Raw genomic sequence first — 72,089 nt, 5'->3', positions numbered from 1 at the left:
TGATAGTGGTAGTGGGGTGGTAGATGTCTAGTCTCCCTTATGGCTCTAATCTGTTAGTGGTAATGGGGTGGTAGATGTCTAGTCTCCCTTATGGCTCTAATCTGATAGTGGTAGTGGGGTGGTAGATGTCCAGTCTCCCTTCTGGCTCTAATCTGATAGTGGTAGTGGGGTGGTAGATGTCTAGTCTCCCTTATGGCTCTAATCTGATAGTGGTAGTGGGTTGGTAGATGTCTAGTCTCCCTTATGGTATTAATCTGATAGTGGGTGGTAGATGTCTAGTCTCCCTTATGGCTATAATCTGATAGTGGTAGTGGGTTGGTAGATGTCTAGTCTCCCTTATGGCTCTAATTTGATAGTGGTAGTGGGGTGGTAGATGTCTAGTCTCCCCTATGGCTCTAATCTGATAGTGGTAGTGGGGTGGTAGATGTCTAGTCTCCCTTATGGCTCTAATATGATAGTGGTAGTGGGGTGGTAGATGTCTAGTCTCCCTTGTGGCTCTAATCTGATAGTGGGTTGGTAGATGTCTTGTCTCCTTTATGACTCTAATCTGATAGTGGTAATGGGGTAGTAGATGTCTAGTCTCCCTTATGGATCTAATCTGATAGTGGTAGTGTGTTGGTAGATGTCTAGTCTCCCTTATGGCTCTAATTTGATAGTGGTAGTGGGGTGGTAGATGTCTAGTCTCCCTTATGGCTCTAATCTGGTAGTGGTAGTGGGGTGGTAGATGTCTAGTCTCCCTTGTGGCTCTAATCTGATAGTGGTAGTGGGGTGTAGATGTCTAGTCTCCCTTATGGCTCTAATCTGATAGTGGTAGTGGGGTGGTAGATGTCTAGTCTCCCTTACGGCTCTAATTTTATAGTGGTAGTGGGGTGGTAGATGTCTAGTCTCCCTTATGGCTCTAATCTGGAATTGGTAGTGGGGTGGTAGATGTCTAGTCTCCCTTATGGCTCTAATCTGATAGTGGTAGTCTGGTGGTAGATGTCTAGTCTCCCTTGTAAGTCTAATCTGATAGTGGTAGTGGGGTGGTAGATGTCTAGTCTCCATTATGGCTCTAATCTGATTGTGGTAGTGGGGTGGTAGATGTCTAGTCTCCCTTATGGCTCTAATCTGATAGTGGTAATGAGGTGTTAGATGTCTAGTCTCCCTTATGGTTCTAATATGATAGTGGGTGGTAGATGTCTAGTCTCCCTTATGGCTCTAATCTGATAGTGGTAGAGGGGTGGTAGATGTCTAGTCTCCCTTATGGCTCTAATCTGATAATGGTAGTGGGGTGGTAGATGTCTAGTCTCCCTTATGGCTCTAATCTGATAGTGGTAATGAGGTGTTAGATGTCTAGTCTCCCTTATGGTTCTAATATGATAGTGGGTGGTAGATGTCTAGTCTCCCTTATGGCTCTAATCCGGTAGTGGTAGTGGGGTGGTAGATGTCTAGTCTCCCTTATGGCTCTAATTTGATAGTGGTAGTGGGGTGGTAGATGTCTAGTCTCCCTTATGGTTCTAATCTGATAGTGGTAGTGGGGTGGTAGATGTCTAGTCTCCCTTATGGCTCTAATCTGGTAGTGGTAGTGGGGTGGTAGATGTCTAGTCTCCCTTATGGCTCTAATCTGATAGTGGTAGTGGGGTGGTAGATGTCCAGTCTCCATTCTGGCTCTAATCTGATAGTGGTAGTGGGGTGGTAGATGTCTAGTCTCCCTTATGGCTCTAATCTGATAGTGGTAGTGGTTTGGTAGATGTCTAGTCTCCCTTATGGTTCTAATCTGATAGTGGGTGGTAGATGTCTAGTCTCCCTTATGGCTATAATCTGATAGTGGTAGTGGGTTGGTAGATGTCTAGTCTCCCTTATGGCTCTAATTTGATAGTGGTAGTGGGGTGGTAGATGTCTAGTCTCCTTTATGGCTCTAATCTGGTAGTGGTAGTGGGGTGGTAGATGTCTAGTCTCCCTTATGGCTCTAATCTCATAGTGCTAGTGGGGTGGTAGATGTCTAGTCTCCTTTAAGACTCTAATCTGATAGTGGTAGTGGGGTGGTAGATGTCTAGTCTCCCTTATGGCTCTAATCTGGTAGTGGTAGTGGGGTGGTAGATGTCTAGTCTCCCTTATGGCTCTAATCTGATAGTGGTAGTGGGGTGGTAGATGTCCAGTCTCCATTCTGGCTCTAATCTGATAGTGGTAGTGGGGTGGTAGATGTCTAGTCTCCCTTATGGCTCTAATCTGATAGTGGTAGTGGTTTGGTAGATGTCTAGTCTCCCTTATGGTTCTAATCTGATAGTGGGTGGTAGATGTCTAGTCTCCCTTATGGCTATAATCTGATAGTGGTAGTGGGTTGGTAGATGTCTAGTCTCCCTTATGGCTCTAATTTGATAGTGGTAGTGGGGTGGTAGATGTCTATTCTCCTTTATGGCTCTAATCTGGTAGTGGTAGTGGGGTGGTAGATGTCTAGTCTCCCTTATGGCTCTAATCTCATAGTGCTAGTGGGGTGGTAGATGTCTAGTCTCCCTTATGGCTATTATCTGATAGTGGTAGTGGGTTGGTAGATGTCTAGTCTCCCTTATGGCTCTAATTTGATAGTGGTAGTGGGGTGGTAGATGTCTAGTCTCCTTTATGGCTCTAATCTGGTAGTGGTAGTGGGGTGATAGATGTCTAGTCTCCCTTATGGCTCTAATCTGATAGTGGTAGTGGGGTGGTAGATGTCTAGTCTCCCTTATGGCTCTAATCTGATAGTGGTAGTGGGGTGGTAGATGTCTAGTCTCCATTATGGCTCTAATATGATAGTGGTAGTGGGGTGGTAGATGTCTAGTCTCCCTTATGGCTCTAATCTGGAATTGGTAGTGGGGTGGTAGATGTCTAGTCTCCCTTATGGCTCTAATCTGATAGTGGTAGTCTGGTGGTAGATGTCTAGTCTCCCTTGTGACTCTAATCTGATAGTGGTAGTGGGGTGGTAGATGTCTAGACTCCCTTATGGCTCAAATCTGATAGTGGGGTGGTAGATGTCTAGTCTCCCTTATGGTTCTAATCTGATAGTGGGTGGTAGATGTCTAGTCTCCCTTATGGCTCTAATCTGATAGTGGTAGTGGGTTGGTAGATGTCTAGTCTCCCTTATGGCTCTAATTTGATAGTGGTAGTGGGGTGGTAGATGTCTAGTCTCCCTTATGGTTCTAATCTGATAGTGGGTGGTAGATGTCTAGTCTCCCTTATGCCAGAAATCTGATAGTGGTAGTGGGGTGGTAGATGTCTAGTCTCCCTTATGGCTCTAATCTGGTAGTGGTAGTGGGGTGGTAGATGTCTAGTCTCCCTTATGGCTCTAATCTGATAGTGGTAGTGGGGTGGTAGATGTCCAGTCTCCCTTCTGGCTCTAATCTGATAGTGGTAGTGGGGTGGTAGATGTCTAGTCTCCCTTATGGCTCTAATCTGATAGTGGTAGTGGGTTGGTAGATGTCTAGTCTCCCTTATGGTTCTAATCTGATAGTGGGTGGTAGATGTCTAGTCTCCCTTATGGCTATAATCTGATAGTGGTAGTGGGTTGGTAGATGTCTAGTCTCCCTTATGGCTCTAATTTGATAGTGGTAGTGGGGTGGTAGATGTCTAGTCTCCTTTATGGCTCTAATCTGGTAGTGGGGTGGTAGATGTCTAGTCTCCCTTATGGCTCTAATCTGATAGTGGTAGTGGGGTGGTAGATGTCCAGTCTCCCTTCTGGCTCTAATCTGATAGTGGTAGTGGGGTGGTAGATGTCTAGTCTCCCTTATGGCTCTAATCTGATAGTGGTAGTGGGTTGGTAGATGTCTAGTCTCCCTTATGGTTCTAATCTGATAGTGGGTGGTAGATGTCTAGTCTCCCTTATGGCTATAATCTGATAGTGGTAGTGGGTTGGTAGATGTCTAGTCTCCCTTATGGCTCTAATTTGATAGTGGTAGTGGGGTGGTAGATGTCTAGTCTCCCTTGTGGCTCTAATCTGATAGTGGGTTGGTAGATGTCTTGTCTCCTTTATGACTCTAATCTGATAGTGGTAACGGGGTGGTAGATGTCTAGTCTCCCTTATGGCTCTAATCTGATAGTGGTAGTGTGTTGGTAGATGTCTAGTCTCCCTTATGGCTATAATTTGATAGTGGTAGTGGGGTGGTAGATGTCTAGTCTCCCTTATGGCTCTAATCTGGTAGTGGTAGTGGGGTGGTAGATGTCTAGTCTCCCTTATGGCTCTAATCTGATAGTGGTAATGGGGTGGTAGATGTCTAGTCTCCCTTATGGCTCTAATCTGATAGTGGTAGTGGGGTGGTAGATGTCTAGTCTCCCTTATGGCTCTAATCCGGTAGTGGTAGTGGGGTGGAGATGACTAGGCTCCCTTATGGCTCTAATCTGATAGTGGTAGTGGGGTGGTAGATGTGTAGTCTCCTTTATTACTCTAATCTGATAGTGGTAGTGGGGTGGTAGATGTCTAGTCTCCATTATGGCTCTAATATGATAGTGGTAGTGGGGTGGTAGATGTCTAGTCTCCCTTATGGCTCTAAACTGATATTGGTAGTAGGGTGTAGATGTCTAGTCTCCCTTATGGATCTAATCTGACAGTGGTAGTGGGGTGGTAGATGTCTAGTCTCCCTTACGGCTCTAATTTTATAGTGGTAGTGGGGTGGTAGATGTCTAGTCTCCCTTATGGCTCTAATCTGATAGTGGTAGTCTGGTGGTAGATGTCTAGTCTCCCTTGTGGCTCTAATCTGATAGTGGTAGTGGGGTGGTAGATGTCTAGTCTCCCTTATGGCTCTAATCTGATAGTGGGGTGGTAGATGTCTAGTCTCCCTTATGGTTCTAATCTGATAGTGGGTGGTAGATGTCTAGGCTCCCTTATGGCTCTAATCTGATAGTGGTAGTGGGTTGGTAGATGTCTAGTCTCCCTTATGGCTCTAATTTTATAGTGGTAGTGGGGTGGTAGATGTCTAGTCTCCCTTATGGCTCTAATCTGAAATTGGTAGTGGGGTGGTAGATGTCTAGTCTCCCTTATGGCTCTAATCTGATAGTGGTAGTCTGGTGGTAGATGTGTAGTCTCCCTTGTGGCTCTAATCTGATAGTGGTAGTGGGGTGGTAGATGTCTAGTCTCCCTTATGGCTCTAAACTGATATTGGTAGTGGGGTGTAGATGTCTAGTCTCCCTTATGGCTCTAATCTGACAGTGGTAGTGGGGTGGTAGATGTCTAGTCTCCCTTACGGCTCTAATTTTATAGTGGTAGTGGGGTGGTAGATGTCTAGTGTCCCTTATGGCTCTAATCTGGAATTGGTAGTGGGGTGGTAGATGTCTAGTCTCCCTTATGGCTCTAATCTGATAGTGGTAGTCTGGTGGTAGATGTCTAGTCTCCCTTGTGGCTCTAATCTGATAGTGGTAGTGGGGTGGTAGATGTCTAGTCTCCCTTATGGCTCTAATCTGATAGTGGGGTGGTAGATGTCTAGTCTCCCTTATGGTTCTAATCTGATAGTGGGTGGTAGATGTCTAGGCTCCCTTATGGCTCTAATCTGATAGTGGTAGTGGGTTGGTAGATGTCTAGTCTCCCTTATGGCTCTAATTTAATAGTGGTAGTGGGGTGGTAGATGTCTAGTCTCCCTTATGGCTCTAATCTGGAATTGGTAGTGGGGTGGTAGATGTCTAGTCTCCCTTATGGCTCTAATCTGATAGTGGTAGTCTGGTGGTAGATGTGTAGTCTCCCTTGTGGCTCTAATCTGATAGTGGTAGTGGGGTGGTAGATGTCTAGTCTCCCTTATGGCTCTAATTTGATAGTGGGGTGGTAGATGTCTAGTCTCCCTTATGGCTCTAATCTGATAGTGGTAATGGGGTGGTAGATGTATAGTCTCCCTTATGGCTCTAATCTGATAGTGGTAGTGGGGTGGTAGATGTCTAGACTCCCTTATGGCTCTAATCCGGTAGTGGTAGTGGGGTGGAGATGTCTAGGCTCCCTTATGGCTCTATTCTGATAGTGGTAGTGGGGTGGTAGATGTGTAGTCTCCTTTATTACTCTAATCTGATAGTGGTAGTGGGGTGGTAGATGTCTAGTCTCCATTATGGCTCTAATCTGGAATTGGTAGTGGGGTGGTAGATGTCTAGTCTCCCTTATGGCTCTAATCTGATAGTGGTAGTCTGGTGGTAGATGTGTAGTCTCCCTTATGGTTCTAATCTGATAGTGGGTGGTAGATGTCTAGTCTCCCTTATGGCTCTAATCTGATAGTGGTAGTCTGGTGGTAGATGTCTAGTCTCCCTTGTGGCTCTAATCTGATAGTGGTAGTGGGGTGGTAGATGTCTAGTCTCCCTTATGGCTCTAATCTGATAGTGGGGTGGTAGATGTCTAGTCTCCCTTATGGTTCTAATCTGATAGTGGGTGGTAGATATCTAGGCTCCCTTATGGCTCTAATCTGATAGTGGTAGTGGGTTGGTAGATGTCTAGTCTCCCTTATGGCTCTAATTTAATAGGGGTAGTGGGGTGGTAGATGTCTAGTCTCCCTTATGGCTCTAATCTGGAATTGGTAGTGGGGTGGTAGATGTCTAGTCTCCCTTATGGCTCTAATCTGATAGTGGTAGTCTGGTGGTAGATGTGTAGTCTCCCTTGTGGCTCTAATCTGATAGTGGTAGTGGGGTGGTAGATGTCTAGTCTCCCTTATGGCTCTAATTTGATAGTGGGGTGGTAGATGTCTAGTCTCCCTTATGGTTCTAATCTGATAGTGGGTGGTAGATGTCTAGTCTCCCTTATGGCTCTAATCTGATAGTGGTAATGGGGTGGTAGATGTCTAGTCTCCCTTATGGCTCTAATCTGGAATTGGTAGTGGGGTGGTAGATGTCTAGTCTCCCTTATGGCTCTAATCTGGAATTGGTAGTGGGGTGGTAGATGTCTAGTCTCCCTTATGGCTCTAATCTGATAGTGGTAATGGGGTGGTAGATGTCTAGTCTCCCTTATGGTTCTAATCTGATAGTGGGCGGTAGATGTCTAGTCTCCCTTATGGCTCTAATCTGATAGTGGTAGTGGGTTGGTAGATGTATAGTCTCCCTTATGGCTCTAATCCGGTAGTGGTAGTGGGGTGGAGATGTCTAGGCTCCCTTATGGCTCTATTCTGATAGTGGTAGTGGGGTGGTAGATGTGTAGTCTCCTTTATTACTCTAATCTGATAGTGGTAGTGGGGTGGTAGATGTCTAGTCTCCATTATGGCTCTAATATGATAGTGGTAGTGGGGTGGTAGATGTCTAGTCTCCCTTATGGCTCTAAACTGATATTGGTAGTGGGGTGTAGATGTCTAGTCTCCCTTATGGATCTAATCTGACAGTGGTAGTGGGGTGGTAGATGTCTAGTCTCCCTTACGGCTCTAATTTTATAGTGGTAGTGGGGTGGTAGATGTCTAGTCTCCCTTATGGCTCTAATCTGGAATTGGTAGTGGGGTGGTAGATGTCTAGTCTCCCTTATGGCTCTAATCTGATAGTGGTAGTCTGGTGGTAGATGTCTAGTCTCCCTTGTGGCTCTAATCTGATAGTGGTAGTGGAGTGGTAGATGTCTAGTCTCCCTTATGGCTCTAATCTGATAGTGGGGTGGTAGATGTCTAGTCTCCCTTATGGTTCTAATCTGATAGTGGGTGGTAGATGTCTAGGCTCCCTTATGGCTCTAATCTGATAGTGGTAGTGGGTTGGTAGATGTCTAGTCTCCCTTATGGCTCTAATTTTATAGTGGTAGTGGGGTGGTAGATGTCTAGTCTCCCTTATGGCTCTAATCTGAAATTGGTAGTGGGGTGGTAGATGTCTAGTCTCCCTTATGGCTCTAATCTGATAGTGGTAGTCTGGTGGTAGATGTGTAGTCTCCCTTGTGGCTCTAATCTGATAGTGGTAGTGGGGTGGTAGATGTCTAGTCTCCCTTATGGCTCTAAACTGATATTGGTAGTGGGGTGTAGATGTCTAGTCTCCCTTATGGCTCTAATCTGACAGTGGTAGTTGGGTGGTAGATGTCTAGTCTCCCTTACGGCTCTAATTTTATAGTGGTAGTGGGGTGGTAGATGTCTAGTGTACCTTATGGCTCTAATCTGGAATTGGTAGTGGGGTGGTAGATGTCTAGTCTCCCTTATGGCTCTAATCTGATAGTGGTAGTCTGGTGGTAGATGTCTAGTCTCCCTTGTGGCTCTAATCTGATAGTGGTAGTGGGGTGGTAGATGTCTAGTCTCCCTTATGGCTCTAATCTGATAGTGGGGTGGTAGATGTCTAGTCTCCCTTATGGTTCTAATCTGATAGTGGGTGGTAGATATCTAGGCTCCCTTATGGCTCTAATCTGATAGTGGTAGTGGGTTGGTAGATGTCTAGTCTCCCTTATGGCTCTAATTTAATAGTGGTAGTGGGGTGGTAGATGTCTAGTCTCCCTTATGGCTCTAATCTGGAATTGGTAGTGGGGTGGTAGATGTCTAGTCTCCCTTATGGCTCTAATCTGATAGTGGTAGTCTGGTGGTAGATGTGTAGTCTCCCTTGTGGCTCTAATCTGATAGTGGTAGTGGGGTGGTAGATGTCTAGTCTCCCTTATGGCTCTAATTTGATAGTGGGGTGGTAGATGTCTAGTCTCCCTTATGGTTCTAATCTGATAGTGGGTGGTAGATGTCTAGTCTCCCTTATGGCTCTAATCTGATAGTGGTAATGGGGTGGTAGATGTCTAGTCTCCCTTATGGCTCTAATCTGGAATTGGTAGTGGGGTGGTAGATGTCTAGTCTCCCTTATGGCTCTAATCTGGAATTGGTAGTGGGGTGGTAGATGTCTAGTCTCCCTTATGGCTCTAATCTGATAGTGGTAATGGGGTGGTAGATGTCTAGTCTCCCTTATGGTTCTAATCTGATAGTGGGCGGTAGATGTCTAGTCTCCCTTATGGCTCTAATCTGATAGTGGTAGTGGGTTGGTAGATGTATAGTCTCCCTTATGGTTCTAATATCATAGTGGGTGGTAGATGTCTAGTCTCCCTTATGGCTCTAATCTGGTAGTGGTAGTGGGTTGGTAGATGTCTAGTCTCCTTTATGGCTCTAATTTGATAGTGGTAGTGGGGTGGTAGATGTCTGGTCTCCCTTATGGCTCTAATCTGGTAGTGGTAGTGGGTTGGTAGATGTCTAGTCTCCCTTATGGCTCTAATTTGATAGTGGTAGTGGGGTGGTAGATGTCTAGTCTCCTTTATGGCTCTAATCTGGTAGTGGTAGTGGGGTGGTAGATGTCTAGTCTCCCTTATGGCTCTAATCTGATAGTGGTAGTGGGGTGGTAGATGTCTAGTCTCCCTTATGGCTCTAATCTGACAGTGGTAGTGGGGTGGTAGATGTCTAGTCTCCCTTATGCCTCTAATCTGATAGTGGTAGTGGGGTGGTAGATGTCTAGTCTCCATTATGGCTCTAACTTGATAGTGGTAGTGGGGTGGTAGATGTCTAGTCTCCCTTATGGCTCTAATTTGATAGTGGTAGTGGGGTGGTAGACGTCTAGTCTCCCTTATGGCTCTAATCTGATAGTGGTAGTCTGGTGGTAGATGTCTAGTCTCCCTTGTGGCTCTAATCTGATAGTGGGTTGGTAGATGTCTTGTCTCCTTTATGACTCTAATCTGATAGTGGTAATGGGGTGGTAGATGTCTAGTCTCCCTTATGGCTCTAATCTGGAATTGGTAGTGGGGTGGTAGATGTTTAGTCTCCCTTATGGCTCTAATCTGATAGTGGTAATGGGGTGGTAGATGTCTAGTCTCCCTTATGGCTCTAATCTGATAGTGGAAGTGGGTTGGTAGATGTATAGTCTCCCTTATGGCTCTAATTTGATAGTGGTAGTGGGGTGGTAGATGTCTAGTCTCCCTTATGGCTCTAATCTGGTAGTGGTAGTGGGGTGGTAGATGTCTAGTCTCCCTTATGGCTATAATCTGATAGTGGTAGTGGGGTGGTAGATGTCTAGTCTCCCTTATGGCTCTAATCTGATAGTGGTAGTGGGGTGGTAGATGTCTAGTCTCCATTATGGCTCTAATATGATACTGGTAGTGGGGTGGTAGATGTCTAGTCTCCCTTGTGGCTCTAATCTGATAGTGGGTTGGTAGATGTCTTGTCTCCTTTATGACTCTAATCTGATAGTGGTAATGGGCTGGTAGATGTCTAGTCTCGCTTATGGCTCTAATCTGATATTGGTAGTGGGGTGTAGATGTCTAGTCTCCCTTATGGCTCTAATCTGATAGTCGTAGTGGGGTGGTAGATGTCTAGTCTCCCTTACGGCTCTAATTTTATAGTGGTAGTGGGGTGGTAGATGTCTAGTCTCCCTTATGGCTCTAATCTGGAATTGGTAGTGGGGTGGTAGATGTCTAGTCTCCCTTATGGCTCTAATCTGATAGTGGTAGTCTGGTGGTAGATGTCTTGTCTCCCTTGTGAGTCTAATCTGATAGTGGTAGTGGGGTGGTAGATGTCTAGTCTCCATTATGGCTTTAATCTGATATTGGTAGTGGGGTGGTAGATGTCTAGTCTCCCTTATGGCTCTAATCTGATAGTGGTAATGAGGTGTTAGATGTCTAGGCTCCCTTATGGTTCTAATATGATAGTGGGTGGTAGATGTCTAGTCTCCCTTATGGCTCTAATTTGATAGTGGTAGTGGGGTGGTAGATGTCTAGTCTCCCTTATGGCTCTAATTTGATAGTGGTAGTGGGGTGGTAGATGTCTAGTCTCCTTTATGGCTCTAATCTGGTAGTGGTAGTGGGGTGGTAGATGTCTAGTCTCCCTTATGGCTCTAATCTGATAGTGGTAGTAGGGTGGTAGATGTCTAGTCTCCCTTATGGCTCTAATCTGACAGTGGTAGTGGGGTGGTAGATGTCTAGTCTCCCTTATGCCTCTAATCTGATAGTGGTAGTGGGGTGGTAGATGTCTAGTCTCCCTTATCGCTCTAATCCGGTAGTGGGGTGGAGATGTCTAGGCTCCCTTATGGCTCTAATCTCATAGTGCTAGTGGGGTGGTAGATGTCTAGTCTCCTTTATGACTCTAATCTGATAGTGGTAGTGGGGTGGTAGATGTCTAGTCTCCCTTATGGCTCTAATTTGATAGTGGTAGTGGGGTGGTAGATGTCTGGTCTCCCTTATGGCTCTAATTTTATAGTGGTAGTGGGGTGGTAGATGTCTAGTCTCCCATATGGCTCTAATCTGGAATTGGTAGTGGGGTGGTAGATGTCTAGTCTCCCTTATGGCTCTAATCTGATAGTGGTAGTCTGGTGGTAGATGTCTTGTCTCCCTTGTGGCTCTAATCTGATAGTGGTAGTGGGGTGGTAGATGTCTAGTCTCCCTTATGGCTCTAATTTGATAGTGGGGTGGTAGATGTCTAGTCTCCCTTATGGTTCTAATCTGATAGTGGGTGGTAGATGTCTAGTCTCCCTTATGGCTCTAATCTGATAGTGGTAGTGGGTTGGTAGATGTCTAGTCTCCCTTATGGCTCTAATCTGATAGTGGTAGTGGGGTGGTAGATGTCTAGTCTCCCTTGTGGCTCTAATCTGATAGTGGGTTGGTAGATGTCTTGTCTCCTTTATGACTCTAATCTGATAGTGGTAATGGGGTGGTAGATGTCTAGTCTCCCTTATGGCTCCAATCTGGAATTGGTAGTGGGGTGGTAGATGTCTTGTCTCCCTTATGGCTCTAATCTGATAGTGGTAATGGGGTGGTAGATGTCTAGTCTCCATTATGGTTCTAATCTGATAGTGGGTGGTAGATGTCTAGTCTCCCTTATGGCTCTAATCTGATAGTGGTAGTGGGGTGGTAGATGTATAGTCTCCCTTATGGCTCTAATTTGATAGTGGTAGTGGGGTGGTAGATGTCTAGTCTCCCTTGTGGCTCTAATCTGATAGTGGGTTGGTAGATGTCTTGTCTCCTTTATGACTCTAATCTGATAGTGGTAATGGGGTGGTAGATGTCTAGTCTTGCTTAAGGCTCTAATCTGATATTGGTAGTGGGGTGTAGATGTCTAGTCTCCCTTGTGAGTCTAATCTGATAGTGGTAGTGGGGTGGTAGATGTCTAGTCTCCATTATGGCTCTAATCTGATAGTGGTAGTGGAGTGGTAGATGTCTAGGCTCCCTTACGGCTCTAATTTTATAGTGGTAGTGGGGTGGTAGATGTCTAGTCTCCCTTATGGCTCTAATCTGATAGTGGTAGTCTGGTGGTAGAAGTCTAGTCTCCCTTGTGAGTCTAATCTGATAGTGGTAGTGGGGTGGTAGATGTCTAGTCTCCATTATGGCTCTAATCTGATAGTGGTAGTGGGGTGGTAGATGTCTAGTCTCCCTTATGGCTCTAATCTGATAGTGGTAGTGGGGTGGTAGATGTCTAGTCTCCCTTATGGCTCTAATCTGATAGTGGTAATGAGGTGTTAGATGTTTAGTCTCCCTTATGGTTCTAATATGATAGTGGGTGGTAGATGTCTAGTCTCCCTTATGGCTCTAATCTGATAGTGGTAGTGGGTTGGTAGATGTCTAGCCTCCCTTATGGCTCTAATTTGATAGTGGTAGTGGGGTGGTAGATGTCTGGTCTCCCTTATGGCTCTAATCTGGTAGTGGTAGTGGGGTGGTAGATGTCTAGTCTCCCTTATGGCTCTAATCTGATAGTGGTAGTGGGGTGGTAGATGTCTAGTCTCCCTTATGCCTCTAATCTGATAGTGGTAGTGGGGTGGTAGATGTCTAGTCTCCCTTATGGCTCTAATCTGATAGTGGTAGTGGGTTGGAGATTTCTAGTCTCCCTTATGGTTCTAATCTGATAGTGGGTGGTAGATGTCTAGTCTCCCTTATGGCTATAATCTGATAGTGGTAGTGGGTTGGTAGATGTCTAGTCTCCCTTATGGCTCTAATTTGATAGTGGTAGTGGGGTGGTAGATGTCTATTCTCCTTTATGGCTCTAATCTGGTAGTGGTAGTGGGGTGGTAGATGTCTAGTCTCCCTTATGCCTCTAATCTGATAGTGGTAGTGGGGTGGTAGATGTCTAGTCTCCCTTATGGTTCTAATCTGATAGTGGGTGGTAGATGTCTAGTCTCCCTTATGGCTCTAATCTGATAGTGGTAGTGGGTTGGTAGATGTCTAGTCTCCCTTATGGCTCTAATTTGATAGTGGTAGTGGGGTGGTAGATGTCTAGTCTCCTTTATGACTGTAATCTGATAGTGGTAGTGGGGTGGTAGATGTCTAGTCTCCCTTATGGTTCTAATCTGATAGTGGGTGGTAGATGTCTAGTCTCCCTTATGGCTCTAATCTGATAGTGGTAGTGGGTTGGTAGATGTCTAGTCTCCCTTATGGCTCTAATTTGATAGTGGTAGTGGGGTGGTAGATGTCTAGTCTCCCTTAGGGCTCTAATCTGGTAGTGTTAGTGGGGTGGTAGATGTCTAGTCTCCCTTATGCCTCTAATCTGATAGTGGTAGTGGGGTGGTAGATGTCTAGTCTCCCTTATGGCTCTAATCTGGTAGTGGTAGTGGGGTGGTAGATGTCTAGTCTCCCTTATGGCTCTAATCTGATAGTGGTAGTGGGGTGGTAGATGTCCAGTCTCCCTTCTGGCTCTAATCTGATAGTGGTAGTGGGGTGGTAGATGTCTAGTCTCCCTTATGGCTCTAATCTGATAGTGGTAGTGGGTTGGTAGATGTTTAGTCTCCCTTATGGTTCTAATCTGATAGTGGGTTGTAGATGTCTAGTCTCCCTTATGGCTCTAATCTGATAGTAGGGTGGTAGATGTCTAGTCTCCCTTATGGCTCTAATCTGATAGGGGTAGTGGGGTGGTAGATGTCTAGTCTCCCTTATGGCTCTAATCTGATAGTGGTAGTGGGGTGGTAGATGTCTAGTCTCCATTATGGCTCTAATATGATAGTGGTAGTGGGTTGGTAGATGTCTGGTCTCCTTTATGACTCTAATCTGATAGTGGTAATGGGGTGGTAGATGTCTAGCCTCCCTTATGGCTCTAATCTGATAGTGGTAGTGCGTTGGTAGATGTCTAGTCTCCCTTATGGCTCTAATTTGATAATGGTAGTGGGGTGATAGATGTCTAGTCTCCCTTATGGCTCTAATCTGGTAGTGGTAGTGGGGTGGTAGATGTCTAGTCTCCCTTATGGCTCTAATCTGATAGTGGTAATGGGGTGGTAGATGTCTAGTCTCCCTTATGGCTATAATCTGATAGTGGTAGTGGGGTGGTAGATGTCTAGTCTCCCTTATGCCTCTAATCTGATAGTGGTTGTGGGGTGGTAGATGTCTAGTCTCCCTTATGGCTCTAATCCGGTAGTGGTAGTGGGGTGGAGATGTCTAGGCTCCCTTATGGCTCTAATCTGATAGTGGTAGTGGGGTGGTAGATGTGTAGTCTCCTTTATTACTCTAATCTGATAGTGGTAGTGGGGTGGTAGATGTCTAGTCTCCCTTGTGGCTCTAATCTGATAGTGGTAGTGGGGTGGTAGATGTCTACTCTCCATTATGGCTCTAATATGATAGTGGTAGTGGGGTGGTAGATGTCTAGTCTCCCTTGTGGCTCTAATCTGATAGTGGGTTGGTAGATGTCTTGTCTCCTTTATGACTCTAATCTGATAGTGGTAATGGGGTGGTAGATGTCTAGTCTCCCTTATGGCTCTAAACTGATATTGGTAGTGGGGTGTAGATGTCTAGTCTCCCTTATGGCTCTAATCTGATAGTGGTAGTGGGGTGGTAGATGTCTAGTCTCCCTTACGGCTCTAATTTTATAGTGGTAGTGGGGTGGTAGATGTCTAGTCTCCCTTATGGCTCTAATCTGGAATTGGTAGTGGGGTGGTAGATGTCTAGTCTCCCTTATGGCTCTAATCTGATAGTGGTAGTGGGGTGGTAGATGTCCAGTCTCCCTTCTGGCTCTAATCTGATAGTGGTAGTGGGGTGGTAGATGTCTAGTCTCCCTTATGCCTCTAATCTGATAGTGGTAGTGGGGTGGTAGATGTCTAGTCTCCCTTATGGCTCTAAACTGATATTGGTAGTGGGGTGTAGATGTCTAGTCTCCCTTATGGCTCTAATCTGATAGTGGTAGTGGGGTGGTAGATGTCTAGTCTCCCTTACGGCTCTAATTTTATAGTGGTAGTGGGGTGGTAGATGTCTAGTCTCCCTTATGGCTCTAATCTGGAGTTGGTAGTGGGGTGGTAGATGTCTAGTCTCCCTTATGGCTCTAATCTGATAGTGGTAGTGGGGTGGTAGATGTCCAGTCTCCCTTCTGGCTCTAATCTGATAGTGGTAGTGGGGTGGTAGATGTCTAGTCTCCCTTATGCCTCTAATCTGATAGTGGTAGTGGGGTGGTAGATGTCTAGTCTCCTTTATGACTCTAATCTGATAGTGGTAGTGGGATGGTAGATGTCTAGTCTCCCTTATGGCTCTAATCTGAAAGTGGTAGTGGGTTGGTAGATGTCTAGTCTCCCTTATGCCTCTAATCTGATAGTGGTAGTGGGGTGGTAGATGTCTAGTCTCCCTTATGGCTCTAAACTGATATTGGTAGTGGGGTGTAGATGTCTAGTCTCCCTTATGCCTCTAATCTGATAGTGGTAGTGGGGTGGTAGATGTCTAGTCTCCCTTACGGCTCTAATTTTATAGTGGTAGTGGGGTGGTAGATGTCTAGTCTCCCTTATGGCTCTAATCTGGAATTGGTAGTGGGGTGGTAGATGTCTAGTCTCCCTTATGGCTCTAATCTGATAGTGGTAGTGGGGTGGTAGATGTCCAGTCTCCCTTCTGGCTCTAATCTTATAGTGGTAGTGGGGTGGTAGATGTCTAGTCTCCCTTATGCCTCTAATCTGATAGTGGTAGTGGGGTGGTAGATGTCTAGTCTCCTTTATGACTCTAATCTGATAGTGGTAGTGGGATGGTAGATGTCTAGTCTCCCTTATGGTTCTAATCTGATAGTGGGTGGTAGATGTCTAGTCTCCCTTATGGCTATAATCTGATAGTGGTAGTGGGTTGGTAGATGTCTTGTCTCCTTTATGACTCTAATCTGATAGTGGTAATGGGGTGGTAGATGTCTAGTCTCGCTTATGGCTCCAATCTGATATTGGTAGTGGGGTGTAGATGTCTAGTCTCCCTTATGGCTCTAATCTGATAGTGGTAGTGGGGTGGTAGATGTCTAGTCTCCCTTACGGCTCTAATTTTATAGTGGTAGTGGGGTGGTAGATGTCTAGGCTCCCTTTTGGCTCTAATCTGGAGATGGTAGTGGGGTGGTAGATGTCTAGTCTCCCTTATGGCTCTAATCTGATAGTGGTAGTCTGGTGGTAGATGTCTAGTCTCCCTTGTGAGTCTAATCTGATAGTGGTAGTGGGGTGGTAGATGTCTAGTCTCCATTATGGCTCTAATCTGATAGTGGTAGTGGGGTGGTAGATGTCTAGTCTCCCTTATGGCTCTAATCTGGAATTGGTAGTGGGGTGGTAGATGTCTAGTCTCCCTTATGGCTCTAATCTGATAGTGGTAATGGGGTGGTAGATGTCTAGTCTCCCTTATGGTTCTAATCTGATAGTGGGTGGTAGATGTCTAGTCTCCCTTATGGCTCTAATCTGATAGTGGTAGTGGGGTGGTAGATGTCTAATCTACATTATGGCTCTAATCTGGTAGTGGTAGTGGGGTGGTAGATGTCTAGTCTCCCTTATGGCTCTAATCTGGTAGTGGTAGTGGGGTGGTAGATGTCTAGTCTCCCTTATGGCTATAATCTGATAGTGGTAGTGGGGTGGTAGATGTCTAGTCTCCCTTATGGCTCTAATCTGATAGTGGTAGTGGGGTGGTAGATGTCTAGTCTCCCTTATGCCTCTAATCTGATAGTGGTAGTGGGGTGGTAGATGTCTAGTCTCCCTTATGGCTCTAATCCGGTAGTGGTAGTGGGGTGGAGATGTCTAGGCTCCCTTATGGCTCTAATCTGATAGTGGTAGTGGGGTGGTAGATGTCTAGTCTCCCTTATGGCTCTAATCTGGAATTGGTAGTGGGGTGGTAGATGTCTAGTCTCCCTTATGGCTCTAATCTGATAGTGGTAGTCTGGTGGTAGATGTCTAGTCTCCCTTGTGAGTCTAATCTGATAGTGTTAGTGGGGTGGTAGATGTCTAGTCTCCTTTATGACTCTAATCTGGTAGTGGTAGTGGGGTGGTAGATGTCTAATCTCCATTATGGCTCTAATATGATAGTGGTAGTGGGGTGGTAGATGTCTAGTCTCCCTTGTGGCTCTAATCTGATAGTGGGTTGGTAGATGTCTTGTCTCCCTTATGGCTCTAATCTGATAGTGGTAGTCTGGTGGTAGATGTCTAGTCTCCCTTGTGAGTCTAATCTGATAGTGGTAGTGGGGTGGTAGATGTCTAGTCTCCTTTATGACTCTAATCTGATAGTGGTAGTGGGGTGGTAGATGTCTAATCTCCATTATGGCTCTAATATGATAGTGGTAGTGGGGTGGTAGATGTCTAGTCTCCCTTGTGGCTCTAATCTGATAGTGGGTTGGTAGATGTCTTGTCTCCTTTATGACTCTAATCTGATAGTGGTAATGGGGTGGTAGATGTCTAGTCTCGCTTATGGCTCTAATCTGATAGTGGGTGGTAGATGTCTAGTCTCCCTTATGGCTATAATCTGATAGTGGTAGTGGGTTGGTAGATGTCTAGTCTCCCTTATGGCTCTAATCTGATAGTGGTAGTGGGGTGGTAGATGTCTAGTCTCCCTTATGCCTCTAATCTGATAGTGGTAGTGGGGTGGTAGATGTCTAGTCTCCCTTATGGCTCTAATCCGGTAGTGGTAGTGGGGTGGAGATGTCTAGGCTCCCTTATGGCTCTAATCTGATAGTGGTAGTGGGGTGGTAGATGTCTAGTCTCCCTTATGGCTCTAATCTGGAATTGGTAGTGGGGTGGTAGATGTCTAGTCTCCCTTATGGCTCTAATCTGATAGTGGTAGTCTGGTGGTAGATGTCTAGTCTCCCTTGTGAGTCTAATCTGATAGTGGTAGTGGGGTGGTAGATGTCTAGTCTCCTTTATGGCTCTAATCTGATAGTGGTAATGGGGTGGTAGATGTCTAGTCTCCCTTATGGCTCTAATCTGGAATTGGTAGTGGGGTGGTAGATGTCTAGTCTCCCTTATGGCTCTAATCTGATAGTGGTAATGGGTGGTAGATGTCTAGTCTCCCTTATGGTTCTAATCTGATAGTGGGTGGTAGATGTCTAGTCTCCCTTATGGCTCTAATCTGATAGTGGTAGTGGGTTGGTAGATGTATAGTCTCCCTTATGGCTCTAATTTGATAGTGGTAGTGGGGTGGTAGATGTCTAGTCTCCCTTATGGCTCTAATCTGGTAGTGGTAGTGGGGTGGTAGATGTCTAGTCTCCCTTATGGCTATAATCTGATAGTGGTAGTGGGGTGGTAGATGTCTAGTCTCCCTTATGGCTCTAATCTGATAGTGGTAGTGGGGTGGTAGATGTCTAGTCTCCCTTATGGCTCTAATCCGGTAGTGGTAGTGGGGTGGAGATGTCTAGGCTCCCTTATGGCTCTAATCTGATAGTGGTAGTGGGGTGGGAGATGTCTAGTCTCCCTTATGGCTCTAATCTGGAATTGGTCGTGGGGTGGTAGATGTCTAGTCTCCCTTGTGAGTCTAATCTGATAGTGGTAGTGGGGTGGTAGATGTCTAGTCTCCTTTATGACTCTAATCTGATAGTGGTAGTGGGGTGGTAGATGTCTAATCTCCCTTATGGCTCTAATATGATAGTGGTAGTGGGGTGGTAGATGTCTAGTCTCCCTTGTGGCTCTAATCTGATAGTGGGTTGGTAGATGTCTTGTCTCCTTTATGACTCTAATCTGATAGTGGTAATGGGGTGGTAGATGTCTAGTCTCGCTTATGGCTCTAATCTGATATTGGTAGTGGGGTGTAGATGTCTAGTCTCCCTTATGGCTCTAATCTGATAGTGGTAGTGGGTGGTAGATGTCTAGTCTCCCTCACGGCTCTAATTTTATAGTGGTAGTGGGGTGGTAGATGTCTAGTCTCCCTTATGGCTCTAATCTGAAAATGGTAGTGGGGTGGTAGATGTCTAGTCTCCCTTATGGCTCTAATCTGATAGTGGTAGTCTGGTGGTAGATGTCTAGTCTCCCTTGTGAGTCTAATCTGATAGTGGTAGTGGGGTGGTAGATGTCTAGTCTCCATTATGGCTCTAATCTGATAGTGGTAGTGGGGTGGTAGATGTCTAGTCTCCCTTATGGCTCTAATCTGATAGTGGTAGTGGGGTGGTAGATGTCTAGTCTCCCTTGTGGCTCTAATCTGATAGTGGTAGTGGGGTGGTAGATGTCTAGTCTCCCTTATGGCTCTAATTTGATAGTGGGGTGGTAGATGTCTAGTCTCCCTTATGGTTCTAATCTGATAGTGGGTGGTAGATGTCTAGTCTCCCTTATGGATCTAATCTGATAGTGGTAGTGGGTTGGTAGATGTCTAGTCTCCCTTATGGCTCTAATATGATAGTGGTAGTGGGGTGGTAGATGTCTAGTCTCCCTTGTGGCTCTAATCTGATAGTGGGTTGGTAGATGTCTTGTCTCCTTTATGACTCTAATCTGATAGTGGTAATGGGGTGGTAGATGTCTAGTCTCGCTTATGGCTCTAATCTGATAGTGGGTGGTAGATGTCTAGTCTCCCTTATGGCTATAATCTGATAGTGGTAGTGGGTTGGTAGATGTCTAGTCTCCCTTATGGCTCTAATCTGATAGTGGTAGTGGGGTGGTAGATGTCTAGTCTCCCTTATGCCTCTAATCTGATAGTGGTAGTGGGGTGGTAGATGTCTAGTCTCCCTTATGGCTCTAATCCGGTAGTGGTAGTGGGGTGGAGATGTCTAGGCTCCCTTATGGCTCTAATCTGATAGTGGTAGTGGGGTGGTAGATGTCTAGTCTCCCTTATGGCTCTAATCTGGAATTGGTAGTGGGGTGGTAGATGTCTAGTCTCCCTTATGGCTCTAATCTGATAGTGGTAGTCTGGTGGTAGATGTCTAGTCTCCCTTGTGAGTCTAATCTGATAGTGGTAGTGGGTTGGTAGATGTCTAGTCTCCTTTATGGCTCTAATCTGATAGTGGTAATGGGGTGGTAGATGTCTAGTCTCCCTTATGGCTCTAATCTGGAATTGGTAGTGGGGTGGTAGATGTCTAGTCTCCCTTATGGCTCTAATCTGATAGTGGTAATGGGTGGTAGATGTCTAGTCTCCCTTATGGTTCTAATCTGATAGTGGGTGGTAGATGTCTAGTCTCCCTTATGGCTCTAATCTGATAGTGGTAGTGGGTTGGTAGATGTATAGTCTCCCTTATGGCTCTAATTTGATAGTGGTAGTGGGGTGGTAGATGTCTAGTCTCCCTTATGGCTCTAATCTGGTAGTGGTAGTGGGGTGGTAGATGTCTAGTCTCCCTTATGGCTATAATCTGATAGTGGTAGTGGGGTGGTAGATGTCTAGTCTCCCTTATGGCTCTAATCTGATAGTGGTAGTGGGGTGGTAGATGTCTAGTCTCCCTTATGCCTCTAATCTGATAGTGGTAGTGGGGTGGTAGATGTCTAGTCTCCCTTATGGCTCTAATCCGGTAGTGGTAGTGGGGTGGAGATGTCTAGGCTCCCTTATGGCTCTAATCTGATAGTGGTAGTGGGGTGGGAGATGTCTAGTCTCCCTTATGGCTCTAATCTGGAATTGGTAGTGGGGTGGTAGATGTCTAGTCTCCCTTATGGCTCTAATCTGATAGTGGTAGTCTGGTGGTAGATGTCTAGTCTCCCTTGTGAGTCTAATCTGATAGTGGTAGTGGGGTGGTAGATGTCTAGTCTCCTTTATGACTCTAATCTGATAGTGGTAGTGGGGTGGTAGATGTCTAATCTCCCTTATGGCTCTAATATGATAGTGGTAGTGGGGTGGTAGATGTCTAGTCTCCCTTGTGGCTCTAATCTGATAGTGGGTTGGTAGATGTCTTGTCTCCTTTATGACTCTAATCTGATAGTGGTAATGGGGTGGTAGATGTCTAGTCTCGCTTATGGCTCTAATCTGATATTGGTAGTGGGGTGTAGATGTCTAGTCTCCCTTATGGCTCTAATCTGATAGTGGTAGTGGGTGGTAGATGTCTAGTCTCCCTCACGGCTCTAATTTTATAGTGGTAGTGGGGTGGTAGATGTCTAGTCTCCCTTATGGCTCTAATCTGAAAATGGTAGTGGGGTGGTAGATGTCTAGTATCCCTTATGGCTCTAATCTGATAGTGGTAGTCTGGTGGTAGATGTCTAGTCTCCCTTGTGAGTCTAATCTGATAGTGGTAGTGGGGTGGTAGATGTCTAGTCTCCATTATGGCTCTAATCTGATAGTGGTAGTGGGGTGGTAGATGTCTAGTCTCCCTTATGGCTCTAATCTGATAGTGGTAGTGGGGTGGTAGATGTCTAGTCTCCCTTGTGGCTCTAATCTGATAGTGGTAGTGGGGTGGTAGATGTCTAGTCTCCCTTATGGCTCTAATTTGATAGTGGGGTGGTAGATGTCTAGTCTCCCTTATGCCTCTAATCTGATAGTGGTAGTGGGGTGGTAGATGTCTAGTCTCCCTTATGGCTCTAAACTGATATTGGTAGTGGGGTGTAGATGTCTAGTCTCCCTTATGGCTCTAATCTGATAGTGGTAGTGGGGTGGTAGATGTCTAGAATCCCTTACGGCTCTAATTTTATAGTGGTAGTGGGTTGGTAGATGTCTAGTCTCCCTTATGGCTCTAATCTGGAATTGGTAGTGGGGTGGTAGATGTCTAGTCTCCCTTCTGGCTCTAATCTGATAGTGGTAGTGGGGTGGTAGATGTCCAGTCTCCCTTCTGGCTCTAATCTGATAGTGGTAGTGGGGTGGTAGATGTCTAGTCTCCCTTATGCCTCTAATCTGATAGTGGTAGTGGGGTGGTAGATGTCTAGTCTCCTTTATGACTCTAATCTGATAGTGGTAGTGTGGTGGTAGATGTCTAGTCTCCCTTATGGCTCTAAACTGATATTGGTAGTGGGGTGTAGATGTCTAGTCTCCCTTATGGCTCTAATCTGATAGTGGTAGTGGGGTGGTAGATGTCTAGAATCCCTTACGGCTCTAATTTTATAGTGGTAGTGGGTTGGTAGATGTCTAGTCTCCCTTATGGCTCTAATCTGGAATTGGTAGTGGGGTGGTAGATGTCTAGTCTCCCTTATGGCTCTAATCTGATAGTGGTAGTGGGGTGGTAGATGTCCAGTCTCCCTTCTGGCTCTAATCTGATAGTGGTAGTGGGGTGGTAGATGTCTAGTCTCCCTTATGCCTCTAATCTGATAGTGGTAGTGGGGTGGTAGATGTCTAGTCTCCTTTATGACTCTAATCTGATAGTGGTAGTGGGATGGTAGATGTCTAGTCTCCCTTATGGTTCTAATCTGATAGTGGGTGGTAGATGTCTAGTCTCCCTTATGGCTCTAATCTGATAGTGGTAGTGGGTTGGTAGATGTATAGTCTCCCTTATGGCTCTAATTTGATAGTGGTAGTGGGGTGGTAGATGTCTAGTCTCCCTTGTGGCTCTAATCTGATAGTGGGTTGGTAGATGTCTTGTCTCCTTTATGACTCTAATCTGATAGTGGTAATGGGGTGGTAGATGTCTAGTCTCGCTTATGGCTCTAATCTGATATTGGTAGTGGGGTGTAGATGTCTAGTCTCCCTTATGGCTCTAATCTGATAGTGGTAGTGGGGTGGTAGATGTCTAGTCTCCCTTACAGCTCTAATTTTATAGTGGTAGTGGGGTGGTAGATGTCTAGTCTCCCTTATGGCTCTAATCTGGAATTGGTAGTGGGGTGGTAGATGTCTAGTCTCCCTTATTGCTCTAATCTGACAGTGGTAGTCTGGTGGTAGATGTCTAGTCTCCCTTGTGAGTCTAATCTGATAGTGGTAGTGGGGTGGTAGATGTCTAGTCTCCATTATGGCTCTAATCTGATAGTGGTAGTGGGGTGGTAGATGTCTAGTCTCCCTTATGGCTCTAATCTGATAGTGGTAATGAGGTGTTAGATGTCTAGTCCCCCTTATGGCTCTAATCTGATAGTGGTAGTGGGTTGGTAGATGTCCAGTCTCCCTTCTGGCTCTAATCTGATAGTGGTAGTGGGGTGGTAGATGTCTAGTCTCCCTTATGCCTCTAATCTGATAGTGGTAGTGGGGTGGTAGATGTCTAGTCTCCCTTATGGCTCTAAACTGATATTGGTAGTGGGGTGTAGATGTCTAGTCTCCCTTATGGCTCTAATCTGATAGTGGTAGTGGGGTGGTAGATGTCTAGAATCCCTTACGGCTCTAATTTTATAGTGGTAGTGGGTTGGTAGATGTCTAGTCTCCCTTATGGCTCTAATCTGGAATTGGTAGTGGGGTGGTAGATGTCTAGTCTCCCTTCTGGCTCTAATCTGATAGTGGTAGTGGGGTGGTAGATGTCCAGTCTCCCTTCTGGCTCTAATCTGATAGTGGTAGTGGGGTGGTAGATGTCTAGTCTCCCTTATGCCTCTAATCTGATAGTGGTAGTGGGGTGGTAGATGTCTAGTCTCCTTTATGACTCTAATCTGATAGTGGTAGTGTGGTGGTAGATGTCTAGTCTCCCTTATGGCTCTAAACTGATATTGGTAGTGGGGTGTAGATGTCTAGTCTCCCTTATGGCTCTAATCTGATAGTGGTAGTGGGGTGGTAGATGTCTAGAATCCCTTACGGCTCTAATTTTATAGTGGTAGTGGGTTGGTAGATGTCTAGTCTCCCTTATGGCTCTAATCTGGAATTGGTAGTGGGGTGGTAGATGTCTAGTCTCCCTTATGGCTCTAATCTGATAGTGGTAGTGGGGTGGTAGATGTCCAGTCTCCCTTCTGGCTCTAATCTGATAGTGGTAGTGGGGTGGTAGATGTCTAGTCTCCCTTATGCCTCTAATCTGATAGTGGTAGTGGGGTGGTAGATGTCTAGTCTCCTTTATGACTCTAATCTGATAGTGGTAGTGGGATGGTAGATGTCTAGTCTCCCTTATGGTTCTAATCTGATAGTGGGTGGTAGATGTCTAGTCTCCCTTATGGCTCTAATCTGATAGTGGTAGTCTGGTGGTAGATGTCTAGTCTCCCTTGTGAGTCTAATCTGATAGTGGTAGTGGGGTGGTAGATGTCTAGTCTCCATTATGGCTCTAATCTGATAGTGGTAGTGGGGTGGTAGATGTCTAGTCTCCCTTATGGCTCTAATCTGGAATTGGTAGTGGGGTGGTAGATGTCTAGTCTCCCTTATGGCTCTAATCTGATAGTGGTAATGGGGTGGTAGATGTCTAGTCTCCCTTATGGTTCTAATCTGATAGTGGGTGGTAGATGTCTAGTCTTGCTTATGGCTCTAATCTGATAGTGGTAGTGGGGTGTAGATGTCTAGTCTCCTTTATGGCTCTAATCTGATAGTGGTAGTGGGGTGGTAGATGTCTAGTCTCCCTTATGGCTCTAATCTGGAATTGGTAGTGGGGTGGTAGATGTCTAGTCTCCCTTATTGCTCTAATCTGACAGTGGTAGTCTGGTGGTAGATGTCTAGTCTCCCTTGTGAGTCTAATCTGATAGTGGTATTGGGGTGGTAGATGTCTAGTCTCCATTATGGCTCTAATCTGATAGTGGTAGTGGGGTGGTAGATGTCTAGTCTCCCTTATGGCTCTAATCTGATAGTGGTAATGAGGTGTTAGATGTCTAGTCTCCCTTATGGCTCTAATCTGATAGTGGTAGTGGGGTGGTAGATGTCCAGTCTCCCTTCTGGCTCTAATCTGATAGTGGTAGTGGGGTGGTAGATGTCTAGTCTCCCTTATGCCTCTAATCTGATAGTGGTAGTGGGGTGGTAGATGTCTAGTCTCCCTTATGGCTCTAAACTGATACTGGTAGTGGGGTGTAGATGTCTAGTCTCCCTTATGGCTCTAATCTGATAGTGGTAGTGGGGTGGTAGATGTCTAGAATCCCTTACGGCTCTAATTTTATAGTGGTAGTGGGTTGGTAGATGTCTAGTCTCCCTTATGGCTCTAATCTGGAATTGGTAGTGGGGTGGTAGATGTCTAGTCTCCCTTATGGCTCTAATCTGATAGTGGTAGTGGGGTGGTAGATGTCCAGTCTCCCTTCTGGCTCTAATCTGATAGTGGTAGTGGGGTGGTAGATGTCTAGTCTCCCTTATGCCTCTAATCTGATAGTGGTAGTGGGGTGGTAGATGTCTAGTCTCCTTTATGACTCTAATCTGATAGTGGTAGTGGGATGGTAGATGTCTAGTCTCCCTTATGGCTCTAATCTGATAGTGGTAGTGGGTTGGTAGATGTCTAGTCTCCCGTATGCCTCTAATCTGATAGTGGTAGTGTGGTGGTAGATGTCTAGTCTCCCTTATGGCTCTAAACTGATATTGGTAGTGGGGTGTAGATGTCTAGTCTCCCTTATGGCTCTAATCTGATAGTGGTAGTGGGGTGGTAGATGTCTAGTCTCCCTTACGGCTCTAATTTTATAGTGGTAGTGGGGTGGTAGATGTCTAGTCTCCCTTATGGCTCTAATCTGGAATTGGTAGTGGGGTGGTAGATGTCTAGTCTCCCTTATGGCTCTAATCTGATAGTGGTAGTGGGGTGGTAGATGTCCAGTCTCCCTTCTGGCTCTAATCTGATAGTGGTAGTGGGATGGTAGATGTCTATCCTCCCTTATGGTTCTAATCTGATAGTGGGTGGTAGATGTCTAGTCTCCCTTATGGCTCTAATCTGATAGTGGTAGTCTGGTGGTAGATGTCTAGTCTCCCTTGTGAGTCTAATCTGATAGTGGTAGTGGGGTGGTAGATGTCTAGTCTCCCTTATGGCTCTAATTTGATAGTGGGGTGGTAGATGTCTAGTCTCCCTTATGGTTCTAATCTGATAGTGGGTGGTAGATGTCTAGTCTCCCTTATGGATCTAATCTGATAGTGGTAGTGGGTTGGTAGATGTCTAGTCTCCCTTATGGCTCTAATCTGATAGTGGTAGTGGGGTGGTAGATGCCTAGTCTCCCTTGTGGCTCTAATCTGATAGTGGGTTGGTAGATGTCTTGTCTCCTTTATGACTCTAATCTGATAGTGGTAATGGGGTGGTAGATGTCTAGTCTCCCTTATGGCTCTAATCTGGAATTGGTAGTGGGGTGGTAGATGTCTAGTCTCCCTTATGGCTCTAATCTGATAGTGGTAATGGGGTGGTAGATGTCTAGTCTCCATTATGGTTCTAATCTGATAGTGGGTGGTAGATGTCTAGTCTCCCTTATGGCTCTAATCTGATAGTGGTAGTGGGTTGGTAGATGTATAGTCTCCCTTATGGCTCTAATTTGATAGTGGTAGTGGGGTGGTAGATGTCTAGTCTCCCTTGTGGCTCTAATCTGATAGTGGGTTGGTAGATGTCTTGTCTCCTTTATGACTCTAATCTGATAGTGGTAATGGGGTGGTAGATGTCTAGTCTCGCTTATGGCTCTAATCTGATATTGGTAGTGGGGTGTAGATGTCTAGTCTCCCTTATGGCTCTAATCTGATAGTGGTAGTGGGGTGGTAGATGTCTAGTCTCCCTTACAGCTCTAATTTTATAGTGGTAGTGGGGTGGTAGATGTCTAGTCTCCCTTATGGCTCTAATCTGGAATTGGTAGTGGGGTGGTAGATGTCTAGTCTCCCTTATTGCTCTAATCTGACAGTGGTAGTCTGGTGGTAGATGTCTAGTCTCCCTTGTGAGTCTAATCTGATAGTGGTAGTGGGGTGGTAGATGTCTAGTCTCCATTATGGCTCTAATCTGATAGTGGTAGTGGGGTGGTAGATGTCTAGTCTCCCTTATGGCTCTAATCTGATAGTGGTAATGAGGTGTTAGATGTCTAGTCCCCCTTATGGCTCTAATCTGATAGTGGTAGTGGGTTGGTAGATGTCCAGTCTCCCTTCTGGCTCTAATCTGATAGTGGTAGTGGGGTGGTAGATGTCTAGTCTCCCTTATGCCTCTAATCTGATAGTGGTAGTGGGGTGGTAGATGTCTAGTCTCCCTTATGGCTCTAAACTGATATTGGTAGTGGGGTGTAGATGTCTAGTCTCCCTTATGGCTCTAATCTGATAGTGGTAGTGGGGTGGTAGATGTCTAGAATCCCTTACGGCTCTAATTTTATAGTGGTAGTGGGTTGGTAGATGTCTAGTCTCCCTTATGGCTCTAATCTGGAATTGGTAGTGGGGTGGTAGATGTCTAGTCTCCCTTCTGGCTCTAATCTGATAGTGGTAGTGGGGTGGTAGATGTCCAGTCTCCCTTCTGGCTCTAATCTGATAGTGGTAGTGGGGTGGTAGATGTCTAGTCTCCCTTATGCCTCTAATCTGATAGTGGTAGTGGGGTGGTAGATGTCTAGTCTCCTTTATGACTCTAATCTGATAGTGGTAGTGTGGTGGTAGATGTCTAGTCTCCCTTATGGCTCTAAACTGATATTGGTAGTGGGGTGTAGATGTCTAGTCTCCCTTATGGCTCTAATCTGATAGTGGTAGTGGGGTGGTAGATGTCTAGTCTCCCTTACGGCTCTAATTTTATAGTGGTAGTGGGGTGGTAGATGTCTAGTCTCCCTTATGGCTCTAATCTGGAATTGGTAGTGGGGTGGTAGATGTCTAGTCTCCCTTATGGCTCTAATCTGATAGTGGTAGTGGGGTGGTAGATGTCCAGTCTCCCTTCTGGCTCTAATCTGATAGTGGTAGTGGGGTGGTAGATGTCTAGTCTCCCTTATGCCTCTAATCTGATAGTGGTAGTGGGGTGGTAGATGTCTAGTCTCCTTTATGACTCTAATCTGATAGTGGTAGTGGGATGGTAGATGTCTAGTCTCCCTTATGGTTCTAATCTGATAGTGGGTGGTAGATGTCTAGTCTCCCTTATGGCTCTAATCTGATAGTGGTAGTCTGGTGGTAGATGTCTAGTCTCCCTTGTGAGTCTAATCTGATAGTGGTAGTGGGGTGGTAGATGTCTAGTCTCCATTATGGCTCTAATCTGATAGTGGTAGTGGGGTGGTAGATGTCTAGTCTCCCTTATGGCTCTAATCTGGAATTGGTAGTGGGGTGGTAGATGTCTAGTCTCCCTTATGGCTCTAATCTGATAGTGGTAATGGGGTGGTAGATGTCTAGTCTCCCTTATGGTTCTAATCTGATAGTGGGTGGTAGATGTCTAGTCTCGCTTATGGCTCTAATCTGATAGTGGTAGTGGGGTGTAGATGTCTAGTCTCCTTTATGGCTCTAATCTGATAGTGGTAGTGGGGTGGTAGATGTCTAGTCTCCCTTATGGCTCTAATCTGGAATTGGTAGTGGGGTGGTAGATGTCTAGTCTCCCTTATTGCTCTAATCTGACAGTGGTAGTCTGGTGGTAGATGTCTAGTCTCCCTTGTGAGTCTAATCTGATAGTGGTAGTGGGGTGGTAGATGTCTAGTCTCCATTATGGCTCTAATCTGATAGTGGTAGTGGGGTGGTAGATGTCTAGTCTCCCTTATGGCTCTAATCTGATAGTGGTAATGAGGTGTTAGATGTCTAGTCTCCCTTATGGCTCTAATCTGATAGTGGTAGTGGGGTGGTAGATGTCCAGTCTCCCTTCTGGCTCTAATCTGATAGTGGTAGTGGGGTGGTAGATGTCTAGTCTCCCTTATGCCTCTAATCTGATAGTGGTAGTGGGGTGGTAGATGTCTAGTCTCCCTTATGGCTCTAAACTGATATTGGTAGTGGGGTGTAGATGTCTAGTCTCCCTTATGGCTCTAATCTGATAGTGGTAGTGGGGTGGTAGATGTCTAGAATCCCTTACGGCTCTAATTTTATAGTGGTAGTGGGTTGATAGATGTCTAGTCTCCCTTATGGCTCTAATCTGGAATTGGTAGTGGGGTGGTAGATGTCTAGTCTCCCTTATGGCTCTAATCTGATAGTGGTAGTGGGGTAGTAGATGTCCAGTCTCCCTTCTGGCTCTAATCTGATAGTGGTAGTGGGGTGGTAGATGTCTAGTCTCCCTTATGCCTCTAATCTGATACTGGTAGTGGGGTGGTAGATGTCTAGTCTCCTTTATGACTCTAATCTGATAGTGGTAGTGGGATGGTAGATGTCTAGTCTCCCTTATGGCTCTAATCTGATAGTGGTAGTGGGTTGGTAGATGTCTAGTCTCCCTTATGCCTCTAATCTGATAGTGGTAGTGTGGTGGTAGATGTCTAGTCTCCCTTATGGCTCTAAACTGATATTGGTAGTGGGGTGTAGATGTCTAGTCTCCCTTATGGCTCTAATCTGATAGTGGTAGTGGGGTGGTAGATGTCTAGTCTCCCTTACGGCTCTAATTTTATAGTGGTAGTGGGGTGGTAGATGTCTAGTCTCCCTTATGGCTCTAATCTGGAATTGGTAGTGGGGTGGTAGATGTCTAGTCTCCCTTATGGCTCTAATCTGATAGTGGTAATGGGGTGGTAGATGTCTAGTCTCCCTTATGGTTCTAATCTGATAGTGGGTGGTAGATGTCTAGTCTCGCTTATGGCTCTAATCTGATAGTGGTAGTGGGGTGTAGATGTCTAGTCTCCTTTATGGCTCTAATCTGATAGTGGTAGAGGGGTGGTAGATGTCTAGTCTCCCTTACGGCTCTAATTCTATAGTGGTAGTGGGGTGGTAGATGTCTAGTCTCCCTTATGGCTCTAATCTGGAGATGGTAGTGGGGTGGTAGATGTCTAGTCTCCCTCATGGCTCTAATCTGATAGTGGTAGTCTGGTGGTAGATGTCTAGTCTCCCTTGTGAGTCTAATCTGATAGTGGTAGTGGGGTGGTAGATGTCTAGTCTCCATTATGGCTCTAATCTGATACTGGTAGTGGGGTGGTAGATGTCTAGTCTCCCTTATGGCTCTAATCTGGAATTGGTAGTGGGGTGGTAGATGTCTAGTCTCCCTTATGGCTCTAATCTGATAGTGGTAATGGGGTGGTAGCTGTCTAGTCTCCCTTATGGTTCTAATCTGATAGTGGGTGGTAGATGTCTAGTCTCCCTTATGGCTCTAATCTGATAGTGGTAGTGGGTTGGTAGATGTATAGTCTCCCTTATGGCTCTAATTTGATAGTGGTAGTGGGGTGGTAGATGTCTAGTCTCCCTTATGGCTCTAATCTGGTAGTGGTAGTGGGGTGGTAGATGTCTAGTCTCCCTTATGGCTATAATCTGATAGTGGTAGTGGGGTGGTAGATGTCTAGTCTCCCTTATGGCTCTAATCTGATAGTGGTAGTGGGGTGGTAGATGTCTAGTCTCCCTTATGCCTCTAATCTGATAGTGGTAGTGGGGTGGTAGATGTCTAGTCTCCCTTATGGCTCTAATCCGGTAGTGGTAGTGGGGTGGAGATGTCTAGGCTCCATTATGGCTCTAATCTGATAGTGGTAGTGGGGTGGTAGATGTCTAGTCTCCCTTATGGCTCTAATCTGGAATTGGTAGTGGGGTGGTAGATGTCTAGTCTCCCTTATGGCTCTAATCTGATAGTGGTAGTCTGGTGGTAGATGTCTAGTCTCCCTTGTGAGTCTAATCTGATAGTGGTAGTGGGGTGGTAGATGTCTAGTCTCCTTTATGACTCTAATCTGATAGTGGTAGTGGGGTGGTAGATGTCTAATATCCATTATGGCTCTAATATGATAGTGGTAGTGGGGTGGTAGATGTCTAGTCTCCCTCGTGGCTCTAATCTGATAGTGGGTTGGTAGATGTCTTGTCTCCTTTATGACTCTAATCTGATAGTGGTAATGGGGTGGTAGATGTCTAGTCTCGCTTATGGCTCTAATCTGATATTGGTAGTGGGGTGTAGATGTCTAGTCTCCCTTATGGCTCTAATCTGATAGTGGTAGTGGGTGGTAGATGTCTAGTCTCCCTTATGGCTCTAATCTGAAATTGGTAGTGGGGTGGTAGATGTCTAGTCTCCCTTATGGCTCTAATCTGATAGTGGTAGTCTGGTGGTAGATGTCTAGTCTCCCTTGTGAGTCTAATCTGATAGTGGTAGTGGGGTGGTAGATGTCTAGTCTCCATTATGGCTCTAATCTGATAGTGGTAGTGGGGTGGTAGATGTCTAGTCTCCCTTATGGCTCTAATCTGATAGTGGTAGTGAGGTGGTAGATGTCTAGTCTCCCTTATGGCTCTAATTTGATAGTGGTAGTGGGGTGGTAGATGTCTGGTCTCCCTTATGGCTCTAATTTTATAGTGGTAGTGGGGTGGTAGATGTCTAGTCTCCCATATGGCTCTAATCTGGAATTGGTAGTGGGGTGGTAGATGTCTAGTCTCCCTTATGGCTCTAATCTGATAGTGGTAGTGGGGTGGTAGATGTCTAGTCTCCCTTGTGGCTCTAATCTGATAGTGGTAGTGGGGTGGTAGATGTCTAGTCTCCCTTATGGCTCTAATTTGATAGTGGGGTGGTAGATGTCTAGTCTCCCTTATGGTTCTAATCTGATAGTGGGTGGTAGATGTCTAGTCTCCCTTATGGATCTAATCTGATAGTGGTAGTGGGTTGGTAGATGTCTAGTCTCCCTTATGGCTCTAATCTGATAGTGGTAGTGGGGTGGTAGATGTCTAGTCTCCCTTGTGGCTCTAATCTGATAGTGGGTTGGTAGATGTCTTGTCTCCTTTATGACTCTAATCTGATAGTGGTAATGGGGTGGTAGATGTCTAGTCTCCCTTATGGCTCTAATCTGGAATTGGTAGTGGGGTGGTAGATGTCTAGTCTCCCTTATGGCTCTAATCTGATAGTGGTAATGGGGTGGTAGATGTCTAGTCTCCATTATGGTTCTTATCTGATAGTGGGTGGTAGATGTCTAGTCTCCCTTATGGCTCTAATCTGATAGTGGGGTGGTAGATGTCTAGTCTCCCTTATGGCTCTAATTTGATAGTGGTAGTGGGGTGGTAGATGTCTAGTCTCCCTTATGGCTCTAATCTGGTAGTGGTAGTGGGGTGGTAGATGTCTAGTCTCCCTTATGGCTATAATCTGATAGTGGTAGTGGGGTGGTAGATGTCTAGTCTCCCTTATGTCTCTAATCTGATAGTGGTAGTGGGGTGGTAGATGTCTAGTCTCCATTATGGCTCTAATATGATAGTGGTAGTGGGGTGGTAGATGTCTAGTCTCCCTTGTGGCTCTAATCTGATAGTGGGGTGGTAGATGTCTAGTCTCCCTTATGGCTCTAATCTGGAATTGGTAGTGGGGTGGTAGATGTCTAGTCTCCCTTATGGCTCTAATCTGACAGTGGTAGTCTGGTGGTAGATGTCTAGTCTCCCTTGTGAGTCTAATCTGATAGTGGTAGTGGGGTGGTAGATGTCTAGTCTCCATTATGGCTCTAATCTGATAGTGGTAGTGGGGTGGTAGATGTCTAGTCTCCCTTATGGCTCTAATCTGATAGTGGTAATGAGGTGTTAGATGTCTAGTCTCCCTTATGGTTCTAATATGATAGTGGGGTGGTAGATGTCTGGTCTCCCTTATGGCTCTAATTTGATAGTGGTAGTGGGGTGGTAGATGTCTAGTCTCCTTTATGGCTCTAATCTGGTAGTGGTAGTGGGGTGGTAGATGTCTAGTCTCCCTTATGGCTCTAATCTGATAGTGGTAGTGGGGTGGTAGATGTCTAGTCTCCCTTATGGCTCTAATCTGACAGTGGTAGTGGGGTGGTAGATGTCTAGTCTCCCTTATGCCTCTAACCTGATAGTGGTAGTGGGGTGGTAGATGTCTAGTCTCCCTTATGGCTCTAATTTGATAGTGGTAGTGGGGTGGTAGATGGTTGGTCTCCCTTATGGCTCTAATTTTATAGTGGTAGTGGGGTGGTAGATGTCTAGTCTCCCATATGGCTCTAATCTGGAATTGGTAGTGGGGTGGTAGCTGTCTAGTCTCCCTTATGGCTCTAATCTGATAGTGGTAGTCTGGTGGTAGATGTCTAGTCTCCCTTTTGGCTCTAATCTGATAGTGGTAGTGGGGTGGTAGATGTCTAGTCTCCCTTATGGCTCTAATTTGATAGTGGGGTGGTAGATGTCTAGTCTCCCTTATGGTTCTAATCTGATAGTGGGTGGTAGATGTCTAGTCTCCCTTATGACTCTAATCTGATAGTGGTAGTGGGTTGGTAGATGTCTAGTCTCCCTTATGGCTCTAATCTGATAGTGGTAGTGGGGTGGTAGATGTCTAGTCTCCCTTGTGGCTCTAATCTGATAGTGGGTTGGTAGATGTCTTGTCTCCTTTATGACTCTAATCTGATAGTGGTAATGGGGTGGTAGATGTCTAGTCTCCCTTATGGCTCTAATCTGGAATTGGTGGTGGGGTGGTAGATGTCTAGTCTCCCTTATGGCTCTAATCGGATAGTGGTAATGGGGTGGTAGATGTCTAGTCTCCCTTATGGTTCTAATCTGATAGAGGGTGGTAGATGTCTAGTCTCCCTTATGGCTCTAATCTGATAGTGGTAGTGGGGTGGTAGATGTCTAGTCTCCCTTACGGCTCTAATTTTATAGTGTTAGTGGGGTGGTAGATGTCTAGACTCCCTTATGGCTCTAATCTGGAATTGGTAGTGGGGTGGTAGATGTCTAGTCTCCCTTATGGCTCTAATCTGATAGTGGTAGTCTGGTGGTAGATGTCTAGTCTCCCTTCTGAGTCTAATCTGATAGTGGTAGTGGGGTGGTAGATGTCTAGTCTCCCTTATGGCTCTAATCTGATAGTGGTAGTGGGGTGGTAGATGTCTAGTCTCCCTTATGCCTCTAATCTGATAGTGGTAGTGGGGTGGTAGATGTCTAGTCTCCTTTGTGACTCTAATCTGATAGTGGTAGTGGGATGGTAGATGTCTAGTCTCCCTTATGGCTCTAATCTGATAGTGGTAGTGGGTTGGTAGATGTCTTGTCACCCTTATGGTTCTAATCTGATAGTGGGTGGTAGATGTCTAGTCTCCCTTATGGCTCTAATCTGATAGTGGTAGTGGGTTGGTGGATGTCTAGTCTCCCTTATGGCTCTAATTTGATAGTGGTAGTGGGGTGGTAGATGTCTAGTCTTCCTTATGGTTCTAATCTGGTAGTGGTAGTGGGGTGGTAGATGTCTAGTCTCCCTTATGGCTCTAATCTGATAGTGGTAGTGGGGTGGTAGATGTCTAGTCTCCCTTCTGGCTCTAATCTGATAGTGGTAGTGGGGTGGTAGATGTCTAGTCTCCCTTATGGCTCTAATATGATAGTGGTAGTGGGGTGGTAGATGTCTAGTCTCCCTTGTGGCTCTAATCTGATAGTGGGTTGGTAGATGTCTTGTCTCCTTTATGACTCTAATCTGATAGTGGTAATGGGGTGGTAGATGTCTAGTCTCCATTATGGCTCTAATCTGATAGTGGTAGTGGGGTGGTAAATGTGTAGTCTCCCTTATGGCTCTAATCTGATAGTGGTAATGGGGTGGTAGATGTCTAGTCTCCCTTGTGGCTCTAATCTGATAGTGGGTTGGTAGATGTCTTGTCTCCTTTATGACTCTAATCTGATAGTGGTAATGGGGTGGTAGATGTCTAGTCTCGTTTATGGCTCTAATCTGATATTGGTAGTGGGTTGTAGATGTCTAGTCTCCCTTATGGCTCTAATCTGATAGTGGTAGTGGGGTGGTAGATGTCTAGTCTCCCTTACGGCTCTAATTTTATAGTGGTAGTGGGGTGGTAGATGTCTAGTCTCCCTTATGGCTCTAATCTGGAATTGGTAGTGGGGTGGTAGATGTCTAGTCTCCCTTATGGCTCTAATCTGATAGTGGTAGTCTGGTGGTAGATGTCTAGTCTCCCTTGTGAGTCTAATCTGATAGTGGTAGTGGGGTGGTAGATGTCTAGTCTCCATTATGGCTCTAATCTGATAGTGGTAGTGGGGTGGTAGATGTCTAGTCTCCCTTATGGCTCTAATCTGATAGTGGTAATGGGGTGGTAGATGTCTAGTCTCCCTTATGGTTTCAATCTGATAGTGGGTGGTAGATGTCTAGTCTCCCTTATGGCTCTAATCTGATAGTGGTAGTGGGTTGGTAGATGTCTAGTCTCCCTTATGGCTCTAATTTGATAGTGGTAGTGGGGTGGTAGATGTCTGGTCTCCCTTATGGCTCTAATCTGGTAGTGGTAGTGGGGTGGTAGATGTCTAGTCTCCCTTATGGCTCTAATCTGATAGTGGTAGTGGGGTGGTAGATGTCTAGTCTCCCTTCTGGCTCTAATCTGATAGTGGTAGTGGGGTGGTAGATGTCTAGTCTCCCTTATGCCTCTAATCTGATAGTGGTTGTTGCGTCGGAGAACGGAACGCTCGGAGCATGAGCACAATGGCAGCTCTTCCTTTAAAGACCTCCAGGCCTCAAGAGGGCAGATAACCCAAAAACACGGGTGGAACTAAAAAATTGAGCCAGGATTTCTGGAGGGACTACTTTTACATGCGCACCTGGCAGATAAGCATGGGTATAAAATGTTTGGTCCTCAACATACACACAGCTCATTGTTCAACCCTAAAGACGCAACTGGTATGTAATGTTTGGAATTATTTATTATGTTGCATCCAGTGCTTAGCACAATTTACATGTTTAACTCTGGTAGTGGTGACTTTTGTTGTGGATATTTTCTGACTGCAGAAGTAATTGCTAGAAGTGCTAGATTAAATTGTTTAAACGTTTACTTTATTCAGAGCCATGCTTTGTTGCTGTGTCATGCATTGTTTAGTGTAAAATAATGCATGTTTATTCTCTGTTTAAGGTTATCAACCTATTGCTATTGCTATTCCTACTCCTACTCCTATTCCTTATTCCTCTGTCATTCAACTACTCTATTCAACAAATCAACTGTTTCAACATATTCAACAAATGGCATCAAAACCATAATAAAACACTGGAAAGGAATTGAGTTGTCCCTTTGCATCCTTCACGGGTTGAGCAAGCCGTTTTCAAGTTTGGGTAGAGCTGAAATAATTATAACACCTAGACAACTTGACAGTGGTAGTGGGGTGGTAGATGTCTAGTCTCCTTTGTGACTCTAATCTGATAGTGGTAGTGGGATGGTAGATGTCTAGTCTCCCTTATGGCTCTAATCTGATAGTGGTAGTGGGGTGGTAGATGTCTAGTCTCCCTTATGGCTCTAATCTGATAGTGGTAGTGGGTTGGTAGATGTCTTGTCTCCCTTATGGTTCTAATCTGAAAGTGGGTGGTAGATGTCTAGTCTCCCTTATAGCTCTAATCTGATAGTGGTAGTGGGTTGGTAGATGTCTAGTCTCCCTTATGGCTCTAATTTGATAGTGGTAGTGGGGTGGTAGATGTCTAGTCTCCCTTATGGCTCTAATCTGGTAGTGGTAGTGGGGTGGTAGATGTCTAGTCTCCCTTATGGCTCTAATCTGATAGTGGTAGTGGGGTGGTAGATGTCTAGTCTCCCTTCTGGCTCTAATCTGATAGTGGTAGTGGGGTGGTAGATGTCTAGTCTCCCTTATGGCTCTAATATGATAGTGGTAGTGGGGTGGTAGATGTCTAGTCTCCCTTGTGGCTCTAATCTGATAGTGGGTTGGTAGATGTCTTGTCTCCTTTATGACTCTAATCTGATAGTGGTAATGGGGTGGTAGATGTCTAGTCTCGCTTATGGCTATAATCTGATATTGGTAGTGGGGTGTAGATGTCTAGTCTCCCTTATGGCTCTAATCTGATAGTGGTAGTGGGGTGGTAGATGTCTAGTCTCCCTTACGGCTCTAATTTTATAGTGGTAGTGGGGTGGTAGATGTCTAGTCTCCCTTATGGCTCTAATCTGGAATTCGTAGTGGGGTGGTAGATGTCTAGTCTCCCTTATGGCTCTAATCTGATAGTGGTAGTCTGGTGGTAGATGTCTAGTCTCCCTTGTGAGTCTAATCTGATAGTGGTAGTGGGGTGGTAGATGTCTAGTCTCCATTATGGCTCTAATCTGATAGTGGTAGTGGGGTGGTAGATGTCTAGTCTCCCTTATGGCTCTAATCTGATAGTTGTAATGGGGTGGTAGATGTCTAGTCTCCCTTATGGCTCTAATCTGATAGTGGTAGTGGGGTGGTAGATGTCTAGTCTCCCTTCTGGCTCTAATCTGATAGTGGTAGTGGGGTGGTAGATGTCTAGTCTCCCTTATGCCTCTAATCTGATAGTGGTAGTGGGGTGGTAGATGTCTAGTCTCCCTTCTGGCTCTAATCTGATAGTGGTAGTGGGGTGGTAGATGTCTAGTCTCCCTTATGCCTCTAATCTGATAGTGGTAGTGGGGTGGTAGATGTCTAGTCTCCCTTATGGCTCTAATCTGATAGTGGTAGTGGGTTGGTAGATATCTAGTCTCCCTTATGGTTCTAATCTGATAGAGGGTGGTAGATGTCTAGTCTCCCTTATGGCTCTAATCTGATAGTGGTAGTGGGTTGGTAGATGTCTAGTCTCCCTTATGGCTCTAATTTGATAGTGGTAGTGGGGTGGTAGATGTCTGGTCTCCCTTATGGCTCTAATCTGGTAGTGGTAGTGGGGTGGTAGATGTCTAGTCTCCCTTATGGCTCTAATCTGATAGTGGTAGTGGGGTGGTAGATGTCTAGTCTCCCTTCTGGCTCTAATCTGATAGTGGTAGTGGGGTGGTAGATGTCTAGTCTCCCTTATGCCTCTAATCTGATAGTGGTAGTGGGGTGGTAGATGTCTAGTCTCCTTTATGACTCTAATCTGATAGTGGTAGTGGGGTGGTAGATGTCTAGTCTCCCTTATGGCTCTAATCTGATAGTGGTAGTGGGGTGGTAGATGTCTAGTCTCCCTTCTGGCTCTAATCTGATAGTGGTAGTGGGGTGGTAGATGTCTAGTCTCCCTTATGGCTCTAATATGATAGTGGTAGTGGGGTGGTAGATGTCTAGTCTCCCTTGTGGCTCTAATCTGATAGTGGGTTGGTAGATGTCTTGTCTCCTTTATGACTCTAATCTGATAGTGGTAATGGGGTGGTAGATGTCTAGTCTCGCTTATGGCTATAATCTGATATTGGTAGTGGGGTGTAGATGTCTAGTCTCCCTTATGGCTCTAATCTGATAGTGGTAGTGGGGTGGTAGATGTCTAGTCTCCCTTACGGCTCTAATTTTATAGTGGTAGTGGGGTGGTAGATGTCTAGTCTCCCTTATGGCTCTAATCTGGAATTGGTAGTGGGGTGGTAGATGTCTAGTCTCCCTTATGGCTCTAATCTGATAGTGGTAGTCTGGTGGTAGATGTCTAGTCTCCCTTGTGAGTCTAATCTGATAGTGGTAGTGGGGTGGTAGATGTCTAGTCTCCATTATGGCTCTAATCTGATAGTGGTAGTGGGGTGGTAGATGTCTAGTCTCCCTTATGGCTCTAATCTGATAGTTGTAATGGGGTGGTAGATGTCTAGTCTCCCTTATGGCTCTAATCTGATAGTGGTAGTGGGGTGGTAGATGTCTAGTCTCCCTTCTGGCTCTAATCTGATAGTGGTAGTGGGGTGGTAGATGTCTAGTCTCCCTTATGCCTCTAATCTGATAGTGGTAGTGGGGTGGTAGATGTCTAGTCTCCCTTCTGGCTCTAATCTGATAGTGGTAGTGGGGTGGTAGATGTCTAGTCTCCCTTATGCCTCTAATCTGATAGTGGTAGTGGGGTGGTAGATGTCTAGTCTCCTTTATGACTCTAATCTGATAGTGGTAGTGGGATGGTAGATGTCTAGTCTCCCTTATGGCTCTAATCTGATAGTGGTAGTGGGTTGGTAGATATCTAGTCTCCCTTATGGTTCTAATCTGATAGAGGGTGGTAGATGTCTAGTCTCCCTTATGGCTCTAATCTGATAGTGGTAGTGGGTTGGTAGATGTCTAGTCTCCCTTATGGCTCTAATTTGATAGTGGTAGTGGGGTGGTAGATGTCTGGTCTCCCTTATGGCTCTAATCTGGTAGTGGTAGTGGGGTGGTAGATGTCTAGTCTCCCTTATGGCTCTAATCTGATAGTGGTAGTGGGGTGGTAGATGTCTAGTCTCGCTTCTGGCTCTAATCTGATAGTGGTAGTGGGGTGGTAGATGTCTAGTCTCCCTTATGCCTCTAATCTGATAGTGGTAGTGGGGTGGTAGATGTCTAGTCTCCTTTATGACTCTAATCTGATAGTGGTAGTGGGGTGGTAGATGTCTAGTCTCCATTATGGCTCTAATTTTATAGTGGTAGTGGGGTGGTAGATGTCTAGTCTCCCTTATGGCTCTAATCTGGAATTGGTAGTGGGGTGGTAGATGTCTAGTCTCCCTTATGGCTCTAATCTGATAGTGGTAGTGGGTTGGTAGATGTCTAGTCTCCCTTATGGCTCTAATCTGATAGTGGTAGTGGGGTGGTAGATGTCTAGGCTCCCTTATGGCTCTAATCTGGAATTGGTAGTGGGGTGGTAGATGTCTAGTCTCCCTTATGGCTCTAATCTGATAGTGGTAGTCTGGTGGTAGATGTCTAGTCTCCCTTGTGAGTCTAATCTGATAGTGGTAGTGGGGTGGTAGATGTCTAGTCTCCATTATGGCTCTAATCTGATAGTGGTAGTGGGGTGGTAGATGTCTAGTCTCCCTTCTGGCTCTAATCTGATAGTGGTAGTGGGGTGGTAGATGTCTAGTCTCCCTTATGCCTCTAATCTGATAGTGGTAGTGGGGTGGTAGATGTCTAGTCTCCTTTATGACTCTAATCTGATAGTGGTAGTGGGATGGTAGATGTCTAGTCTCCCTTATGGCTCTAATCTGATAGTGGTAGTGGGTTGGTAGATGTCTAGTCTCCCTTATGTTTCTAATCTGATAGAGGGTGGTAGATGTCTAGTCTCCCTTATGGCTCTAATCTGATAGTGGTAGTGGGTTGGTAGATGTCTAGTCTCCCTTATGGCTCTAATTTGATAGTGGTAGTGGGGTGGTAGATGTCTGGTCTCCCTTATGGCTCTAATCTTGTAGTGGTAGTGGGGTGGTAGATGTCTAGTCTCCCTTCTGGCTCTAATCTGATAGTGGTAGTGGGGTGGTAGATGTCTAGTCTCCCTTATGCCTCTAATCTGATAGTGGTAGTGGGGTGGTAGATGTCTAGTCTCCTTTATGACTCTAATCTGATAGTGGTAGTGGGGTGGTAGATGTCTAGTCTCCATTATGGCTCTAATTTTATAGTGGTAGTGGGGTGGTAGATGTCTAGCCTCCCTTATGGCTCTAATCTGGAATTGGTAGTGGGGTGGTAGATGTCTAGCCTCCCTTATGGCTCTAATCTGGAATTGGTAGTGGGGTGGTAGATGTCTAGTCTCCCTTATGGCTCTAATCTGATAGTGGTAATGGGGTGGTAGATGTCTAGTCTCGCTTATGGCTATAATCTGATATTGGTAGTGGGGTGTAGATGTCTAGGCTCCCTTATGGCTCTAATCTGATAGTGGTAGTGGGGTGGTAGATGTCTAGTCTCCCTTACGGCTCTAATTTTATAGTGGTAGTGGGGTGGTAGATGTCTAGTCTCCCTTATGGCTCTAATCTGGAATTGGTAGTGGGGTGGTAGATGTCTAGTCTCCCTTATGGCTCTTATCTGATAGTGGTAGTCTGGTGGTAGATGTCTAGTCTCCCTTGTGAGTCTAATCTGATAGTGGTAGTGGGGTGGTAGATGTCTAGTCTCCATTATGGCTCTAATCTGATAGTGGTAGTGGGGTGGTAGATGTCTAGTCTCCCTTATGGCTCTAATCTGATAGTGGTAATGGGGTGGTAGATGTCTAGTCTCCCTTATGGTTCTAATCTGATAGTGGGTGGTAGATGTCTAGTCTCCCTTATGGCTCTCATCTGATAGTGGTAGTGGGTTGGTAGATGTCTAGTCTCCCTTATGGCTCTAATCTGATAGTGGTAGTGGGGTGGTAGATGTCTAGTCTCCCTTCTGGCTCTAATCTGATAGTGGTAGTGGGGTGGTAGATGTCTAGTCTCCCTTATGCCTCTAATCTGATAGTGGTAGTGGGGTGGTAGATGTCTAGCCTCCTTTATGACTCTAATCTGATAGTGGTAGTGGGATGGTAGATGTCTAGTCTCCCTTATGGCTCTAATCTGATAGTGGTAGTGGGTTGGTAGATGTCTAGTCTCCCTTATGGTTCTAATCTGATAGAGGGTGGTAGATGTCTAGTCTCCCTTATGGCTCTAATCTGATAGTGGTAGTGGGTTGGTAGATGTCTAGTCTCCCTTATGGCTCTAATTTGATAGTGGTAGTGGGGTGGTAGATGTCTGGTCTCCCTTATGGCTCTAATCTGGTAGTGGTAGTGGGGTGGTAGATGTCTAGTCTCCCTTATGGCTCTAATCTGATAGTGGTAGTGGGGTGGTAGATGTCTAGTCTCCCTTCTGGCTCTAATCTGATAGTGGTAGTGGGGTGGTAGATGTCTAGTCTCCCTTATGGCTCTAATCTGATAGTGGTAGTGGGGTGGTAGATGTCTAGTCTCCTTTATGACTCTAATCTGATAGTGGTAGTGGGGTGGTAGATGTCTAGTCTCCATTATGGCTCTAATTTTATAGTGGTAGTGGGGTGGAAGATGTCTAGTCTCCCTTATGGCTCTAATCTGGAATTGGTAGTGGGGTGGTAGATGTCTAGTCTCCCTTATGGCTCTAATCTGATAGTGGTAGTCTGGTGGTAGATGTCTAGTCTCCCTTGTGAGTCTAATCTGATAGTGGTAGTGGGGTGGTAGATGTCTAGTCTCAATTATGGCTCTAATCTGATAGTGGTAGTGGGGTGGTAGATGTCTAGTCTCCCTTATGGCTCTAATCTGATAGTGGGTTGGTAGATGTCTAGTCTCCTTTATGACTCTAATCTGATAGTGGTAATTGGGTGGTAGATGTCTAGTCTCCCTTATGGCTCTAATCTGATAGTGGTAGTGGGGTGGTAGATGTCTAGTCTCCCTTATGGCTCTAATCTGATAGTGGTAATGGGGTGGTAGATGTCTAGTCTCCCTTATGGTTCTAATCTGATAGTGGGTGGTAGATGTCTAGTCTCCCTTATGGCTCTAATCTGATTGTGGTAGTGTGTTGGTAGATGTCTAGTCTCCCTTATGGCTCTAATCTGATAGTGGTAGTGGGGTGGTAGATGTCTAGGCTCCCTTATGGCTCTAATCTGGAATTGGTAGTGGGGTGGTAGATGTCTAGTCTCCCTTATGGCTCTAATCTGATAGTGGTAGTCTGGTGGTAGATGTCTAGTCTCCCTTGTGAGTCTAATCTGATAGTGGTAGTGGGGTGGTAGATGTCTAGTCTCCATTATGGCTCTAATCTGATAGTGGTAGTGGGGTGGTAGATGTCTAGTCTCCCTTCTGGCTCTAATCTGATAGTGGTAGTGGGGTGGTAGATGTCTAGTCTCCCTTATGCCTCTAATCTGATAGTGGTAGTGGGGTGGTAGATGTCTAGTCTCCTTTATGACTCTAATCTGATAGTGGTAGTGGGATGGTAGATGTCTAGTCTCCCTTATGGCTCTAATCTGATAGTGGTAGTGGGTTGGTAGATGTCTAGTCTCCCTTATGGTTCTAATCTGATAGAGGGTGGTAGATGTCTAGTCTCCCTTATGGCTCTAATCTGATAGTGGTAGTGGGTTGGTAGATGTCTAGTCTCCCTTATGGCTCTAATTTGATAGTGGTAGTGGGGTGGTAGATGTCTGGTCTCCCTTATGGCTCTAATCTGGTAGTGGTAGTGGGGTGGTAGATGTCTAGTCTCCCTTATGGCTATAATCTGATATTGGTAGTGGGGTGTAGATGTCTAGGCTCCCTTATGGCTCTAATCTGATAGTGGTAGTGGGGTGGTAGATGTCTAGTCTCCCTTACGGCTCTAATTTTATAGTGGTAGTGGGGTGGTAGATGTCTAGTCTCCCTTATGGCTCTAATCTGGAATTGGTAGTGGGGTGGTAGATGTCTAGTCTCCCTTATGGCTCTAATCTGATAGTGGTAGTCTGGTGGTAGATGTCTAGTCTCCCTTGTGAGTCTAATCTGATAGTGGTAGTGGGGTGGTAGATGTCTAGTCTCCATTATGGCTCTAATTTTATAGTGGTAGTGGGGTGGTAGATGTCTAGCCTCCCTTATGGCTCTAATCTGGAATTGGTAGTGGGGTGGTAGATGTCTAGTCTCCTTTATGGCTCTAATCTGATAGTGGTAGTCTGGTGGTAGGTGTCTAGTCTCCCTTGTGAGTCTAATCTGATAGTGGTAGTGGGGTGGTAGATGTCTAGTCTCCATTATGGCTCTAATCTGATAGTGGTAGTGGGGTGGTAGATGTCTAGTCTCCCTTATGGCTCTAATCTGATAGTGGTAATGGGGTGGTAGATGTCTAGTCTCGCTTATGGCTATAATCTGATATTGGTAGTGGGGTGTAGATGTCTAGGCTCCCTTATGGCTCTAATCTGATAGTGGTAGTGGGGTGGTAGATGTCTAGTCTCCCTTACGGCTCTAATTTTTTAGTGGTAGTGGGATGGTAGATGTCTAGTCTCCCTTATGGCTCTAATCTGGAATTGGTAGTGGGGTGGTAGATGTCTAGTCTCCCTTATGGCTCTAATCTGATAGTGGTAGTCTGGTGGTAGATGTCTAGTCTCCCTTGTGAGTCTAATCTGATAGTGGTAGTGGGGTGGTAGATGTCTAGTCTCCATTATGGCTCTAATCTGATAGTGGTAGTGGGGTGGTAGATGTCTAGTCTCCCTTATGGCTCTAATCTGATAGTGGTAATGGGGTGGTAGATGTCTAGTCTCCCTTATGGTTCTAATCTGATAGAGGGTGGTAGATGTCTAGTCTCCCTTATGGCTCTAATCTGATAGTGGTAGTGGGTTGGTAGATGTCTAGTCTCCCTTATGGCTCTAATTTGATAGTGGTAGTGGGGTGGTAGATGTCTGGTCTCCCTTATGGCTCTAATCTGGTAGTGGTAGTGGGGTGGTAGATGTCTAGTCTCCCTTATGGCTCTAATCTGATAGTGGTAGTGGGGTGGTAGATGTCTAGTCTCCCTTCTGGCTCTAATCTGATAGTGGTAGTGGGGTGGTAGATGTCTAGTCTCCCTTATGCCTCTAATCTGATAGTGGTAGTGGGGTGGTAGATGTCTAGTCTCCTTTATGACTATAATCTGATAGTGGTAGTGGGGTGGTAGATGTCTAGTCTCCATTATGGCTCTAATTTTATAGTGGTAGTGGGGTGGAAGATGTCTAGTCTCCCTTATGGCTCTAATCTGGAATTGGTAGTGGGGTGGTAGATGTCTAGTCTCCCTTATGGCTCTAATCTGATAGTGGTAGTCTGGTGGTAGATGTCTAGTCTCCCTTGTGAGTCTAATCTGATAGTGGTAGTGGGGTGGTAGATGTCTAGTCTCAATTATGGCTCTAATCTGATAGTGGTAGTGGGGTGGTAGATGTCTAGTCTCCCTTATGGCTCTAATCTGATAGTGGGTTGGTAGATGTCTAGTCTCCTTTATGACTCTAATCTGATAGTGGTAATTGGGTGGTAGATGTCTAGTCTCCCTTATGGCTCTAATCTGATAGTGGTAGTGGGGTGGTAGATGTCTAGTCTCCCTTATGGCTCTAATCTGATAGTGGTAATGGGGTGGTAGATGTCTAGTCTCCCTTATGGTTCTAATCTGATAGTGGGTGGTAGATGTCTAGTCTCCCTTATGGCTCTAATCTGATAGTGGTAGTGGGTTGGTAGATGTCTAGTCTCCCTTATGGCTCTAATCTGATAGTGGTAGTGGGGTGGTAGATGTCTAGGCTCCCTTATGGCTCTAATCTGGAATTGGTAGTGGGGTGGTAGATGTCTAGTCTCCCTTATGGCTCTAATCTGATAGTGGTAGTCTGGTGGTAGATGTCTAGTCTCCCTTGTGAGTCTAATCTGATAGTGGTAGTGGGGTGGTAGATGTCTAGTCTCCATTATGGCTCTAATCTGATAGTGGTAGTGGGGTGGTAGATGTCTAGTCTCCCTTCTGGCTCTAATCTGATAGTGGTAGTGGGGTGGTAGATGTCTAGTCTCCCTTATGCCTCTAATCTGATAGTGGTAGTGGGGTGGTAGATGTCTAGTCTCCTTTATGACTCTAATCTGATAGTGGTAGTGGGATGGTAGATGTCTAGTCTCCCTTATGGCTCTAATCTGATAGTGGTAGTGGGTTGGTAGATGTCTAGTCTCCCTTATGGTTCTAATCTGATAGAGGGTGGTAGATGTCTAGTCTCCCTTATGGCTCTAATCTGATAGTGGTAGTGGGTTGGTAGATGTCTAGTCTCCCTTATGGCTCTAATTTGATAGTGGTAGTGGGGTGGTAGATGTCTGGTCTCCCTTATGGCTCTAATCTGGTAGTGGTAGTGGGGTGGTAGATGTCTAGTCTCCCTTATGGCTATAATCTGATATTGGTAGTGGGGTGTAGATGTCTAGGCTCCCTTATGGCTCTAATCTGATAGTGGTAGTGGGGTGGTAGATGTCTAGTCTCCCTTACGGCTCTAATTTTATAGTGGTAGTGGGGTGGTAGATGTCTAGTCTCCCTTATGGCTCTAATCTGGAATTGGTAGTGGGGTGGTAGATGTCTAGTCTCCCTTATGGCTCTAATCTGATAGTGGTAGTCTGGTGGTAGATGTCTAGTCTCCCTTGTGAGTCTAATCTGATGGTGGTAGTGGGGTGGTAGATGTCTAGTCTCCATTATGGCTCTAATTTTATAGTGGTATTGGGGTGGTAGATGTCTAGCCTCCCTTATGGCTCTAATCTGGAATTGGTAGTGGGGTGGTAGATGTCTAGTCTCCTTTATGGCTCTAATCTGATAGTGGTAGTCTGGTGGTAGGTGTCTAGTCTCCCTTGTGAGTCTAATCTGATAGTGGTAGTGGGGTGGTAGATGTCTAGTCTCCATTATGGCTCTAATCTGATAGTGGTAGTGGGGTGGTAGATGTCTAGTCTCCCTTATGGCTCTAATCTGATAGTGGTAATGGGGTGGTAGATGTCTAGTCTCGCTTATGGCTATAATCTGATATTGGTAGTGGGGTGTAGATGTCTAGGCTCCCTTATGGCTCTAATCTGATAGTGGTAGTGGGGTGGTAGATGTCTAGTCTCCCTTACGGCTCTAATTTTATAGTGGTAGTGGGGTGGTAGATGTCTAGTCTCCCTTATGGCTCTAATCTGGAATTGGTCGTGGGGTGGTAGATGTCTAGTCTCCCTTATGGCTCTAATCTGATAGTGGTAGTCTGGTGGTAGATGTCTAGTCTCCCTTGTGAGTCTAATCTGATAGTGGTAGTGGGGTGGTAGATGTCTAGTCTCCATTATGGCTCTAATCTGATAGTGGTAGTGGGGTGGTAGATGTCTAGTCTCCCTTATGGCTCTAATCTGATAGTGGTAATGGGGTGGTAGATGTCTAGTCTCCCTTATGGTTCTAATCTGATAGAGGGTGGTAGATGTCTAGTCTCCCTTATGGCTCTAATCTGATAGTGGTAGTGGGTTGGTAGATGTCTAGTCTCCCTTATGGCTCTAATTTGATAGTGGTAGTGGGGTGGTAGATGTCTGGTCTCCCTTATGGCTCTAATCTGGTAGTGGTAGTGGGGTGGTAGATGTCTAGTCTCCCTTATGGCTCTAATCTGATAGTGGTAGTGGGGTGGTAGATGTCTAGTCTCCCTTCTGGCTCTAATCTGATAGTGGTAGTGGGGTGGTAGATGTCTAGTCTCCCTTATGCCTCTAATCTGATAGTGGTAGTGGGGTGGTAGATGTCTAGTCTCCTTTATGACTAATCTGATAGTGGTAGTGGGGTGGTAGATGTCTAGTCTCCATTATGGCTCTAATTTTATAGTGGTAGTGGGGTGGTAGATGTCTAGTCTCCCTTATGGCTCTAATCTGGAATTGGTAGTGGGGTGGTAGATGTCTAGTCTCCCTTATGGCTCTAATCTGATAGTGGTAGTCTGGTGGTAGATGTCTAGTCTCCCTTGTGAGTCTAATCTGATAGTGGTAGTGGGGTGGTAGATGTCTATTATCCCTTATGGTTCTAATCTGATAGAGGGTGGTAGATGTCTAGTCTCCCTTATGGCTCTAATCTGATAGTGGTAGTGGGTTGGTAGATGTCTAGTCTCCCTTATGGCTCTAATTTGATAGTGGTAGTGGGGTGGTAGATGTCTGGTCTCCCTTATGGCTCTAATCTGGTAGTGGTAGTGGGGTGGTAGATGTCTAGTCTCCCTTATGGCTCTAATCTGATAGTGGTAGTGGGGTGGTAGATGTCTAGTCTCCCTTCTGGCTCTAATCTGATAGTGGTAGTGGGGTGGTAGATGTCTAGTCTCCCTTATGCCTCTAATCTGATAGTGGTAGTGGGGTGGTAGATGTCTAGTCTCCTTTATGACTCTAATCTGATAGTGGTAGTGGGGTGGTAGATGTCTAGTCTCCATTATGGCTCTAATTTTATAGTGGTAGTGGGGTGGTAGATGTCTAGCCTCCCTTATGGCTCTAATCTGGAATTGGTAGTGGGGTGGTAGATGTCTAGTCTCCCTTATGGCTCTAATCTGATAGTGGTAGTCTGGTGGTAGGTGTCTAGTCTCCCTTGTGAGTCTAATCTGATAGTGGTAGTGGGGTGGTAGATGTCTAGTCTCCATTATGGCTCTAATCTGATAGTAGTAGTGGGGTGGTAGATGTCTAGTCTCCCTTATGGCTCTAATCTGATAGTGGTAATGGGGTGGTAGATGTCTAGTCTCGCTTATGGCTATAATCTGATATTGGTAGTGGGGTGTAGATGTCTAGGCTCCCTTATGGCTCTAATCTGATAGTGGTAGTGGGGTGGTAGATGTCTAGTCTCCCTTACGGCTCTAATTTTATAGTGGTAGTGGGGTGGTAGATGTCTAGTCTCCCTTATGGCTCTAATCTGGAATTGGTAGTGGGATGGTAGATGTCTAGTCTCCCTTATGGCTCTAATCTGATAGTGGTAGTGGGTTGGTAGATGTCTAGTCTCCCTTATGGTTCTAATCTGATAGAGGGTGGTAGATGTCTAGTCTCCCTTATGGCTCTAATCTGATAGTGGTAGTGGGTTGGTAGATGTCTAGTCTCCCTTATGGCTCTAATTTGATAGTGGTAGTGGGGTGGTAGATGTCTGGTCTCCCTTATGGCTCTAATCTGGTAGTGGTAGTGGGGTGGTAGATGTCTAGTCTCCCTTATGGCTCTAATCTGATAGTGGTAGTGGGGTGGTAGATGTCTAGTCTCCCTTCTGGCTCTAATCTGATAGTGGTAGTGGGGTGGTAGATGTCTAGTCTCCCTTATGCCTCTAATCTGATAGTGGTAGTGGGGTGGTAGATGTCTAGTCTCCTTTATGACTCTAATCTGATAGTGGTAGTGGGGTGGTAGATGTCTAGTCTCCATTATGGCTCTAATTTTATAGTGGTAGTGGGGTGGTAGATGTCTAGTCTCCCTTATGGCTCTAATCTGGAATTGGTAGTGGGGTGGTAGATGTCTAGTCTCCCTTATGGCTCTAATCTGATAGTGGTAGTCTGGTGGTAGATGTCTAGTCTCCCTTGTGAGTCTAATCTGATAGTGGTAGTGGGGTGGTAGATGTCTAGTCTCAATTATGGCTCTAATCTGATAGTGGTAGTGGGGTGGTAGATGTCTAGTCTCCCTTATGGCTCTAATCTGATAGTGGTAATGGGGTGGTAGATGTCTATTCTCCCTTATGGTTCTAATCTGATAGTGGGTGGTAGATGTCTAGTCTCCCTTATGGCTCTAATCTGATAGTGGTAGTGGGTTGGTAGATGTCTAGTCTCCCTTATGGCTCTAATCTGATAATGGTAGTGGGGTGGTAGATGTCTAGTCTCCCTTCTGGCTCTAATCTGATAGTGGTAGTGGGGTGGTAGATGTCTAGTCTCCCTTCTGGCTCTAATCTGATAGTGGTAGTGGGGTGGTAGATGTCTAGTCTCCCTTATGCCTCTAATCTGATAGTGGTAGTGGGGTGGTAGATGTCTAGTCTCCTTTATGAGCCATAAGGGAGACTAGACATCTACCAACCCACTACCACTATCAGATTAGAGCCATAATGGAGACTAGACATCTACCACCCCACTACCACTATCAGATTAGAGCCACAAGGGAGACTAGACATCTACCACCCCACTACCACTATCAAATTAGAGCCATAAGGGAGACTAGACATCTACCACCCCACTACCACTATCAGATTAGAGCCATAAGGGAGACTAGACATCTACCACCCTACTATCAGATTAGAGCCATAAGGGAGACTAGACATCTACCACCTCGCTACCACTATCAGATTAGAACCATAAGGGAGACTAGACATCTACCACCCCATTACCACTATCAGGTTAGAGCCATAAGGGAGACTAAACATCTACCACCCACTATCAGGTTAGAGCCATAAGGGAGACTAAACATCTACCACCCCACTACCACTATCAAATTAGAGCCATAAGGGAGACTAGACATTTTCCACCCCACTACCACTATCAGATTAGAGCCATAAGGGAGCCTAGACATCTACCACCCCACTACCACTATCAGATTAGAGCCATAAGGGAGACTAGACATCTACCACCCCACTACCACTATCAGATTAGAGCCACAAGGGAGACTAGACATCTACCACCACACTACCACTATCAGATTAGAGCCATAAGGGAGACTAGACATCTACCAACCCACTACCAGTATCAGATTAGAGCCATAATGGAGACTAGACATCTACTACCCCACTACCACTATCAGATTAGAGCCACAAGGGAGACTAGACATCTACCACCCCACTACCACTATCAAATTAGAGCCATAAGGGAGACTAGACATCTACCACCCCACTACCACTATCAGATTAGAGCCATAAGGGAGACTAGACATCTACCACCCTACTATCAGATTAGAGCCATAAGGGAGACTAGACATCTACCACCTCGCTACCACTATCAGATTAGAACCATAAGGGAGACTAGACATCTACCACCCACTATCAGATTAGAACCATAAGGGAGACTAAACATCTACCACCCCACTACCAATATCAAATTAGAGCCATAAGGGAGCCTAGACATCTACCAACCCACTACCACTATCAGAGTAGAGCCATAAGGGAGAATAGACATCTACCACCCACTATCAGATTAGAGCCATAAGGGAGACTAGACATCTACCACCCCACTACCACTATCAAATTAGAGACATAAGGGAGACTAGACATCTACCAACCCGCTACCAGTATCAGATTAGAGCCATAATGGAGACTAGACATCTACTACCCCACTACCACTATCAGATTAGAGCCATAAGGGAGACTAGACATCTACAACCCCATAACCACTATCAGATTAGAGCCATAAGGGAGACTAAACATCTACCACCCCACTACCAATATCAAATTAGAGCCATAAGGGAGACTAGACATCTACCAACCCACTACCACTATCAGAGTAGAGCCATAAGGGAGAATAGACATCTACCACCCACTATCAGATTAGAACCATAAGGGAGACTAGACATCTACCACCCCACTACCACTATCAAATTAGAGCCATAAAGGAGACTAGACATTTTCCACCCCACTACCACTATCAGATTAGAGCCATAAGGGAGACTAGACATCTACCACCCCACTACCACTATCAAATTAGAGCCATAAGGGAGACTAGACATCTACCAACCCACTACCACTATCAGATTAGAGCCATAATGGAGACTAGACGTCTACCACCCCACTACCACTATCAGATTAGAGCCACAAGGGAGACTAGACATCTACCAACCCCACTACCACTATCAAATTAGAGCCATAAGGGAGACTAGACATCTACCACCCCACTGCCACTATCAGATTAGAGCCATAAGGGAGACTAGACATCTACCACCCTACTATCAGATTAGAGCCATAAGGGAGACTAGACATCTACCACCCACTATCAGATTAGAACCATAAGGGAGACAAGACATCTACCACCTCGCTACCACTATCAGATTAGAACCATAAGGGAAACTACACATCTACCACCCACTATCAGATTAGAACCATAAGGCAGACTAGACATCTACCACCCCATTACCACTATCAGATTAGAGCCATAAGGGAGACTAAACATCTACCACCCCACTACCACTATTAAATTAGAGCCATTAGGGAGACTAGACACGTACCACCCCACTACCACTATCAAATTAGAGCCGTAAGGGAGACTAGACATCTACCACTCCACTACCACTATCAGATTAGAGCCATAAGGGAGAATAGACATCTACCACCCACTATCAGATTAGAACCATAAGGGAGACTAGACATCTACCACCCCACTACCACTATCAAATTAGAGCCATAAGGGAGACTAGACATCTACCACCCGACTACCACTATCAGATTAGAGCGATAAGGGAGACTAGACATCTACCACCCCACTACCACTATCAGATTAGAGCCATAAGGGAGACGAGACATCTACCACCCCATTACCACTATCAGATTAGAGTCATAAAGGAGACAAGACATCTACCAACCCAATATCAGATTAGAGCCATAAGGGAGACTAGACATCTACCACCCCACTACCACTATCAAAATAGAGCCATAAGGGAGACTAGACATCTACCAACCCACTACCACTATCAGATTAGAGCCATAATGGAGACTAGACATCTACCACCCCACTACCACTATCAGATTAGAACCATAAGGGAGACTAGACATCTACCACCCACTATCAGATTAGAACCATAAGGGAGACTAAACATCTACCACCCCACTACCAATATCAAATTAGAGCCATAAGGGAGCCTAGACATCTACCAACCCACTACCACTATCAGATTAGAGACATAATGGAGACTAGACGTCTACCACCCCACTACCACTATCAGATTAGAGCCACAAGGGAGACTAGACATCTACCAACCCCACTACCACTATCAAATTAGAGCCATAAGGGAGACTAGACATCTACTACCCCACTACCACTATCAGATTAGAGCCATAAGGGAGACTAGACATCTACAACCCCATTACCACTATCAGATTAGAGCCATAAGGGAGAATAGACATCTACCACCCACTATCAGATTAGAACCATAAGGGAGACTAGACATCTACCACCCCACTACCACTATCAAATTAGAGCCATAAAGGAGACTAGACATTTTCCACCCCACTACCACTATCAGATTAGAGCCGTAACGGAGCCTAGACATCTACCACCCCACTACCACTATCAGATTAGAGCCACAAGGGAGACTAGACATCTACCACCACACTACCACTATCAGATTAGAGCCACAAGGTATACTAGACATCTACCACCACACTACCACTATCAGATTAGAGCCATAAGGGAGACTAGACATCTACCACCCGACTACCACTATCAGATTAGAGCCATAAGGGAGACTCGACATCTACCACCCCACTACCACTATCAAATTAGAGCCGTAAGGGAGACTAGACATCTACCACCCCACTACCACTATCAGATTAGAGCCATAAGGGAGACTAGACATCTACCACCCCACTACCACTATCAGATTAGAGCCATAAGGGAGACTAGACATCTACCACCCCATTACCACTATCAGATTTTAGTCATAAAGGAGACAAGACATCTACCACCCGACTACCACTATCAGATTAGAGCCATAAGGGAGACTAGACATCTACCACCCCACTACAACTATCAAATTAGAGCCATAAGGGAGACTAGACATCTACCAACCCACTACCACTATCAGATTAGAGCCATAAGGGAGACTAGACATCTACCACCCCATTACCACTATCAGATTAGAGTCATAAATGAGACAAGACATCTACCAACCCACTATCAGATTAGAGCCATAAGGGAGACTAGACATCTACCACTATCAAATTAGAGCCATAAGGGAGACTAGACATCTACCACCCCACTGCCACTATCAGATTAGAGCCATAAGGGAGACTAGACATCTACCACCCTACTATCAGATTAGAGCCATAAGGGAGACTAGACATCTACCACCCACTATCAGATTAGAACCATAAGGGAGACAAGACATCTACCACCTCGCTACAACTATCAGATTAGAACCATAAGGGAAACTACACATCTACCACCCACTATCAGATTAGAACCATAAGGCAGACTAGACATCTACCACCCCATTACCACTATCAGATTAGAGCCATAAGGGAGACTAAACATCTACCACCCCACTACCACTATTAAATTAGAGCCATTAGGGAGACTAGACACGTACCACCCCACTACCACTATCAAATTAGAGCCGTAAGGGAGACTAGACATCTACCACTCCACTACCACTATCAGATTAGAGCCATAAGGGAGAATAGACATCTACCACCCACTATCAGATTAGAACCATAAGGGAGACTAGACATCTACCACCCCACTACCACTATCAAATTAGAGCCATAAGGGAGACTAGACATCTACCACCCCACTACCACTATCAAATTAGAGCCATAAGGGAGACTAGAGATCTACCACCCTACTATCAGATTAGAGCCATAAGGGAGACTAGACATCTACCACCTCGCTACCATTATCAGATTAGAACCATAAGGGAGACTAGACATCTACCACCCACTATAAGATTAGAACCATAAAGGAGACAAGACATCTACCACCCCATTACCACTATCAGGTTTGAGCCATAAGGGAGACTAAACATCTACCACCCCACTATCACTATCAAATTAGAGCCATTAGGGAGACTAGACATGTACCACCCCACTACCACTATCAGATTAGAGCCATAAGGGAGACTAGACATCTACCACCCCGCTATCAGATTAGAGCCATAAGGGAGTCTAGACATCTACCACACCACCACCACTATCAAATTAGAGCCGTAAGGGAGACTAGACATCTACCACTCCACTACCACTATCAGATTAGAGCCACAAGGAAGACTAGACATCTACCACCCACTATCAGATTAGAACCATAAGGGAGACTAGACATCTACCACCCCACTACCACTATCAAATTAGAGCCATAAGGGAGACTAGACATTTTCCACCCCACTACCACTATCAGATTAGAGCCATAAGGGAGCCTAGACATCTACCACCCCACTACCACTATCAGATTAGAGCCATAAGGGAGACTAGACATCTACCACCCCACTACCACTATCAGATTAGAGCCACAAGGGAGACTAGACATCTACCACCACACTACCACTATCAGATTAGAGCCATAAGGGAGACTAGACATCTACCAACCCACTACCAGTATCAGATTAGAGCCATAGTAGAGACTAGACATCTACTACCCCAATACCACTATCAGATTAGAGCCACAAGGGAGACTAGACATCTACCACCCCACTACCACTATCAAATTAGAGCCATAAGGGAGACTAGACATCTACCACCCCACTACCACTATCAGATTAGAGCCATAAGGGAGACTAGACATCTACCACCCTACTATCAGATTAGAGCCATAAGGGAGACTAGACATCTACCACCTCGCTACCACTATCAGATTAGAACCATAAGGGAGACTAGACATCTACCACCCACTATCAGATTAGAACCATAAGGGAGACTAAACATCTACCACCCCACTACCAATATCAAATTAGAGCCATAAGGTAGACTAGACATCTACCAACCCACTACCACTATCAGAGTAGAGCCATAAGGGAGAATAGACATCTACCACCCACTATCAGATTAGAACCATAAGGGAGACTAGACATCTACCACCCCACTACCACTATCAAATTAGAGCCATAAGGGAGACTAGACATTTTCCACCCCACTACCACTATCAGATTAGAGCCATAAGGGATCCTAGACATCTACCACCCCACTACCACTATCAGATTAGAGCCATAAGGGAGACTAGACATCTACCACCCCACTACCACTATCAGATTAGAGCCAGAAGGGAGACTAGACATCTACCACCACACTACCACTATCAGATTAGAGCCATAAGGGAGACTAGACATCTACCACCCGAATACCACTATCAGATTAGAGCCATAAGGGAGACTAGACATCTACCACCCCACTAACACTATCAAATTAGAGCCGTAAGGGAGACTAGACATCTACCACCCCACTACCACTATCAGATTAGAGCCATAAGGGAGACTAGACATCTACCACCCCACTACCACTATCAGATTAGAGCCATAAGGGAGACTAGACATCTACCACCCCATTACCACTATCAGATTAGAGTCATAAAGGAGACAAGACATCTACCAACCCACTATCAGATTAGAGCCATAAGGGAGACCAGACATCTACCACCCCACTGCCACTATCAAATTAGAGCCATAAGGGAGACTAGACATCTACCAACCCACTACAAGTATCAGATTAGAGCCATAATGGAGACAAAACATCTACCAACCCACTATCAGATTAGAGCCATAAGGGAGACTAGACATCTACCACCCCACTACCACTATCAAATTAGAGCCATAAGGGAGACTAGACATCTACCAACCCACTACCACTATCAGATTAGAGCCATAATGGAGACTAGACTTCTACCACCCCACTACCACTATCAGATTAGAGCCACAAGGGAGACTAGACATCTACCAACCCCACTACCACTATCAAATTAGAGCCATAAGGGAGACTAGACATCTACCACCCTACTATCAGATTAGAACCATAAGGGAAACTACACATCTACCACCCACTATCAGATTAGAACCATAAGGGAGACTAGACATCTACCACCCCATTACCACTATCAGATTAGAGCCATAAGGGAGACTAAACATCTACCACCCCACTACCACTATTAAATTAGAGCCATTAGGGAGACTAGACACGTACCACCCCACTACCACTATCAAATTAGAGCCGTAAGGGAGACTAGACATCTACCACTCCACTACCACTATCAGATTAGAGCCATAAGGGAGAATAGACATCTACCACCCACTATCAGATTAGAACCATAAAAGAGACTAGACATCTACCACCCCACTACCACTATCAAATTAGAGCCATAAGGGAGACTAGACATCTACCACCCGACTACCACTATCAGATTAGAGCGATAAGGGAGACTAGACATCTACCACCCCACTACCACTATCAGATTAGAGCCATAAGGGAGACGAGACATCTACCACCCCATTACCACTATCAGATTAGAGTCATAAAGGAGACAAGACATCTACCAACCCACTATCAGATTAGAGCCATAAGGGAGACTAGACATCTACCACCCCACTACCACTATCAAAATAGAGCCATAAGGGAGACTAGACATCTACCAACCCACTACCACTATCAGATTAGAGCCATAATGGAGACTAGACATCTACCACCCCACTACCACTATCAGATTAGAGCCATAAGGGAGACTAGACATCTACCACCCCACTACCACTATCAGATTAGAGCCACAAGGGAGACTAGACATCTACCACCACACTACCACTATCAGATTAGAGCCATAAGGGAGACTAGACATCTACCAACCCACTACCAGTATCAGATTAGAGCCATAGTGGAGACTAGACATCTACTACCCCACTACCACTATCAGATTAGAGCCACAAGGGAGACTAGACATCTACCACCCCACTACCACTATCAAATTAGAGCCATAAGGGAGACTAGACATCTACCACCCCACTACCACTATCAGATTAGAGCCATAAGGGAGTCTAGACATCTACCACCCTACTATCAGATTAGAGCCATAAGGGAGACTAGACATCTACCACCTCGCTACCACTATCAGATTAGAACAATAAGGGAGACTAGACATCTACCACCCACTATAAGATTAGAACCATAAGGGAGACTAGACATCTACCACCCCATTACCACTATCAGGTTAGAGCCATAAGGGAGACTAAACATCTACCACCCCACTATCACTATCAAATTAGAGCCATTAGGGAGACTAGACATGTACCACCCCACTACCACTATCAGATTAGAGCCATAAGGGAGACTAGACATCTACCACCCCGCTATCAGATTAGAGCCATAAGGGAGTCTAGACATCTACCACACCACCACCACTATCAAATTAGAGCCGTAAGGGAGACTAGACATCTACCACTCCACTACCACTATCAGATTAGAGCCATAAGGGAGATAGACATCTACCACCCACTATCAGATTAGAGCCATAAGGGAGACTAGACATCTACCACCCCACTACCAATATCAAATTAGAGCCATAAGGGAGACTAGACATTTTCCAGCCCACTACCACTATCAGATTAGAGCCATAAGGGAGCCTAGACATCTACCACCCCACTACCACTATCAGATTAGAGCCATAAGGGAGACTAGACATCTACCACCCCATTACCACTATCAGATTAGAGTCATAAAGGAGACAAGACATCTACCAACCCACTATCAGATTAGAGCCATAAGGGAGACTAGACATCTACCACCCCACTACCACTATCAAATTAGAGCCATAAGGGAGACTAGACATCTACCAACCCACTACCAGTATCAGATTAGAGCCATAATGGAGACTAGACATCTACTACCCCACTACCACTATCAGATTAGAGCCACAAGGGAGACTAGACATCTACCACCCCACTACCACTATCAGATTAGAGCCATAAGGGAGACTAGACATCTACCACCCTACTATCAGATTAGAGCCATAAGGGAGACTAGACATCTACCACCTCGCTACCACTATCAGATTAGAACCATAAGGGAGACTAGACATCTACCACCCACTATCAGATTAGAACCATAAGGGAGACTAAACATCTACCACCCCACTACCACTATCAAATTAGAGCCATAAGGTAGACTAGACATCTACCAACCCACTTCCACTATCAGAGTAGAGCCATAAGGGAGAATAGACATCTACCACCCACTATCAGATTAGAACCATAAGGGAGACTAGACATCTACCACCCCACTACCACTATCAAATTAGAGCCATAAGGGAGACTAGACATTTTCCACCCCACTACCACTATCAGATTAGAGCCATAAGGGAGACTAGACATCTACCAACCCACTACCAGTATCAGATTAGAGCCATAATGGAGACTAGACATCTACTACCCCACTACCACTATCAGATTAGAGCCACAAGGGAGACTAGACATCTACCACCCCACTACCACTATCAAATTAGAGCCATAAGGGAGACTAGACATCTACCACCCCACTACCACTATCAGATTAGAGCCATAAGGGAGACTAGACATCTACCACCCTACTATCAGATTAGAGCCATAAGGGAGACTAGACATCTACCACCTCGCTACCACTATCAGATTAGAACCATAAGGGAGACTAGACATCTACCACCCACTATCAGATTTGAACCATAAGGGAGACTAAACATCTACCACCCCACTACCACTATCAAATTAGAGCCATAAGGTAGACTAGACATCTACCAACCCACTTCCACTATCAGAGTAGAGCCATAAGGGAGAATAGACATCTACCACCCACTATCAGATTAGAACCATAAGGGAGACTAGACATCTACCACCCCACTACCACTATCAAATTAGAGCCATAAGGGAGACTAGACATTTTCCACCCCACTACCACTATCAGATTAGAGCCATAAGGGATCCTAGACATCTACCACCCCACTACCACTATCAGATTAGAGCCACAAGGGAGACTAGACATCTACCACCACACTACCACTATCAGATTAGAGCCACAAGGAAGACTAGACATCTACCACCCACTATCAGATTAGAACCATAAGGGAGACTAGACATCTACCACCCCACTACCACTATCAAATTAGAGCCATAAGGGAGACTAGACATTTTCCACCCCACTACCACTATCAGATTAGAGCCATAAGGGAGCCTAGACATCTACCACCCCACTACCACTATCAGATTAGAGCCATAAGGGAGACTAGACATCTACCACCCCACTACCACTATCAGATTAGAGCCACAAGGGAGACTAGACATCTACCACCACACTACCACTATCAGATTAGAGCCATAAGGGAGACTAGACATCTACCAACCCACTACCAGTATCAGATTAGAGCCATAGTGGAGACTAGACATCTACTACCCCACTACCACTATCAGATTAGAGCCACAAGGGAGACTAGACATCTACCACCCCACTACCACTATCAAATTAGAGCCATAAGGGAGACTAGACATCTACCACCCCACTACCACTATCAGATTAGAGCCATAAGGGAGTCTAGACATCTACCACCCTACTATCAGATTAGAGCCATAAGGGAGACTAGACATCTACCACCTCGCTACCACTATCAGATTAGAACCATAAGGGAGACTAGACATCTACCACCCACTATCAGATTAGAACCATAAGGGAGACTAAACATCTACCACCCCACTACCACTATCAAATTAGAGCAATAAGGGAGACTAGACATTTTCCACCCCACTACCACTATCAGATTAGAGCCATAAAGGATCCTAGACATCTACCACCCCACTACCACTATCAGATTAGAGCCATAAGGGAGACTAGACATCTACCACCCCACTACCACTATCAGATTAGAGCCAGAAGGGAGACTAGACATCTACCACCACACTACCACTATCAGATTAGAGCCATAAGGGAGACTAGACATCTACCACCCCACTACCACTATCAGATTAGAGCCATAAGGGAGACTAGACATCTACCACCCCATTACCACTATCAGATTAGAGTCATAAAGGAGACAAGACATCTACCAACCCACTATCAGATTAGAGCCATAAGGGAGACCAGACATCTACCACCCCACTACCACTATCAAATTAGAGCCATAAGGGAGACTAGACATCTACCAACCCACTACAAGTATCAGATTAGAGCCATAATGGAGACAAGACATCTACCAACCCACTATCAGATTAGAGCCATAAGGGAGACTAGACATCTACCACCCCACTACCACTATCAAATTAGAGCCATAAGGGAGACTAGACATCTACCAACCCACTACCACTATCAGATTAGAGCCATAAGGGAGACTAGACATCTACCAACCCACTACCAGTATCAGATTAGAGCCATAATGGAGACTAGACATCTACTACCCCACTACCACTATCAGATTAGAGCCACAAGGGAGACTAGACATCTACCACCCCACTACCACTATCAAATTAGAGCCATAAGGGAGACTAGACATCTACCACCCCACTACCACTATCAGATTAGAGCCATAAGGGAGACTAGACATCTACCACCCTACTATCAGATTAGAGCCATAAGGGAGACTAGACATCTACCACCTCGCTACCACTATCAGATTAGAACCATAAGGGAGACTAGACATCTACCAACCCACTACAAGTATCAGATTAGAGCCATAATGGAGACAAGACATCTACCAACCCACTATCAGATTAGAGCCATAAGGGAGACTAGACATCTACCACCCCACTACCACTATCAAATTAGAGCCATAAGGGAGACTAGACATCTACCAACCCACTACCACTATCAGATTAGAGCCATAATGGAGACTAGACTTCTACCACCCCACTACCACTATCAGATTAGAGCCACAAGGGAGACTAGACATCTACCAACCCCACTACCACTATCAAATTAGAGCCATAAGGGAGACTAGACATCTACCACCCTACTATCAGATTAGAACCATAAGGGAAACTACACATCTACCACCCACTATCAGATTAGAACCATAAGGGAGACTAGACATCTACCACCCCATTACCACTATCAGATTAGAGCCATAAGGGAGACTAAACATCTACCACCCCACTACCACTATTAAATTAGAGCCATTAGGGAGACTAGACACGTACCACCCCACTACCACTATCAAATTAGAGCCGTAAGGGAGACTAGACATCTACCACTCCACTACCACTATCAGATTAGAGCCATAAGGGAGAATAGACATCTACCACCCACTATCAGATTAGAACCATAAAGGAGACTAGACATCTACCACCCCACTACCACTATCAAATTAGAGCCATAAGGGAGACTAGACATCTACCACCCGACTACCACTATCAGATTAGAGCGATAAGGGAGACTAGACATCTACCACCCCACTACCACTATCAGATTAGAGCCATAAGGGAGACGAGACATCTACCACCCCATTACCACTATCAGATTAGAGTCATAAAGGAGACAAGACATCTACCAACCCACTATCAGATTAGAGCCATAAGGGAGACTAGACATCTACCACCCCACTACCACTATCAAAATAGAGCCATAAGGGAGACTAGACATCTACCAACCCACTACCACTATCAGATTAGAGCCATAATGGAGACTAGACATCTACCACCCCACTACCACTATCAGATTAGAGCCACAAGGGAGACTAGACATCTACCACCCCACTACCACTATCAAATTAGAGCCATAAGGGAGACTAGACATCTACCACCCTACTATCAGATTAGAGCCATAAGGGAGACTAGACATCTACCACCTCGCTACCACTATCAGATTAGAACCATAAGGGAGACTAGACATCTACCACCCACTATAAGATTAGAACCATAAGGGAGACTAGACATCTACCACCCCATTACCACTATCAGGTTAGAGCCATAAGGGAGACTAAACATCTACCACCCCACTATCACTATCAAATTAGAGCCATTAGGGAGACTAGACATGTACCACCCCACTACCACTATCAGATTAGAGCCATAAGGGAGACTAGACATCTACCACCCCACTGCCACTATCAGATTAGAGTCATAAAGGAGACAAGACATCTACCAACCCACTATCAGATTAGAGCCATAAGGGAGACTAGACATCTACCACCCCACTACCACTATCAAATTAGAGCCATAAGGGAGACTAGACATCTACCAACCCACTACCAGTATCAGATTAGAGCCATAATGGAGACTAGACATCTACTACCCCACTACCACTATCAGATTAGAGCCACAAGGGAGACTAGACATCTACCACCCCACTACCACTATCAGATTAGAGCCATAAGGGAGACTAGACATCTACCACCCTACTATCAGATTAGAGCCATAAGGGAGACTAGACATCTACCACCTCGCTACCACTATCAGATTAGAACCATAAGGGAGACTAGACATCTACCACCCACTATCAGATTAGAACCATAAGGGAGACTAAACATCTACCACCCCACTACCACTATCAAATTAGAGCCATAAGGTAGACTAGACATCTACCAACCCACTTCCACTATCAGAGTAGAGCCATAAGGGAGAATAGACATCTACCACCCACTATCAGATTAGAACCATAAGGGAGACTAGACATCTACCACCCCACTACCACTATCAAATTAGAGCCATAAGGGAGACTAGACATTTTCCACCCCACTACCACTATCAGATTAGAGCCATAAGGGAGACTAGACATCTACCAACCCACTACCAGTATCAGATTAGAGCCATAATGGAGACTAGACATCTACTACCCCACTACCACTATCAGATTAGAGCCACAAGGGAGACTAGACATCTACCACCCCACTACCACTATCAAATTAGAGCCATAAGGGAGACTAGACATCTACCACCCCACTACCACTATCAGATTAGAGCCATAAGGGAGACTAGACATCTACCACCCTACTATCAGATTAGAGCCATAAGGGAGACTAGACATCTACCACCTCGCTACCACTATCAGATTAGAACCATAAGGGAGACTAGACATCTACCACCCACTATCAGATTAGAACCATAAGGGAGACTAAACATCTACCACCCCACTACCACTATCAAATTAGAGCCATAAGGTAGACTAGACATCTACCAACCCACTACCACTATCAGAGTAGAGCCATAAGGGAGAATAGACATCTACCACCCACTATCAGATTAGAACCATAAGGGAGACTAGACATCTACCACCCCACTACCACTATCAAATTAGAGCCATAAGGGAGACTAGACATTTTCCACCCCACTACCACTATCAGATTAGAGCCATAAGGGATCCTAGACATCTACCACCCCACTACCACTATCAGATTAGAGCCATAAGGGAGACTAGACATCTACCACCCCACTACCACTATCAGATTAGAGCCACAAGGGAGACTAGACATCTACCACCACACTACCACTATCAGATTAGAGCCATAAGGGAGACTAGACATCTACCACCCGAATACCACTATCAGATTAGAGCCATAAGGGAGACTAGACATCTACCACCCCACTAACACTATCAAATTAGAGCCGTAAGGGAGACTAGACATCTACCACCCCACTACCACTATCAGATTAGAGCCATAAGGGAGACTAGACATCTACCACCCCACTACCACTATCAGATTAGAGCCATAAGGGAGACTAGACATCTACCACCCCATTACCACTATCAGATTAGAGTCATAAAGGAGACAAGACATCTACCAACCCACTATCAGATTAGAGCCATAAGGGAGACTAGACATCTACCACCCCACTACCACTATCAAATTAGAGCCATAAGGGAGACTAGACATCTACCAACCCACTACCAGTATCAGATTAGAGCCATAATGGAGACTAGACATCTACTACCCCACTACCACTATCAGATTAGAGCCACAAGGGAGCCTAGACATCTACCACCCCACTACCACTATCAGATTAGAGCCATAAGGGAGACTAGACATCTACCACCCTACTATCAGATTAGAGCCATAAGGGAGACTAGACATCTACCACCTCGCTACCACTATCAGATTAGAACCATAAGGGAGACTAGACATCTACCACCCACTACCACTATCAGAGTAGAGCCATAAGGGAGAATAGACATCTACCACCCACTATCAGATTAGAACCATAAGGGAGACTAGACATCTACCACCCCACTACCACTATCAAATTAGAGCCATAAGGGAGACTAGACATTTTCCACCCCACTACCACTATCAGATTAGAGCCATAAGGGATCCTAGACATCTACCACCCCACTACCACTATCAGATTAGAGCCATAAGGGAGACTAGACATCTACCACCCCACTACCACTATCAGATTAGAGCCAGAAGGGAGACTAGACATCTACCACCACACTACCACTATCAGATTAGAGCCATAAGGGAGACTAGACATCTACCACCCGAATACCACTATCAGATTAGAGCCATAAGGGAGACTAGACATCTACCACCCCACTAACACTATCAAATTAGAGCCGTAAGGGAGACTAGACATCTACCACCCCACTACCACTATCAGATTAGAGCCATAAGGGAGACTAGACATCTACCACCCCACTACCACTATCAGATTAGAGCCATAAGGGAGACTAGACATCTACCACCCCATTACCACTATCAGATTAGAGTCATAAAGGAGACAAGACATCTACCAACCCACTATCAGATTAGAGCCATAAGGGAGACCAGACATCTACCACCCCACTACCACTATCAAATTAGAGCCATAATGGAGACTAGACATCTACCAACCCACTACAAGTATCAGATTAGAGCCATAATGGAGACAAGACATCTACCAACCCACTATCAGATTAGAGCCATAAGGGAGACTAGACATCTACCACCCCAATACCACTATCAAATTAGAGCCATAATGGAGACTAGACTTCTACCACCCCACTACCACTATCAGATTAGAGCCACAAGGGAGACTAGACATCTACCAACCCCACTACCACTATCAAATTAGAGCCATAAGGGAGACTAGACATCTACCACCCCACTGCCACTATCAGATTAGAGCCATAAGGGAGACTAGACATCTACCACCCTACTATCAGATTAGAACCATAAGGGAGACTAGACATCTACCACCCACTATCAGATTAGAACCATAAGGGAGACAAGACATCTACCACCTCGCTACCACTATCAGATTAGAACCATAAGGGAAACTACACATCTACCACCCACTATCAGATTAGAACCATAAGGGAGCCTAGACATCTACCACCCCATTACCACTATCAGATTAGAGCCATAAGGGAGACTAAACATCTACCACCCCACTATCACTATTAAATTAGAGCCATTAGGGAGACTAGACACGTACCACCCCACTACCACTATCAAATTAGAGCCGTAAGGGAGACTAGACATCTACCACTCCACTACCACTATCAGATTAGAGCCATAAGGGAGAATAGACATCTACCACCCACTATCAGATTAGAACCATAAAGGAGACTAGACATCTACCACCCCACTACCACTATCAAATTAGAGCCATAAGGGAGAATAGACATCTACCACCCGACTACCACTATCAGATTAGAGCGATAAGGGAGACTAGACATCTACCACCCCACTACCACTATCAGATTAGAGCCATAAGGGAGACGAGACATCTACCACCCCATTACCACTATCAAAATAGAGCCATAAGGGAGACTAGACATCTACCACCCTACTATCAGATTAGAGCCATAAGGGAGACTAGACATCTACCACCTCGCTACCACTATCAGATTAGAACCATAAGGGAGACTAGACATCTACCACCCACTATAAGATTAGAACCATAAGGGAGACTAGACATCTACCACCCCATTACCACTATCAGGTTAGAGCCATAAGGGAGACTAAACATCTACCACCCCACTATCACTATCAAATTAGAGCCATTAGGGAGACTAGACATGTACCACCCCACTACCACTATCAGATTAGAGCCATAAGGGAGACTAGACATCTACCACCCCGCTATCAGATTAGAGCCATAAGGGAGTCTAGACATCTACCACCCCACTACCACTATCAAATTAGAGCCATAAGGGAGACTAGACATCTACCACTCCACTACCACTATCAGATTAGAGCCATAAGGGAGATAGACATCTACCACCCTACTATCAGATTAGAGCCATAAGGGAGACTAGACATCTACCACCTCGCTACCACCATCAGATTAGAACCATAAGGGAGACTAGACATCTACCACCCACTATCAGATTAGAACCATAAGGGAGACTAAACATCTACCACCCCACTACCACTATCAAATTAGAGCCATAAGGTAGACTAGACATCTACCAACCCACTTCCACTATCAGAGTAGAGCCATAAGGGAGAATAGACATCTACCACCTACTATCAGATTAGAACCATAAGGGAGACTAGACATCTACCACCCCACTACCACTATCAAATTAGAGCCATAAGGGAGACTAGACATTTTCCACCCCACTACCACTATCAGATTAGAGCCATAAGGGATCCTAGACATCTACCACCCCACTACCACTATCAGATTAGAGCCATAAGGGAGACTAGACATCTACCACCCCACTACCACTATCAGATTAGAGCCATAAGGGAGAATAGACATCTACCACCCGACTACCACTATCAGATTAGAGCGATAAGGGAGACTAGACATCTACCACCCCATTACCACTATCAGATTAGAGTCATAAAGGAGACAAGACATCTACCAACCCACTATCAGATTAGAGCCATAAGGGAGACTAGACATCTACCACCCCACTACCACTATCAAATTAGAGCCATAAGGGAGACTAGACATCTACCAACCCACTACCAGTATCAGATTAGAGCCATAATGGAGACTAGACATCTACCACCACACTACCACTATCAGATTAGAGCCATAAGGGAGACTAGACATCTACCACCCGACTACCACTATCAGATTAGAGCTATAAGGGAGACTAGACATCTACCACCCCACTACCACTATCAGATTAGAGCCATAAAGGAGACTAGACATCTACCACCCCATTACCACTATCAGATTAGAGTCATAAAGGAGACTAGAAATCTACCAACCCACAATCAGATTAGAGCCATAAGGGAGACTAGACATCTACCACCCCACTACCACTATCAAATTAGAGCCATAAGGGAGACTAGACATCTACCAACCCACTACCAGTATCAGATTAGAGCCATAATGGAGACTAGACATCTACTACCCCACTACCACTATCAGATTAGAGCCACAAGGGAGACTAGACATCTACCACCCCACTACCACTATCAAATTAGAGCCATAAGGGAGACTAGACATCTACCACCCCACTACCACTATCAGATTAGAGCCATAAAGGAGACTAGACATCTACCACCCTACTATCAGATTAGAGCCATAAGGGAGACTAGACATCTACCACCTCGCTACCACTATCAGATTAGAACCATAGGGGAGACTAGACATCTACCACCCACTATCAGATTAGAACCATAAGGGAGACTAGACATCTACCACCCCATTACCACTATCAGATTAGAGCCATAAGGGAGACTAAACATCTACCACCCCACTACCACTATCAAATTAGAGCCATTAGGGAGACTAGACATGTACCACCCCACTACCACTATCAGATTAGAGCCATAAGGGAGACTAGACATCTACCACCCCGCAATCAGATTAGAGCCATAAGGGAGTCTAGACATCTACCACACCACTACCACTATCAGATTAGAGCCACAAGGGAGACTAGACATCTACCACCCCACTAGCAATTCCAGATTAGAGCCATAAGGGAGCTAGACATCTACCACCCCACCACCACTATCAAATTAGAGCCGTAAGGGAGACTAGACATCTACCACTCCACTACCACTATCAGATTAGAGCCATAAGGGAGAATAGACATCTACCACCCACTATCAGATTAGAACCATAAGGGAGACTAGACATCTACCACCCCACTACCACTATCAAATTAGAGCCATAAGGGAGACTAGACATTTTCCACCACACTACCACTATCAGATTAGAGCCATAAGGGATCCTAGACATCTACCACCCCACTACCACTATCAGATTAGAGCCATAAGGGAGACTAGACATATACCACCCCACTACCACTATCAGATTAGAGCCACAAGGGAGACTAGACATCTACCACCACACTACCACTATCAGATTAGAGCCATAAGGGAGACTAGACATCTACCACCCGACTTCCACTATCAGATTAGAGCCATAAGGGAGACTAGACATCTACCACCCCACTACCACTATCAAATTAGAGCCGTAAGGGAGACTAGACATCTACCACCCCACTACCACTATCAGATTATAGCCATAAGGGAGACTAGACATCTACCACCCCACTACCACTATCAGATTAGAGCCATAAGGGAGACTAGACATCTACCACCCCATTACCACTATCAGATTAGAGTCATAAAGGAGACAAGACATCTACCACCCCACTATCAGATTAGAGCCATAAGGGAGACTAGACATCTACCACCCCACTACCACTATCAAATTAGAGCCATAAGGGAGACTAGACATCTACCAACCCACTACCAGTATCAGATTAGAGTCATAATGGAGACTAGACATCTACTACCCCACTACCACTATCAGATTAGAGCCACAAGGGAGCCTAGACATCTACCACCCCACTACCACTATCAAATTAGAGCCATAAGGCAGACTAGACATCTACCACCCCACTACCACTATCAGATTAGAGCCATAAGGGAGACTAGACATCTACCACCCTACTATCAGATTAGAGCCATAAGGGAGACTAGACATCTACCACCCTACTATCAAATTAGAGCCATAAGGGAGACTAGACATCTACCACCTCGCTACCACTATCAGATTAGAACCATAAGGGAGGCTAGAAATCTACCACCCACTATCAGATTAGAACCATAAGGGAGACTAGACATCTACCACCCCATTACCACTATCAGATTAGAGCCATAAGGGAGACTAAACATCTACCACCCCGCTATCAGATTAGAGCCATAAGGGAGTCTAGACATCTACCACACCACTACCACTATCAGATTAGAGCCATAAGGGAGACTAGACATCTACCACCCGACTACCACTATCAGATTAGAGCTATAAGGGAGACTAGACATCTGCCACCCCACTACCACTATCAAATTAGAGCCGTAAGGGAGACTAGACATCTACCACCCCACTACCACTATCAGATTAGAGCCATAAGGGAGACTAGACATCTACCACCCCACTACCACTATCAGATTAGAGCCATAAGGGAGACTAGACATCTACCACCGCATTACCACTATCAGATTAGAGTCATAAAGGAGACAAGACATCTACCAACCCACTATCAGATTAGAGCCATAAGGGAGACTAGATATCTACCACCCCACTACCACTATCAAATTAGAGACATAAGGGAGACTAGACATCTACCAACCCACTCCACTATCAGATTAGAGCCATAAGGGAGACTAGACATCTACCACCCCACTACCACTATCAGATTAGAGCCACAAGGGAGACTAGACATCTACCACCCCACTACCACTATCAAATTAGAGCCATAAGGGAGACTAGACATCTACCACCCCACTACCACTATCAGATTAGAGCCATAAGGGAGACTAGACATCTACCACCCTACAATCAGATTAGAGCCATAAGGGAGACTAGACATCTACCACCTCGCTACCACTATCAGATTAGAACCATAAAGGAGACTAGACATCTACCACCCCACTACCACTATCAGATTAGAGCCACAAGGGAGACTAGACATCTACAACCACACTACCACTATCAGATTAGAGCCATAAGGGAGACTAGACATCTACCACCCACTATCAGATTAGAACCATAAGGGAGACTAGACATCTACCACCACACTACCACTATCAGATTAGAGCCATAAGGGAGACTAGACATCTACCACCCCACTACCACTATCAGATTAGAGCCATAAGGGAGACTAGACATCTACCACCCCACTACCACTATCAAATTAGAACCGTAAGGGAGACTAGACATCTACCACCCCACTACCACTATCAGATTATAGCCATAAGGGAGACTAGACATCTACCACCCCACTACCACTATCAGATTAGAGTCATAAGGGAGACTAGACATCTACCACCCCATTACCACTATCAGATTAGAGTCATTAAGGAGACTAGACATCTACCAACCCACTACCAGTATCAGATTAGAGCCATAAGGGAGACTAGACATCTACCACCCTACTATCAGATTAGAGCCATAAGGGAGACTAGACATCTACCACCCTACTATCAAATTAGAGCCATAAGGGAGACTAGACATCTACCACCTCGCTACCACTATCAGATTAGAACCATAAGGGAGACTAGACATCTACCACCCACTATCAGATTAGAACCATAAGGGAGACTAGACATCTACCACCCCATTACCACTATCAGATTAGAGCCATAAGGGAGACTAAATATCTACCACCCCACTACCACTATCAAATTAGAGCCATTAGGGAGACTAGACATGTACCACCCCACTACCACTATCAGATTAGAGCCATAAGGGAGACTAGACATCTACCACCCCGCTATCAGATTAGAGCCATAAGGGAGTCTAGACATCTACCACACCACTACCACTATCAGATTAGAGCCATAAGGGAGACTAGACATCTACCACCCGACTACCACTATCAGATTAGAGCTATAAGGGAGACTAGACATCTGCCACCCCACTACCACTATCAAATTAGAGCCGTAAGGGAGACTAGACATCTACCACCCCACTACCATTATCAGATTAGAGCCATAAGGGAGACTAGACATCTACCACCCCACTACCACTATCAGATTAGAGCCATAAGGGAGACTAGACATCTACCACCGCATTACCACTATCAGATTAGAGTCATAAAGGAGACAAGACATCTACCAACCCACTATCAGATTAGAGCCATAAGGGAGACTAGACATCTACCACCCCACTACCACTATCAAATTAGAGACATAAGGCAGACTAAACATCTACCACCCCACTATCAATATCAAATTAGAGCCATTAGGGAGACTAGACATGTAACACCCCACTACCACTATCAGATTAGAGCCATAAGGGAGACTAGACATCTACCACCCCGCTATCAGATTAGAGCCATAAGGGAGTCTAGACATCTATCACACCACTACCACTATCAGATTAGAGCCACAAGGGAGACTAGACATCTACCACCACACTACCACTATCAGATTAGAGCCATAAGGGAGACAAGACATCTACCACCCCACTACCACTATCAGATTAGAGCCATAAGGGAGACTAGACATCTACCACCCCGCTATCAGATTAGAGCCGTAAGGGAGACTAGACATCTACCACTCCACTACCACTATCAGATTAGAGCCATAAGGGAGATAGACATCTACCACCCACTATCAGATTAGAACCATAAGGGAGACTAGACATCTACCACCCCACTACCAATATCAAATTAGAGCCATAAGGGAGACTAGACATCTACCACCCCACTACCACTATCAGATTAGAGCCATAAGGGAGACTAGACATCTACCACCCTACTATCAGATTAGAGCCATAAGGGAGACTAGACATCTACCACCTCGCTACCACTATCAGATTAGAACCATAAGGGAGAGTAGACATCTACCACCCACTATCAGATTAGAACCATAAGGGAGACTAAACATCTACCACCCCACTACCAATATCAAATTAGAGCCATAAGGGAGACTAGACATTTTTCCACCCCACTACCACTATCAGATTAGAGCCATAAGGGATCCTAGACATCTACCACCCCACTACCACTATCAGATTAGAGCCATAAGGGAGACTAGACATCTACCGACCCGCTACCACTATCAGATTAGAGCCACAAGGGAGACTAGACATCTACCACCACACTACCACTATCAGATTAGAGCCATAAGGGAGACTAGACATCTACCACCCGACTACCACTATCAGATTAGAGCCATAAGGGAGACAAGACATCTACCAACCCACTATCAGATTAGAGGCATAAGGGAGACTAGACATCTACCACCCCATTACCACTATCAGATTAGAGCCATAAGGGAGACTAGACATCTACCACCCCATTACTACTATCAAATTAGAGCCATAAGGGAGACTAGACATCTACCACCCCATTACCACTATCAGATTAGAGCTATAAGGGAGACTAGACATCTGCCACCCCACTACCACTATCAAATTTGAGCCGTAAAGGAGACTTGACATCTACCACCCCACTACCACTATCAGATTAGAGCCATAAGGGAGACTAGACATCTACCACCCCACTACCACTATCAGATTAGAGCCATAAGGGAGACTAGACATCTACCACCCCATTACCACTATCAGATTAGAGTCATAAAGGAGACAAGACATCTACCAACCCACTATCAGATTAGAGGCATAAGGGAGACTAGACATCTACCACCCCATTACCACTATCAGATTAGAGCCATAAGGGAGACTAGACATCTACCACCCCATTACTACTATCAAATTAGAGCCATAAGGGAGACTAGACATCTACCACCCTACTATCAGATTAGAGCCATAAGGGAGACTAGACTTCTACCACCTCGCTACCACTATCAGATTAGAACCATAAGGGAGGCTAGACATCTACCACCCCACCACCACTATCAAATTAGAGCCGTAAGGGAGACTAGACATCTACCACTCCACTAC

This window comes from Salvelinus fontinalis, unplaced genomic scaffold, assembly GCF_029448725.1.
Source record: "Salvelinus fontinalis isolate EN_2023a unplaced genomic scaffold, ASM2944872v1 scaffold_0016, whole genome shotgun sequence".
Taxonomy (NCBI): Eukaryota; Metazoa; Chordata; class Actinopteri; order Salmoniformes; family Salmonidae; genus Salvelinus; species Salvelinus fontinalis.
Note: the sequence above shows the minus strand (reverse complement) of the source record.